Source organism: Chinchilla lanigera, unplaced genomic scaffold (assembly GCF_000276665.1).
Source record: "Chinchilla lanigera isolate Chin_1 unplaced genomic scaffold, ChiLan1.0 scaffold00022, whole genome shotgun sequence".
Classification (NCBI taxonomy): Eukaryota; Metazoa; Chordata; class Mammalia; order Rodentia; family Chinchillidae; genus Chinchilla; species Chinchilla lanigera.
The window spans coordinates 8,620,222-8,692,310 of record NW_004955423.1 but is presented as its reverse complement, the minus strand read 5'-3'; the positions used below and the strand labels follow the sequence as shown (position 1 = coordinate 8,692,310).

Sequence of the window (72,089 nt, the reverse complement as noted above, 5' to 3'; positions counted from 1 at the left end):
GTGCCAGGTGAGAATATGTAGCTAAGTCACTTCTCAGGTACGAGTATGGGGAGCATGCTTTGGAGTGAGAATCATCCCTGAGAATCATGGCTCTATGTCAGTTGTGCTGGGAGCCAAGCTACTTCCTAAACTACCACTGATTCCCTTCTGGGCTGGAATGTGCACAGCAACCAGAACCAACCAAAGAAAAAGAACCACCAACACATAAGTAAACTCTGTATTTTAACGCAGGGTATGTGATGCATTTAGGATAACTCCTGTCCTAAAAAGTAAAGCAATGAAATAAAAGTTCTTCATGCGCTTCCTGGTTAACAAAGCACAGTTAGACACATCAGCTTTGTCTTACACCACAAACCCACAGTATTTCTACAATTTCCATTTACACTCAAGGATTAAAAAAGAATCCAAGAATCCAAAGATGAGAGGAATAGAGGGGGCCATCAAGAAAGAGGCAGGAAATTAGTTGGGACCCCTGTCTGCAATTGTACATAGTTGCATATTACACAATCATCTGTGGTAACTTAGAAATATTTGATAGGTCAAAAAAGCATAGAATTGTGAGGTTGTTGCCTTTTATTATCTCTGTATTATATTCCAAGAACAACCAAATGAGGCAATGCTTCGGCCACTGAGCAAGTCACATCTCCGATGTCTTACCTTCAGGGACTGGCTACCAGCACTGGGTTTTGTCCTGGAGCTTTCAGGAGCAGACATAACCACTGTGGAAGAAAAGTCTTATTTCTTGAGTACCTTCAGTGTAGCACAAATACATAAAATAGACCACACATACTATCCTCTGAAATTCTAGTGACCTGTGTGTCAGGTGTATGCTAGCCTCATTTTGTAAATGGAGAACTTGAGCTTCTAAAAGGCTGACTTATCTAATCCAACATTAGGATCAAATGCATCTGAAATCTCTACAAGGAGCACTGAAAGGGGGCTGGGAATTTAGCTCAGCGGCACAGCACCTGCCTGGCAAGCGCGAGGTCATGAGTTCGATTCCCAGTACCGAAAAACAAAACAAAACAAAACCAAAAAAGGAGCAATGAAAGGATTTAGCAAGAAAGAAAATACTTGCTGAAAATGGACTACAATAGGCAGAGAGAAATGTACCGACACTCTAAGTATGCCGTTATACTTTGAATTCCAGGAAAACATTTTGCAAATATATTCCAATGATGTTTCCATGAATTCATTGAAGAATTTCCCTGAGAAGAAAGCCACTCAAGAGGGAAGTGTTCCCAAGAAAAAGCCACTGAGAGGGGACTGTCATGCAGATTGAAAATCCAAAGGTAATAACCACCTGGTTATTGAGAATGGGATGTTTTGCTCTTGATGTTGTAGATAAAACGACCAATTTTCAGAGAATGCAGAGTAAAATTATAGTAATAGAGAAGTGTGGTATTTGTAAGGCAGATTAACTGGAATAACTAACTTTTTTCTATCTATAAGTTTCATTTTTTTAATCTTAGGAACGGTAATACAGAGACTTACAAAAATATAGTGGAGCTCCTTGTTCATATCACATGCTTCAGTAATGATTAATGGGGTCAAGAGTTGGAGGGAGCAGGCAGGGATGGGAAGGGTAGGGGATGAAAAAAAGAATGAAGATGTGTTAGGTGCGTGTACAAACTCCCCACAATAAATGTAACCATTATGTACCGCAAGCGTGTCTGAATAAAAAAAAATTCAAAATAATGATTAACATTGTTATTCTGTGTCATTTGTTGCTCCACACTTTTTTCCTGGATTATTTTAAGCAAATCTGTCACTGTATTACTTTACCTATAAATACTTCATTAGGCATTGCATATCTATGGGAATAACATATTTTTAATAAAAATTTAAAAAATATTATCACACCTAGGAAAATGATAATAACATTAATATCATTCATCATCCAGCCTCTATTAAAATTTGCTAGGTTGTCTTACAAATGTTCTTTTATAATTGGTGTGTTTGAATCAAGGTTCAAACAAGACTCATACACTGCATTTAGTCGCTGTGTTTCATTGTGGATTTTTTACCTGTACCCACTGAATACTTACGGGGTTCCAGGAACACTAATGACGCCAAGACAGTTTGGAGTCAAAGGTTATGACCAAGTGAAGCTACGAGCAGTACATCACAAGGAAATTAAATACATGTGGAGGTTAAGCATTATGCTCAACTGCAAGTGATAAGTTTTGTTTTAAAGTTTAAAGCTGCACCCAAACTACTTACCAACTACAGATAGAAAGGTAAGAGGTTTACAGTGGAGAAACTGGCAGACACTAACTTAACCAAGTGATCAGTGTAATTTGACCCTGCAACATAACAATGTCATGAGCCCCTTAAAATAATGAGGACATAATTTAGCTTTGCCGCATTCTTGCCAAAAATGCATAATATAATTCTAGTCATAAGAAAACATTGGACAAACTTAAATGGAGGATTGTACTAAAAAATAATTAACCATTACTGTTTGTAGGAGTCAAGTTTGTGAAAGATTGAGAAACTATTTTGGGTTGAAGGACATCAGACAGGACAACTAAATGCAATGTGGTGGCCTGGATAGGATCCTGGAGCAGAAAAAGAGCAGTTGTGGAAAAATGGCAAAATTCAATAAGGCCTACAGTTCAGTTAACAATAATGTACCCATATTAATTTCAGCTCTTGATAATAAATCTCTGGTCATGTAAATATTAATATTATTGCAATGGGTAAAGAATGTAAGAAAACTCTTCATACTGTTTGTAACTTTTTCTGCAAATCTCAAATGAGCGCAAAATACAAATAAAAGAGGAAGACTGGCATATTCTTTGACTGTGTATGCTGGTTTCATAAACTATGAAATGAATTGTAAATGGAAAACTGTACCCCTAACTAGGGGTAAGTCAGCATTTTGTTCAAACAGCCCAACCAGGGCTTTAGTTCCTTTTCTGGGTCCTCTCCTGATATGGTGGAATAAGCAGTATGATTGGTGATCACTTTCACCTGATACCAGGCACTCTTCCACATTTTGCTTGTGGTCACTATTATCAATGTCGTACACCCTGGCTTTCTGATTAAAAAAAAAATCACCTCCAGATCCATTTTCCTAGGAGGCAGGGCTCCTAGGGTTGTGTGTGGTATTTGTACCTGTGTGCAAACTCCCACCAGAAAAGCTTTATGATCAGAATTCACTTTCCAATCCATGGCTTGTGCAGATGTTTGCTGTAGTCTATGGTCCTTTCACCTGTCTTCCTTGGCCTTGGATGGCCCCAACATTAGCTTGGGAGGCGAGGCATGGAGAGTGTTGTGAGCTATAATTTTTCTGTGGGGTTGCTGGGGCTAAAACCCAGGGCTTTGTACATGGTAGGCCAGTGCTATACTACTGAGCTACATTCCCAGTACCTGTGATACATACTGTAACACCAGTGCTTGGTTGAGTGCTGACATACAGTAGAGCCACAGTAATTTTTGTTACTGAATGGATGAATGATGAAAGCAGGGTGCTTCATTTAGTGTTGCTTCCTTAGTTACTTTTTCAGTTCAGATCTTCAATAGCCCAGGCCAATCTCTCAAACTTGGTTTTCTCAAAACCACCGGCTTTTTGATGTCTTCCAATTCCTTGTTGTTAAAATGAGAAGTGGCCCAGGGAATGCCCAAAAAGATCTATTTTTTTTTTTTTTTTGGTACTGGGAATGGAAGAGCCTTTGCAATCCCTTCCTAATCAGAGGATTGTCCCATGAAGGAATTGGCCAGACAGAGCCAACGCTTGCTTTTCTTTTGCGGGGGTCAGTGCTTTGTCTTTGCTGCTAGAACTGGTCCTGGTTTAAAGAGCTCCAAATTTATAGGTTTCTTTATTCTTTTGATCACCATTCAGGTTACTGTTCATTGAGCTGCTTCTGGGTGTCAGGCCGTATCATGGTGCACAAGCTGAGATGCAATGGACAGGAAGCTGGGTCTTGTTATTTCCTGGGGATGAGCTCCTCCACAGTCACTATGCTGGGTCTTTGGGAAACACCATCGTTACTGACCTGGAGTTGATCCCAGCTGTCTGCAAAAAGGGTCTTTCTCGGCCTTTTCTGAAGGGAGAAGCTCATCTCCCTTGCACTCTAGCCATTTTCACCCTGAACCCCAGAAATTCATGCTCTTTCCTCTGAAACCTCAAAAAGCAGCCCCATGGCCCCTCAGAGGGGCCCTAGAGGAGCTCTTTCACTTGGTGGCCCACTGGCTGGGATGGTGGCCCATTGGCTGGGGTAATAGCCAGAGTATTCCCATTCTTGGACCTGGATGTTGTGCTGTTTTGGATAATTGACAAGTGGGTGTAGTCTATGCTGCTTTAACCAAGAGACTAAAAAATTAAGATAGACTTTTTTTTTTTTGCAGTACTGGGGATTAAACTCACGACTTCGTGCTTGCCAGGCAGGCGCTTATACCACTGAGCTATATCCCTAACCCAAGATAGACATTTATAGAATTGTCAAGGAGGAAAGCAGGTGGTGCTTTGGTGACATTAACTAGGAAGCCAGGCTCCTTCTGTCTTGTTGCTCTATCAACCCCAGAGGGTTGCCTTGGTCTCCATGGCTGAAGCTGCCTCCTAAGGACCAGGTCTGGGGTCCAGCACATTATAAGGTAGAAAAGGAAAAAGATGGGACTATAGACTGCGCATGCCACTTCCATTAACATCCACTTGGCTAGAACTTCTATGGTTACAACCAGTTTTAGGTCAGGGTGGGGAATGTAGTCTCCATTGCTGTGTGACAGGTAAAACTCCAAGGGCCTGCTTCTAAGGAAGAAGGAAGCAGATCTGGTAATTCCTAGTTCCTACCAGACACTCCTTTAGTCCTTTACTCTTGTCCAGGTTGTTCTTGCGTCCTTATATGATGGAGTTCCTTCAGACCTCAGGCCTCATTCCCACATTCTCTAACCTTATGGTTCTTCCCAAGCTCCCAGGAGAGGGCATCACCAAGAGAGAAACGATGCTGACTGCCAAAGCTGAGGCCATCCAAGGCCAGACCCACTAAGTATGCAGATTCTGGCAGGCCCTTTCTGCTTCAGCTGAGTGTGGATGAAAAATCCACGTACAGCTACACTGCTGAAGCCTTTCGGGGCTCAGGGTTGAGGGAAAGCATCTGTGAATGAGCATGTGAAGGAGCAGCCCCATCCCCAAGTATTCTGCATCCATCACCTCTTTTTAATCCCTGCTGTAGGCCCAAGAGGTAGGCATTGCACCTGTCTTACAGCTTGAGAAACTGAGGCACAGAGTGGCTAAGGGCTACTTTGTACTGTTGTTGTGAGGATAAAATAAGGTAATTCACATAAAAACTTCTAGGTCAGTGCATGGCAAACACAAAGCACTCAGTAGCTATAGTAGCTTTTACTGTTTTAACAGAGGAGGGAGTGGAAGTGATCTGCCAGTGTTAGTGGCAGAATTCACATAGGCAGGGCTTAGAGTGACAAAGGGATCGTGGGGGATCTGTGTTAACTTGGATCGTACATAATAAAAATACTCCAAATTTCTAATATATTATATTCATACTCTACATAAGGTTGAGAACATTTCAGCATTTGAACTGTCCACGTAGTGGTAATTATTATCAGTGTTTGGGGTAGCTTTTGGGGTGTCACAGTGATCATGGTAGCTGATGCCCCTCCAAGTGACCCTTTGGTGCCACCTCTGTAATGGTTCAAGCTAGCAAATGACAGTCATGACTTGAGGTGTTGATTCTAGAGCCCATGTCTTCATTACTACCTACCACTGCCCCTCGGGTTTGGCAGAAACTGTACCTCAGCAGAAAGTTGGTGGCTCGGGGGTTGCGGAGCTCTTGTGCGTTAGTGAAGGGCTGCGCCTGCCTCTCCGTCTCTCAGCCGAGGCTCTCCCTGGGGCCACCTGCACTGTCTCTCCCAGTCAAACTTAGAGGATTAAATACAAGGAAGGTGTATTTCTCTTTCTTGTAATTCCTGAACAGCAGGGACTTCTAGCAGCTAAGTATGAGGAAGTTGGGCTGGGTCTCTTCACACTTCTCCAAATGGTTCTGGAAAGCAGTCTCCCAGCACTGGGGGACATTGCTGTCAGCAGGGCAGGTGTAGTGGTGTGGCAGTTTCCATCTAGTCCAAATTTTGATTCTCTTTTAGAAGGGCCAGAGTGCGGTCAGGTGCTCTGTACACATTTCTGGTTCACCCCAAAGGGGTCTTCTTGGTTTTGACAGTTTCCAGATAACTACAATGACAACAAGCAAGGCTGGTCTTTTACAGAGGCTTCTCAAAGCTATCTGAAGAGAATGCCTGGACGCCGATTGGTAAAAGCTTAAGATACTGACTAGAGGTAAGAGTGATCTTTAGTTAGCTCCAAGTGAAGAACAAAGCCAGTCCCCTGCCCCTGGGGAGATGGCCAGCTGGCTCCAATCTATCACTCCCTGACTGATCCAGCTACCCCGGGTCATCAAATATTTATTGAGCATCTGCTATGTGTCAGACACCAGGCTCAGCACTGAGAATGCAGTGACCTGCACAATTCCTAAGTGAAAAAGCTCATTGTTCTCTGGAAAGACATGGGTGTGTAATAAGACAGCTACTATATTTTCTTTATATCAGGCCCAAATGTTTGAGTTTGTTCTGTTCCATCTTATGCTAGGCCTGATGCTGGACCCTCTACTGTCTAAGGTAGGAGTGGCCTGGGAATAGACAACCGAATAGAAGTGTGACTGCCAGGTGCTACTGCCAGGTGTAAGTTCAGTCTTATGTGTCAGTGAGTCTGGGGCATGGAGGACCCAGACACTTGGCTAAACAGGATTTCTGAGTGGGCCTGTGAGAGTGTTTCTGGATGAGATTACATTGGCATTCACAGACTGAGTAGATTAGTGCCCCACATGTGTATGAACGTCATTCTCAATCAGAATAGATTAAAAGTCAGATTATGGAAGAATTCCCTCTGTCTGTCTTTGGGCTGGGCCATGTCTTCTGCCTTTGGATTCAGATTGGGTCCTACACCATTCTTTCTCCTGGATCCTCAGCTTGTTGACTGCAGAACTTTGACCTGTCAGCCTCCATAATTCTATGAACCACCCACCCCCCGACTTTCTGTTTCTCTGGAGACCCCAGACTAATACACCAAGCGTGACAGGAGTCCATGGAGGGCCATTGGAATGACTTGGGCATTAAACAGAAATGCGCTTCATGCCTTTTCAGACTGTGCCGGGGCAATGAGAACCGAGTCAGACTGCAAAAAGGCTGAGCTAGCCCCTCCCCTCCCTTCCCTGGAGTTCCTAAGGCCTCGTGTATCCACAGAGCCCACCCAGTGGACGGTAGCAACTTATCCTCACTTCTCCCCGCCAAGAGGCCAACTGCGGAAACGTGAGTGACCACCTGAGGGCGCCGCTACTCCACAATTTTTCTACAAAATCTGAATGCAAACAGGGAGATCCAGATTTCCTTTGTATGTGAGGGTAAATCAAGGGATCTGAGGAAAGGGGTAAAAACACACACTCAATTGTACATTAATATGGGGAAACAGAGGTGGGAAAACATTGTATACTTTCTGCAAGTGCCTTAATGTGTAATAATTTAGAAAATTTAATTGGGCACCTGACTTCCGTGTGCTGCATAGAATAGAGCTGGACCGGAGCACGCTACCAAACGCAAGCAGGGTTAGAGGCGCAGATGCGCGCTCCCTAGCTGTGCGACTTTGCTTAGTAGCAAAGGGGTCTTTCTAGACCTCAGTTTTGTCATCTTCTTTATATGGCAAGAAGTTCATAACACATATCTGGCACTAGAGTGGGTGGAGAAGGAAGGAAGGGAAGAAGGAAAGGAAGGAAATGAAGGAAAAGCAGGAAAGGAGGGAAGGAAGGGAAGAAGGAAGGCAAGCAGGCAAGCAGGCAGGGCAGGAGGGCTAGAGGAGTTGTTAACATTAAAGAATATTAGCCGAATTTTTAGGAAGACAAAAAGGCATCAGTTGTTTGCAAATCAAATATAGGGTGGGGCTGTGGTGTACAGCTATACAATTGGATGAAAAAGGAAAGGCATTTGGCATGCTTTTTGGAGCATGAGGTGGGCTATGTCATGCCACACCAAGAAAGCATCGCCAGAGAGGCTATTCGGTTTCCCCCTCCTTCTCCTGTGTAAAACCACTGCACGGGCTGCAGTCACAGGCCGGGCCAAAGACAAGCTTCTGTCTGTCCTATCCTCAAACTCCCACTTCCAGCAAATGTCACCCTCCACTCCTTTCGCACGTTCACACTGCTGGCTACAGTAATCACTCAGATGTGACGCTGGGCTTGAGAGCGGGCGAGGAGAGGACCTAATGTCAGGTGGTAAAGGCTTCTACATGGGTTCCAAGGTTGACGTAATGAGGAGCTTGGTATGTGTGACAACTGCATGTGGTTGAGTTTTAGAAAAACACATAAAAGAAATGTTATTTTCTGCTTTGAAAAGGCTATGATAGTAAGAAACATTCCATAGGCAGTCGCGTACCACTATTTCGAGGGCTGGGTTCTGTCGAGGTTGGTTTATCCTCTGAAGAAAAGGAACTGTAATTGGGGCGCAGGTACGTTCAGGAATGGCAGCTGCTGAGTTTTGTAGTGACAGGTGCTCGTGAAAGGCTGATTGTTCCTATTCAATAAGTAAGAGGATATATTTGTACCACACTGCTCAGAGTAGCAACTACCTCTTGTTTGCTGCTTCCAACCACCCTTGAGATATGAGGAGAACAAAGAGTGTTATTATCACCATTTAAAAAATGGCTTTGTGGAGATGATTCATATAGCAAACAGTTTACCCCATGTGGAACGTGCAGTTCAGTAGTGTTAAGTATATTCATAGATACATGCAACCATCACCACAGTTGATTTTGAAACATTTTCATAATCAAAAAGGAATCCCCCTATCCTTTAGCTATCATTCATTGCCTTCCCTCTTCCTAAGTAACCACTAATTTACTTTTTCTCTTTGGGCCTGTTCTGGGCCTATTTTATATGAATGGAACCATGTAATATGCAGTGTTTTTGTGACTAGTTTCTTGCATTTAGCATAGTGTTTTAAAGGTTTATTCATGTTGTAGCTTGTTCAGCACTTCATTCCTTTTTATAGCTGAATAATAGCCAATTGTATGGATTTTTTTTTTACTTATTCACCAATTGTCTGCATTTGAGTTCTTGCCACCCTTTGATTATTTTTTAATAATGCTGCTAAGAGCATTCATGTACATTTTTTGTGTGGAGTTTGTATACAAGTTTTGTGTTTTCATTTTTCTCAGGTACGTATTTAGAAGTGGAATTGCTGTGTCATAACATAACTCAATGTTTAAATGTTTTGAGGAACTGCCAGATTTTTCCAAGTTGACTAAATTTCACATTTCCAACAGAAATATATGAGGATTTTGATTTTTCCACATCCTTGCTAATACTTATTATCTGACTTTTTGATTCTAACAATTGTAGTGGATGTGAAGTGATTTTGATTTGCATATCTCTGATGATTAGTGATATCAAACATCACTTCATGTGGTTCTTGGCCACCTGTATACCGTCTTTGGAGAAATGTCTCTTGAAATCTTTTGCCCATTTGTGAACTTGTTTTTCTTAGTATTAAATTATAGGTGTTCTTTATGTACTTTAGATATGAATCCTTTATCATATATATGGATTGCAAAGGTTTTCTTCCATTGGTGAGTTGTCTTTTTATTTTCTTGATGTTGTTCTTTGAAACACAAACTTTTCAATTTTTTTTCCAGCATTGGGAATTGAAGTCAGGGCCTCATGCATGATAGGCAACTAAGGTTTGCATTTCTTTTAATACATTTGTTCCTGCTAGGGATATAGCTCACTGGCACAGCGCCTGCCTGGAGGGGTCCTGAGTTCGATTCCTGGTACCAAAAAAAATTTTTCCTAAGTATTTTATTCTTTTTGATGCTATTGTAAATGGAATTGTTTTCTTAATCTCATATTGGATTGTTCATTATAAATATTCAGAAATATATTATTTATTTAAATATTGATCTAAAACCTTGTGGGTCTCATTATTTCTGTTAATGTTTTACTAAATTCCTTAGGATTTGCCATATAAAGATGATGTCATCTGGGAGAGATGGTTTTACTTGTTTCTTTCTGATCGCGATACCTACAGTTTATGTCTAACGACTTTACCAATGCCCCTTCAATAGGCTTTTACTCCTATCACCATTGTTTCTGAGAGCACCTTTGAATTGCACACTCTGTTGCAAAGAAACCCAGTTCTCTGGTGGAGATATTTGGAGCTCTTTCTTCTACAGTTTGCTTCTCTCCTGCATAAAATCTTTGGGCCATTGCTCTGAAAATGGGAGCAGAGAGAATGGCCCTCTTCTTTCTGAGTGAAACTCTTGTTTTATTGCTTGGTTCTAGGTGTAGGGGAAGCAGTAGGCTCAAGTCTTTTGGGCTTTCCAGGCAAGCATGTTTGGAGCCCCATTATTCTTAGAGGTGCCATGTTCTCAAAGTAGAGCCTCCATCCCACACCAGGGGGTAAAGGAGAAAGGTGTCCCTATCTGTTGGCCATACTTTCCCAAGACCAAGTCTCATCATCAGGTGGGTGAGGGACAGGCTGAGCAAAGCTGACATCCTGCCCCTTCTTGGGAAGATAAGGTTGGGGGTCAGAGGGAGAGAAAGCCTTGTATTCTTAGCTCCTCCAAGCTGGAGGCAAGTGTCTCCTCATTTGGCTGGGAATGGGGAGGAACGGTGTGGGTATGTTTCCAATACCACAAACTGTCGCTGATCCTACTAAGTTTTAGATATTAAGTAAGTACTTCTTCATTTGCTGTATATATTTACAGTTATTTCCAGAGACTTTAAATCTTTGTTTTTTAGAAATAATTTTTTACCAGATTTGCTCAGAAGTGGATCCATGGAACTGTTTGTGGTTCCATGGAAGGAGAACACTTACTACTATCATTTGTTGGATGAGAACAGTGTGCCTCTGTTTGGGAGACTGCGGTAGTAGAGGGGAAAGGAAAGTCCTGGGAATCAGAACAGCACAGAGACCAAACTGTAGACTACCAGGATGATAATGAATACCCTGTTATTGATGTTATCTATGTCAAATGCTACTGCTACAGTAATCTGTCTACAACTGCTCTTGCACGTGGTCCTTCCAGCTTCTTGAACATCCCCAGGGAAGGAAAACTGACTAGTATCCCCATGAGCAACATGACCACATAAAAGCAAAATGCCTTGTCCTTGGCAAGGCGAGCTAGATGTGCAAACAAAACAGGAATCAGAGAAAATAGGTTCTCCAGAATCCTAAACAGCTTTATGTCACCAGAAGGTCATGGGCATGCTGCAAAAAAGTAACTCGCTGTTTTTGGATACCAGGTGTCCAAGAGGCTGGTCTAATTTTAGAATTAACACAGTGCTTATTAAAGCGGTCCAGGACTCATGGGTCTGGAATGCAATGATCTTTCGCCCTCAGGCAATGCACACTCATATTCTGTTGTTAATTCTGTTCCAATCATTTTTTTGAGGTTGAGGGAGGAAGGCCCAGACCACATAACTGGCACGTGCCTGAGGAACCTGCCGAGAGTTAATGATTTAAATGCCAGCATTTTGACCTAGCATGGATGATGGCCTCTTATTTGATAGACTAAGCTCATTTTTATATTGGCACTATGCAGATTTCAAAACAGCCTTATGTAGATATCCTCTGGCCCCTCAAGATCCTTCTTCTGCTCTTCTTGGCCAGCTCTTTGCCCTAGGAGGCTGGCCTCCCACTGAAGGCACCACTTGGGTCTTCTCAGTAGCATCGTACAATTGTGTTCAGCCAGTGGAGAGAGCAGCAGATCAGAAAGTGAGGAGAGAGAAAGGTGGAGGTGCTTCCTTCCTGCGTGGCAAGTTGGTCTCTAACTGGTGATAGAGTCCTGAATTTTCTATCTCAAATCTAGTAGCACAATTTCCTGTTCCTGACGTGCTGGGGGCATGAGTGCTGCTTCCCACTGGTTTCTGGGTGTTCTATCCACCCCTTGTTTGTATCATTAGTACTTATACCTCTGAAACAGAGGTGTAAAGAGAAAAATTTCATTTGAACCAAGTGGCAATGAATTCTATCTCTTACTGGACTCCTTGTTACTATTCTATCTTGGCAACAATGTTCCTTCTGTCCTCCACCCCAGTAATTATCAAACTTAAAAAGAAGGAATACCTTGTGTTTCTGTCCTAGGACTAACTCCAGGGGATCTCATATACTCTTCTCTGTTGCCTGTAAATAAAATTGATGACTTTGTTCACATACTGCCTAAGAATTTTAAGCTTCTGTTGGATGCATGAACCAGTGTTTATTCCACAAGATCCTTCCAGAAGTAAAAAAGTTAACATTTCTACAAAGATGAACTGTTGCTTTGAGTCAGAACTTTTTGGTTCCTGGACTTTTTACATCCATAAGAAATAATCAGTTATTGTATCTTTATGGGTTATAGGGAAATTTCACCATATACCACATAGTATCCAGGAGGAGTTGAGTAATTTTGAGCAGTTGTCTTGACTTCTTTTCCATAAAAAGGTCTTACAAATTAGTTTTAGATGAGGAAATGGGAAAATATTGGTCAAGATGTACAAAGTTTGAGTTAAGTATGATAAGTAAGTTCTGGAGATCTAATATATGGCAATATGGCTATCGTTAACAATGCCATATTGTATACTTGAAATTTGCAAAGAAGAAAGGACTTCAATATCCTTGACACATACACACACACACACACACACACACTTTAACTGCTAGGTGATGGATATGTTAACTTGATAAGATTATTTCACAATGTATATGTATATCAGAATATCAATTTATACCTAAAAATATAATTTAAATCATCATCCCTCAAACAAAAAAGAAAACTAAACTACCTTCTTAGGCCTATGTAATTATACCCGAGCCTTTTCACTGTACTCACAGCAAAGTGACAAAACTTTCTATTTATAAATAGGAGGGGCATCCCATCATCTTGAGTCTCATCCTTGATTTTAGGTGACATGTCCCAAGCTAGCCCATGCGATGTTATGCCAGGTGGTTTGCTGCCATAGTTGTTTGAGTCTTTTATTTATTTACAGTGACGGTAACATACTTGGCACTTAAACATTCTCCAGAATCCCGATAACCCCGGTTATCTTATGCCATAAGCTTTCGCTAAGTTAGAAATGAGTGTTTACAGGGGGAAGAGACAGGGACAACCCAATTCGCCAAGTTCCCTAATACAAATATATCTACAAAGCAGCCATCTCGGAGACCAAGGACACCTGTGAAGTCACTGCAGAAGCCGTCAGGCCCACTTAGAAGCATCCATGATGAAAATTCCGAGTTATTTCTGGAGCAGGTGACTGATGTTTCAAATAGAAGCTGACACTTTGATGGGATCCAAACGTGCTGTGACAGGAGTTAATGAAGATAATGATGATGATAATGATATTTACCTTATACCTTTCTTCCAAAGAACGCTTCCAGTCTTTTATCTCATTTGCATTGAAAATATCTCTTTGGAGTTGGGAGGGGAAGGTGTGATTAACCTGTTTTTTAGAACAGCAAATAGAGTTAATTGTTTGGATTTCAGCTTCTCATTTGTGATAGGAAGAGATGTCTAAGTAAGTTAACCTCATAGAAATTGAACTTAGAAACATCCCTCTTGCTTCCCATTGTCCTTCGCAATTCTGCCAGATCAAGCTCCAATAATACCATTTCCTGACACAGAAGTCCTTGCAGAACCCTCACAGACTGTCAAATTCAGTCCAAAGAACCTAACTTAGCAGGCAGGGCCGACCTACACTGCCTCACCATGCTCTTCTATTTATCTGGTGTTTTAGCCAAACAAATCCCCTTGCTATCACCTACTGTCTGGTCTGTGCACCCTGTTCTTTTTTCATAATGCGCACCACGTGTGCTGTAACTTGCTTCGTGTGTATTTTCCTTGCCTTATGTAAACTCCAGGAAAGCAGGAACTGTCCCCAGGGCCTAACAGAGGTAACTGGCACAGTAAGTTCTCGACAAATGCTTGCTCCTGAAGCACCCACGATGCTTCCCCACCTCTATGCCTTTTGCTCCTGATGTTCCCTCAGCCAAGAACACCTGTACCCCCGTCTTGATCTGTGGAAGGCAGAGATGTCTCTCTGAACCCAGGTCTGATCCCTTGTTTGGTCTCCCTGACTTGGGAGCCGCTGCAGTGCTGTTATCGATGGTCTTCGTCTTACCTGCTATGGTGTCACACCGTGTGTACACTTGTGCAGTTGTCCTTCCCAGCTCCTCTCAAATGGTCAGTGCTCCAAAAGCAGGAGCCTGGAAGGTTGTGGGCACTTGTTAAAAATGCACTCACTTGTCTAAAACTATTGGTGATCAGTATTCTTCCTCTGGCACAATTCCTGTTTCCAGGATCTGAAGCTTGTCACGAGAAGGTATTTCCATCATTCTTCCCTCACTGCTGAGAGGAGGATGTGTTTGGCATCCTCTGTTAACCTGTCTTAAGGAGGACCTCCTTTCCTGCAGTGGGAGGAGCAAGGTGCTCTGGTACTGAGGTAGAGAATTCTGTTTGTTGTGGGGCCCAGTGCAAGGTGACAGGGGTGGCGCTTGGCATTTGGCATTTTTTAAAGCTCCACTGCCAGTGCCAATCCAGATGATGCAGAACTAATTAATGCAACAATATCAGTGGAGAAGATGTGATTAGATCAATCCCAGGGAATCGTAGTACTGCGCAGTGCAGTTTCTCAGTGAGCGTTCTCAGTGTACCATTCAGTTATGGTAAGAGTACACCAGACTGAACTAGCTTCAAGCTTACAAGCAGCCCATTTTTGATACCCTGAAAATTCCCAGCTAATAGCGATGTGGGCATACTGACCATCTGTGATATAACATTCTGTGTAATTAAGAAAGAGCCGCCTCAACAATTGTACTGTGGAATATTCAGGGCTGTTAAAATTGATGATGTAGATCTATATTCACTGAGATGGAATAAAGCCCACAGTATATTGGTAGGTGAAGGAAACAGACTACAGACCAGTATGACTATGGAAATTATTCCATATTTATATCTGTTCATAAATGTGAGGATATCCTCTGAAATGGTAATTGTAGTTATCTCTGGGTGATAAAATTTTGAGTAATTTTTTCTTTTATTTGTTATAGTTTTTTGGGTTTTATTTTTACAGTGAGCAGCTATTATTTTTAACAAGTAAAAATTGAGCTTAAAGCTCATTGCAAAAAGGCTCATTTTAAAAAACCTTCAAATTTCCTAAAGAACGCTTACTGTACAGCAAAGGCAAATGCTTGCATAAGAAAAAATCATTCTAGTTCCCTCATAACGGAACTACATAACATGCTGACTACAGTTAGCAGTTAAAGTGAATAAGAGACAGATGCTTTCAAAGAGAAGTACAGGTCAAATCGAGCTATCCTGACCTAGCATGGATAATACGCATATTTTCTAAGTGACTAAACTATGAAGCATCACTTCAAATACTGTTTTAATCTGCTTTGATGGTAGCTGATTTATAGGTACAGAATTTCTAATGCTATTGCCTATAGGTCAAGAAAGAAAATATCCTATGATTAATAGCAAAGGAATGATGACTTCCTTCCCCATGGCAGATTCAGTCACAAAAACGAGACACACACCATTGATCACAGTACAACTCACACTTTATTCCATCGTGATTCGTATACATGTAGAATTGGGACAGCAGGAGACTAAATCAGTGCAGAACTTCTCTGGACTAATGGGGCATCAAAGGCATTACTGGTTTTGGCACACAGAGTGGATCCATACATCGGCTGGAACAAGATGGGCAGGAAAGTAAAATGCACAAATCTAACACCATGTTGAAATAATATCTGAACTTTGTAGCATGTTAAATAATTACGAAGACTGACATGCAACTCTACATAAGTCATATTATTCATCTATAGACTACTTTCCCCCTTAAAGATAAAGAAATGGCCGTAGTAATGTGTTCACAGTAGCTTACATGAGCAATCAATACACATTAGAGAGATCTGCCCACTGATTTCTATAGCAATCCATCATAGTTAAAGAAATAATGCTAAATAATGTATTTGCTCTACATTGTCTCTTTATTAAACTGAGTAATACTAATCAAAAATTTTTGACTCAACTTTTACGTACTTAAATATAATTCCTCACATTTTTATAATGTCCAAGAACACTGTCTGTTTATCCATCCTTACAAGTCACAATGGATGAGAAAGGAATCTATGTAATGGGTATCTTTCTTTTTCAAAGAAAACGTTATGCTGATGAGAACCTCAAACAAGTAATACTTCTGCAAATATTTTAGGTTTTCACATTTTCGTATTACATGGGGAGTCAAAAGAAGCCAGCCTGGTGGGTAACACAGCCATGGAGAATAAGAGGTAAAAGAGGAACAAAGCAACTATGTGATTTCTCAAGACAAAGAGAAGGAAAGGGAAAGAAGGAAAGGAAAAGAAGGAAAGGAAAGGGAAAATACAAAACTGCCTTCGGCAGAGTAAATTGTTAAGAAGAAAAATTACTCATTTGCAGTTAACTAAACATAACAGAGAACAGTTCTTTAATTTTAGCGATGACAGAAGGAATGCTATTGAAAATTACATGCCAGTTAGCCTAAAGTGGCTGATTGGGTTGTTTTTCTTGTGGTTGTTTTTGAGTTGGCGAGCTCTCCCAGGGAGAATTTCTGCTTTTTGCCAGTGTAGGGCCAGATTTAACCCAAGAAGGCAACCTTAATTACTGAGAACAACTTTTCTTTATTAACTTGAGCATGTGGCTAACAGTTATTCTCTCTGTAAAAACATTATTCACCCATCATGAGATGTTTCAAAATATGATTGTGACCAGGATATGGTTCACTCATAGGATGCTCACTGGTAGGTATTTGCATGTGATATGAATTTTATTTTTAAAATTTATTTATTTATTTATTTGTCTTTTTGAGACAGGGCCTCGCTATGCAGTTCAGGCTGAACTTGAGCTCACTTTGTAGCCCAGGTTAGCCTCAAACTCACAAGGATCCTCCTGCCTCAGCCTCCCAAGTGCTGGGATTACAGGCATGTGCCACCACGCCCGGCTTGTGATGTGAATCTTAAAGTTAAACAATAAGGAAGAGAAGGCAGAGAAGATATTTCTTCAAATCACTGGCGTAAAAGCATCATGTAAATGAAAAAGATAGTGGCTAAAGGTTTCTTCATTTTCCCAGCAGCTCCTCATCTCCACCAGCTGAGGGGGTGTAAAGCAAGCGAAGGTAATTCTCTCTTGTTCACCACCATAATGGTGGTTTGACTATAAACACAGAAGTGAGCAGAGTGAGAATTGAAATAATATTTCTTCATCTCCCTGATTTTAAATCTTAAACAAGCCACAAGGTAATACAGGAAAGGTGGAGATGACTAGGAGGTTTGATAGCATGCCTGGATCAGTCACCATTCCTTGGTAAGTACCATATCCCTAGCCTGGTTCCTTCAACTCTACATAGAAGAATGATCTCTACCTTCATTGTGGCACTGTTTTTTTTAAGACACGCATGTCTGTTGGAAGTTGTGCAACTTGAAGGGTAGAGAAGAAAGTTTTCATTGCATTCCACAGTAAGTAAGTATGCATGGCTATTTCAAAGTAGAATCACCCCGTCTGCAGTTCGTTTCAGGCACCAAGTTGATCATTTCTTGAATCTGGTCCTTGACCATGTGGGGCCGCTACCTCTGGCCCTCACCAGGCCACCAGTAATCATTGTTAGATGTCTCTTCGGAAAGAAATGACTTTGGGAGAACGGGATAATTGTAAGGACTGGAGGCTGGAAATAGGGTCAGTAGGGGAGGGGGAAGCAGAAATAAGCTGAAGAAAAAAAATAAGTCTTTCTCCCAGGTCCTACTGGAACAGTAATGAGGTAAAAACTCATGGAATGTGACCTAGACACTTTCTAAGACGTTGTACCCATGGGGAGTTTCCGTGCTTTGAGATCTAAGAGCCCTTAGCAACCGTGTGGTGCGGAATTTACCTTCCTGGGTGTGGCGCCCTACTTCTGGAATTTGGATCTCCCAGGCGAAGCCTGTGAGGATGTGCCTCTGTAGCTAAACTGCCCGAGGCAGCCACTCTGATTTTGGTCACAGTTCTGCTGAGCAGAACTGTTTGGTCCCCTGGGGCTGGTGGTGACAGAAGATGTGTCTGCTGGGAGGGAGAGGAGACTGCAGGCAGGCCGGGTTGACCTGCATGAAAGTGTCCGCAATGCCAGACCTTGGGTTTGTTTTACCCAAGGTTAAGGTGGCTGTGATAAAAAGGCAAAGGAAAGTACTTGGAAAAAAGGTTTTCAGAAGGAAAAGAGAGCGAGAAATGGGAGAATCACTGAATCAGGAATTTTACAGGAACCAAACATGATTCATGATACAGAGGAAAAAAGCTAGCTTATCTGACTGATCAAGAAGATATTCTCGGGAATATACTGCAACTAAACGATTTTCACACAGATAATGCGAACACTAAAATGAGTGTTTCCATACTCTTATTAATCACATGTCAATGACTCATTAGTTCTATATTTTCTAGATCGCTTAATTCATTTAGCACATCCACAGCTTAGGTACCACTGAGAGGGAAAGGGAGGTGAGGGTGCCGAAAACGAAGCAATTAAACTTAGAATTAAATTTTTGTAAACAAGAGTTAGTAGCACAGTGGCACAGTAGATTGTCAAGAAAAACAAAGGGAGTGGGGACAGAGTCATCAGCCTGGCCCAGGGCCTCTTGCGGGCTGCAAGGAAGGGACTCTGTGGCTCAGGAGTCCGCCTTCTTGTTAATAAAAACTGAGGAGCAGGTGAGCAACCCATCCACCTTTTCCAGTTCAGAAATGCTCACGGGGATTAGCAGATAGTCTTTCAGTTTCTCATAAACCTACAATGAGAATGGAGGGGAAGGGAGAGGAGGATTACATTTCTGCCCGTTTCGCCACCCCCAGGTGCGGAGAATTAATTCAGTTTGTGTGGCTAAGGGTTTCACTCAATTAACCCCAGCACACACGTAGCCTCCCCTCTGCACAACCCTCCCCATACAGCTGGTGACAACTGGTTAACCGCGAGCTCTATGCTTTAACCTCAAAGCTGAAGATGTGTCAGAAATGTGGTTGTGGCTAGAAAATGCCTTTACTTTGCTACTGTCATTGCTGGCTAAAGTGAATGAAGTCAGTGGCCGTGCGTTCAGTCTGAACACTTCTCCTTCTCCATTCTTGAAAGCCCTCTCAATTAGGCTTTATTGTTTCTTTCCTTGCTGAAACCACTGGGAAAATTTGACAAAGTGTGATTTAAGTGACTACTTCATATCACACTGCTTTCAAGTTATAGGTGTGAATTTTGTAGCATCTTTCAATGCTAATGGAAAGTGTGTTTCAAAAGTTCGATTTAACAGTCCGTAGATTTTTCTTTGTGATCAAAGAAAGTACACTTTTAAAAACAAAATCACTTGAAAACACACTGCCTAGAAACAATCTACCATGTTTTTTTGAAGGGGAAGCTTCTTAAAGTTCAGCACAGTGGTTAATTAAGAGTGCTGGAAGCAGTTGGAATTAGTTTCCAAACCCAGTGGTGTCAACTTACAATATGACTTCAGTTAAGTGACTGCCCCTCTGCACCATTTACCTCTCCCTCATGCCGAAATAATAAAACTGGCCTCCCAGGGCTGTTATAAAGACAATGCCTGTGCTTGCTTGGCATAGGTCCTGACACCAGAGAAGCCCTTAGTCATAAGCGACCCACAGGGATGTTATCAATATTCATGAGGGTTTTATTACTGTTACTGATATTGCTGATAGGCTAAATGAGGAAGCAGTTACTGATCGTGTGGTAGTCAGGCGATTCTACCCCGGGGGTCCAGGTTTAACAACCCTGGGCCGCTTAGAGCGTGAGGTCCACCGTCAAGCTGCAGTCTGAGGTCAGGAATTTTACACTTTTTGCTGGCTCACACTTTTGGCCATGGACATAGAGAGAAATTATCCATATATTTTCCCCACCTTTCACTTTTTATCTGGTAAAAGATTAGCGATAAAATTAAGAGGGTAAACCTAGTAACGACATAGTACAGTACTGCACATTTTGTAAGTGTTTGTAATGTTCCTAATGTTTTCAGGGCAGAAGTCAATGGTTACTAAAGGCTCTTCTGTAACGCTTCATGTAAATGTTCCTCAGAGACGAAGGAGTTGAAGTGCCTAGAAGATATGCGCTTGAGGAATTGATAGCTGAGCACTGTTCAATCTGCTTCATAGGATAAATTGAGATTACTAAGGTATACTAGGACCCTGGCATAGTGCCTTGAGAGATAAGGGAGATTTTCTTTGACAAGGGCAGAATTCCAGATTCAGGGACAACAAGTGCAGAGACTCCTGGTAGGACCAGCTTGCCAGTTTGCAAGCGTGCCACATTTCTTCGTGCCCTACCTTTGCACCTCCTAGGATATGTAGTCCCCTTTCTGCAGCTTTGACAGTGAGCACACCCTCTGAGGGTCATTCATACTCCTCTGCCTTAAGAAACTACTAAGCGGCGGGTCAGATTTGTCAGAAAACAAGGAACAGCTGACCATCTGATTGTAGGTATTAGTGTGGAAAGGTATATTTAATCAGAGCTGGGCACGGACTTGGGTTGTTGGGGTACTTATTTGAAAAGCTTTGAATATCACGTATGATTGTCTCAACTACTGTAAAGGCTCCAGTGACTGATAACATAAAGGAGAAAACTGAGTTACATAAACCTTCTCTGTGTCCTAACTATCCCTTCTGCTTTCTTTCTGAGGCATATAGAGGAAAAGGAAGATCCCATTTGTCACTCTATCCTAAAAATAATCCCCGTGGCGGCCCACCCAGATGCAGTGGCCAGGAGGAAAGTCGTTTTTACCTTTGCGCTTTCTGGATACTCTTCTGGGGTTTGGTGCAGCAAGACATGTCCTTTGCTGGGGATATTTAGATATATACAGTTTGCAGCCATGTCATCAGGCACAGTGAGCTTGTCATAGCGGTGGTCACTCATCTGTTGCATGATCTATGAAAAGAAACAAAGCCGGTCTAAGCAGTGTCTCTTGCACTTGCAAAAAGAAGGAAGATGGGGTGGCGGGATGTAAGCTTGCAAATGATTCCTTAAGGTGGTTCCTCTGGTCAGGTTCCTGGTGAGTTCCCTGAGGTTCCCTTCGGTCACGTAGAATGGGAAGAGGAAAACCTGATTAAGATATGGTTTAGCTGAACAACTGCAAACGTTTTTTGTTGTTCTTTTAAAGTGTGTATTTATTTGTATTTTTAAAAATGTTTTTAAAACCGTTGATTATTGTTCTAGTTTTTGTTTATAAGACCTATTGGTAAGACACAAAACGCCCACATATGGGAAAGGCCCAGTAGAGGTTTTGATATCGGTGTCTGAGTAAGCAGTGTTTCCTTGTTCTGTAAGAAAGAAGGACCATAGCAGTAATCTGGATGGTTAATAGCCAGGTTTAGCAATAACTACCCCTATGACACACAAATTTGCTCTTCTTTACATTCAAGTTGAATGCACTTGTTCACAGGTGATGCCCTTAATATAAAGAGCAAATGAAAAAGCAATGACAAACTCACATTCCTAAGCATTCCCCTCAGGGACTCTGATTTGGCAGATTAGGGGTGGAGCGCAGGAATCTGCATTTTGAAAGCTCTCCAGGTGATCTAAGGTAGAGAGTCCTGGGACCACACTTGCCAAAAAACTGTCTTAGCAGGTCTGTTGTTCAAATGATGTATCTACTATTACTCTAGTGTAAAATAGCTTTAAAAAGAACACAACATTTAAAATGTTGATACCTCACCCTTATCTCAACAGAATCAAAACACAACAATCCTGAAACAACCTCCTTTCTTCCTCAAACAACAAAAGTATTCAAATATCAAAGAAAACAGAAGCAAATATTACTTTGGGAGTAGAGGTGTGGACCATCATCTATACATTATAAAGAATCTGCTGACATGCCAGGTTGTAAAGCTGTAACATGTGCTCTTCCACAGTCTGAATCGAATCTACCTATTCTCCACTATTTGTGTGGAAATGTGTCCACACGACCAGTAGATCTGCCCACATAGTCACGGTGGCACTGGACAGTGAGGTTAATAACACGGAAGAGTAGAAGAGACACTATGCGCTCCCTTCCTTCGGGCACTAAGGAAGGACCTGTTCCACAGCTGGTCCTTCCTCAGTGCCCTGTAGAGCATGAATTCCCAAGAGAACGGGAAGATAGCACCTAGGAAGCCCTTCCTGACCCACCAGTCAGGCAAATCATTTACTTCTCCTCCTGTGAAGTATGTCGGGAGTGGAGAGAGGTGGGATGTTCTTCACACAGAAGTAAACATCAGGAATGTGGACGAACATAAGCATGGTATGAAAGGCCGGGAGACACAAAGATGGGCAGGGTGTGGACCCCATTTTCCAAGAGATTACAGGCTAAGGGAGGACAGTGATAGACAAACAGATCATTAAATTACACCAATAACAACCAAGGTATCAGGCTAAATACATTTATTATTTAATCTCAAAATTTTCATGCAGTCAAATACTTTGCTGAGGGCAATCAATGTTGATTCAAATCTGCCCTGTGCAATGCAAAACCTTCTTTCTTAATCATCTGTTTGCTTTTTTTTGATCTTCATACTTTAGTAGATCTCTCCTTCCTATAAACCACCATAATGTCTGCTTTTCCATATTCATTTAGTACTTATATATTCTCTTGCAGTACCATTAATTCTTTCTTCAGATGTAATTCTACTTGGTGGAGTTAAAGGACATGACTTGACCCTTTTTTTTTTTTTTTTTTTTGGAGACAGGTTCTCACTCAGTAGTTTAGACTGGCCTTACACTCACTATGTAACCTAAGCTGGCCTCAAACTCAGCAATTTTCCTGACTCAGACTCCTGAATTCTGGGGTTACAGGCATGTACCATCACTTAAGAGTTTATTTTACACTTTTAAATTTAAGTTATTCTTTGAAGGGATAAGCCACTAACATAGATCAGCTATGGAATGGGTTCTACCTCAGTGGCTAAATAGAGACAGTTTAAATCTGTTCCAATATGTGTGCAATTAAGAAGTTAGAGACACTCCTAGTAATCAACTTTTTCTAAGCAAATCAACATATTCAACTTCTCGCTCTTTATGAAATGGATATTCCTAGAAATAACATTGAAGAGCTTAAGAAGAAAAACTCCAACTCAAGTAGCTTTTTTCTATTACAAATTGTCACTAATTAACTTTTATGCAGACTGTCTTTTGTGCTGTTTCCAAAACACAGTGGTAGTAGCTTCCATTTGTTCTCTGTGTGCGAGGGAGCACAGTCAGATCAAGATTGAGGACTCAGACTTGGGTTTGAGTCCAAGAGCTACCTTCTCTTAACTATATGTATTTAACCACATATTTTGACTTCTTGGTTTCCTCACCTACAAAATTGGGATAACAGTTTTTATAAACTTATTATGAAAGTTAACTGAAGACATGTATATAATAAAGCATAGTAATAAGCCCTCAGTAAGGTGATATTTTATGACATGGACAAACAAGATCCAAGTTCTCAGGCTGCAATCCCATCTAACCATGGTGGCAAGTGATGACATTTAACCTCTTTTTTTTTAAGTTTTTTTCCAGTACCGGGAATCAAACTCATGACCTTGCGCTTGCCAGGCAGGCTCTTTGCCACTGAGCTAAATCCCCAGCCCTTAACCTCATTGTTAACATAGCCTGTTTTGGAAGTCAATCCTTATTCTTAAAAATGAACAACTACTTTGAAGATAACAGTATGCAATATAACAACCACTGCTGATTTCCTATTATCTTATTTTGAAATTCTGTATCATTTTTAATGTTTTAAAATTTTTTTTATTCTCTTTAAAATAAGAAAATAAAAAACACGTAAGACTACATCTTTGGTGGTTCCTTGATGATTTTGCCAGCCTCTTTTTTACTTTTTCTTTTGTTTCTTTTACACTTTTTCTGCATTATTAATGCCTATTAATTCTTACAAAATATTGGGTTTCAATGACATATTTTGATCCTCTTTCCCCCATTACCTTCCCTTATAGTTCCTCTCCTCTCCCTTCTCCCCTTTCTCTTGCCTAATATTGCTTTCCTTTCTGCTTTCTTCTCATATTTTTTAGATTCAACATGTTAGGGAAGACATTTGGTATTTGTCTTTTTGAGTTTGGCTTATTTCACTCAACACAGTGGTCTCCAGATCCATCCACTTTTCCTGCAAATGACAAAAATGGTAGGTCTACTTTTTGGTTTTGGAGTAACCTCCACACTGATTTCTATAGTGACTGTACTAATGTACATACCCACCAGCAGTACAGAAATACTGCTTCTATCCCTTCCACTTGTGTCCTCATCCTTTATTCATTGTGTCTGGTATTCTTGATGGCAGCCATTCTGACTAGGGTGAGATGGAATCTCAGTGCAGTTTTGATTTCTCTGATGATTAAAGATATTGAACATTTTTTCATATACTTATTGGTCACTTGTACTTCTTTTGAGCAATGTCTATTCAGTTCATTTGCCAACTTACTAGTTGGACTATTTGTTTTTTTGGTATTAGGTTTTCTGAATTTTTAAATATATTCTAGATATTAATCTTCTGTTGGAAGAGTAGCTGAGAAAGATTTTCTCCCATTCTGAGGGAGCCTATTTTTTACCGTAGCTGTTACTGAACACATAATTCAATAGTATTGGAGCCTTAGCATCCCTTCTGCCTAGATCTCTTAGAAAGAATTGCTATAAAGTTCCCAAACTTTTCAAAAATAAAGATAAATTTTAATCTGAGAATAAGTTTCTTTCTTTAGCCAGACCACTGCCTTGAATGAGGCCCAGGTGTAATGAGGTAGACAGAGCCTGGCTTCAGTGAGGAAGACCTGAGTCTGAAGCCATGTCAGGCACACAGTAACTGTGTGACCTGTCACTTAAACTCTCTTAGCCTCAATTTCCTCAGCTATAGAGTGGATGGAAATTCCTTCCTTGCTTGCCATAGAGTAACTGTGAAAATTATTAAAAAATAACATGTGTGTTATGGCTTATATCTAGATGTCTCCCCAAGACTTGCATGGTCATAGGTGGGCTTTTCAGGGGTGGCTGGATCTAGGGTGTGTGATGCTGGTTTCAAGGATGTGACGCTGTGATTGATTCATGGTGAGATGCAGGGATGAATGCCGCCCCTCCCGGGGTGTGAGTAAGGTGAGTAGCCTGGATAAGGTATAAGGGATAGAAAGAGGGTCGTTTCATGTCACTTGTAGCTTGCTGCTTGCTGCCTTCTGCTTGCCATGAACTGTTTCTCCTCTGTGATGCTCCTCTGCCAAGCCACCCTGCCTTGGAGCCAGCCAGCTATGAACTGAGCCCACCTCTATAAACTGTGAACCAAATAAACCTTTCCTCCTTTATCTTTGGGTGTTGGGTATTTTGTCTCAGCAACAAACAGCAACAGCATGTGAAGTGCTTAGCACAAATTTCCAGCCCATACTAAACATAGTAAATGTGAGTTCCTGTCTCTCTTTATTTCTTGCAAATCACTTGGCAAATAGCAGATGACCAAAATATATTTTAACCAATTTGATTCATTCCCATTACTTTTTTCACTCTTTCAAAAAGGATATAGAGAACCTCAGGAGTGCACTATAATCAACTATATGTTCAAGCACATGTTCAAGCAAAATTACCTCCTCTCAGAAAAATATGATACATTCTATCTCCAGAAATACAACTCATTATTCAATGTGAAAGCTATCTAAGATCAATAAGCCAAAGTTTGCTTTTTCACTTAAAGCATACGGAAGGGCACTACACTCTGGTCCTAACCCAAATGAGTTTAGTTGGCAAGGTGAGGTACCGAAGTGGTGAACCTGGAATGGACTGGAGAGTTTGTAGCACATAAAGGCATTAAAACAAAGAAAGAAAAGAAAAAAAATTTGATGTGTATCAAATCAAAGATGTAAACTTCTCCCTTTTTTTAAGGTGTAAACTTCTGTGTGTGTGATCTCTGTTTTAGTAAAATAGTCCAGATAGCCAGTGGGGAAGCTGACTTCCTAATGGATGTCATGGGTCTCTCTCTAGATGCAAGAGGGCACTCAGTCAGGATTTGTGAGATGTTTCATTAGTTGCTTTTCTGAGCAAGCTGCTTCTTTCCAGGGGTAGCCACTGGGACCACACCATGTCTGAATCTCTCCTTACCGTGTGCTGTTGAAGGTCAGTCTGCTCACGTTTGCAGTCTGAACTCTTCTCTCTTCCTTTCAAGTGATTTGGACCTAGTTTATTTGAGAAATTCAGGATTTTTTCCAGACGCCTAGGGAGAGAGTTCCTTGGGCCAGAAGTTATCAACAGAGGTCCTTCAAACAGGGTATGTGCAGCCAGTTCTACCTGATCAAGCCTAGACACAAAACCAAAATTCAGAAAATCTACTGTTTCCACTGACTTAACTTCCTAAGTACTTGGAAGAGCTGTGGGTAGCCAATGGGCCATATTCAGGTGAGGTGCTCCCTCTATTCATAAGCACCTGATAACTGCCAGTTGGTTTTCCAGTTTAACTCATGGTTTCATGACAATGCATTACACTCTTTATCCACAGATAAAGAATCACATGGGTCTTGCTAAAAGATGCTTTGAAAGACAAAGAAGCATGGTATAAACACACTGCTGAGGCCTGGCTCTACCTCATCAGCTCCATACGAGGTCTGGACAAATTCCCACCTGCCCATTTGACTCAGCATGTCTGCTGGTGACTCTGAAGCTGAAACACGGAATGTTGTACATTCCAGAGGAAGTGTTATCAAAGGCTGTTACCAGTACCCACTTCTTGTTTACCAGTGAGTGGACAAACTAACATCTGCAAGGTCGTGCCTACTTCAGACGGTGCCAAGATTCACCAGAGTACCGGAGACAGGATTTCCTTCCTAGCTGTGGTTTACGTTGGCTCCATCCCAACTCCTTCCTTCCCCTGGGATGAACAATCCTCTCCCCTATTTGAAATTCTAATTGTTGGTTTACCTTGGTCTTTAGTGCAACTCCCTTTTCTGAGCCTTATATTTATCATTTATAGCTTCCAATGAGGGCATCCCTAACATTACTGACATAAGGGCCAGTGCCCAATATAGCAATGTTTGAAGATAGTTTTACTTTTTTTATTACTAGGAGGAAAGGAATTATACTATTCTTTATGGGGAAATAATTGAATGCCAAGAATATATGAAGTAATTTACTGATAAATTCTACTGAGAGTGACTCTTAAAATAATGTCTTAACAAAATCACCAAAGCTACCCTAAAGAAGCTCTTCAATTAATTTATCAAGGCCCCAGGGTTATCATTTTTCGACAAATTTAAAATATGCTAAAAGAAATGACTTAATAATGAACAGGTCCCATTTGGGGTGATGAGTCAACTTAACTGTGAATAAAAAGTGGGTTAAGCCTTGTCTCTTTCTAAATGAAAAGGACTTATGAAGCAATAACTGTAAATAATAAACAAGATTTTATTTTTCCCATGAAAAAGCTAAATGTGTTTATTCCAAACAAAGAGCTTCTGTCGTCTTGGATGAAGAACAGTTTAGTCTTTTTCTGTCAGAGTGATCATTTTCTTTTTCTGCATGTTGTTACTGTCTGCATATGACAGCTTGCCATTTATTTATAGCTGGGTTCAGAAGGTACACACATATATACAGTGTATAAAATGCAGGCCGTTCATCATTGGGGGCACCACACAGAGAGCCTCGGGAGACGACACCTTTCTAACGCCTCCGTGGTGTGTCGGACGGACACTGTGAGGATGTGCTCACACCGCAGCGGGAGGGGCAGTGCCACGGCAGGACCAAGAAGCAGGGTTTGTTTTCCCTTTGTGGATGCACAGAGCTTCTGTGAAAAGATGAGCATCATTTCAAATATCCTGGGAATGTGATTGTTGTGCTGTTTTGTTCTACGTTCCAACATTTTTTCCTTGCCGAGTCGGAGGAGGTAGCTTTGTTCCAGAGTGCTACGTAAACAAAGTATTCCTTTAACCCCAGGGACTGTACTTCCTGCTTCTCACTGTACCCCATGCCAGAACGGAAAGCAGAAAGCACCTAAACCTTCCACACGTCACACAAATTCCTCTCCCTGAAAGCAGATTACTCTATATCCTGAAAGGCCTCAGACTCAACTCTGAAAAATCCACATAAATTTTATAGGACTGGGGGGAAGATCTGAGAAGCCAAGTCGCTATTTCAAATGCCTTTTCTAACTTTTGCCAAAGGAATCATACCCCTCCATGTAATACGATTAGAGTGCTTACTACTGGGGTTACATACAGTTGCTCTGTTCAATTCCACCGCCCTTTATGCTGTGCCCCGGTAAGGGCACTGCAAGCACCATGGTGGTATGATATGTGAAAAAGAAAGGTGCAAAGGTAACTTAGTCCTGCTTTTAGGATATGAAAATCTATAATTTAAGGCAGGACTAGCATCTGAAGGGTGTGCCAGCAGTGAGAAGAAAGGTCGCTCTCACAGAGGCGGTTCCTTAATGAAGAAGGCAGGCTGCCGTGGAGGAAACTGCCCTGAGGTCATCTTTGCCACAGCCTGATCTTCACGGTCTGTCACACAGCTGCTGGTTCGGAGGAACCGGCCTTGCTCCCCAGAGCAGAGTTGTCACAGAACAGAGCGGGGACTCTCTGGCTTTCAGCCGAGGAGAATCTGCACGGCTAGTTGCACTGACAACCAGGCATTTCCGGCACTTCCCAACATTTCTGGGAATTTTCTCATCCAAAGGACTGGAAGGCAGCTCCATTCTCTGGCGTCTTACTCATGCTTTCTTTGTATTTCAGCAATTATGTAAAAAAAAAAAATCTTGGCCTATGTTGTTTGACAGAACCATTTAGGCCTTAATGGGTCAAACACTGAAGCGAAGGCATGTAGAAACTATTGAGAGATGATCAGGAATGCTCCATGCACGTGTTTGGCTCACTCCAAATTGATCTTCCTATGATATGAATATGAATCCATCACAACGTATCAACACTAAATAGAGATTAAAAGCAACTAATTATAGTCTATTGAGATTTATAGTAGAGGATGCACAGACATTTTTCATTGCTATTTGATATCTAAAATCATTCACTCATTTTCTTATCATCCATCAAGAGTTTATTGAGAGCCTGAAATAAAGTAGGCATCAAAGCCTGGCAATCCTTCTAAGGCTGAGCTAGTGTAACTATGGATAACATTCTAAAATGGATATCATCTCCTTATGTTTTATAGGATTCCACAGAGGAGCTCGAAATGAACAGTCTGAAAGATGTCTTTCAAGCCTTCTCTCCACATCGGTGGGCTATACAGAATCTAAGAATAAGGTTGCGTGGTTCTTAATTATATCTGCAGAATTTCAAGGCCAAATATTTCCTTCAAAGCCAGGGGCCACGTTCTGTACAAATTATCTCTCATATTTGCTGCTGTTCCTTTTGCTCAGATCATATGAGCCTTATGAATATAGGCAAGAGATTTCTTACACTATCAAAAGTGTAACAAGTCACACAAAGCATTTCTGAGATGGACTCAAAAATAGTGGCCTCGGGGCTGGGGATTTAGCTCAGCGGCAAAGCGCCTGCCTGGCAAGCGCAAGGTCATGAGTTCGGTTCCCGGTACCGGAGAAAAACCGAAAAAAAAAAAAAAAGTGGCCTCCGTGGAAGGCTGGGAAAACCTCCCATATCTGAGGCAACAACAACCCTCACACTGCTCAAGAGCCAGGAAGCAGGACATGGGCAGTAGGAACAAAGGAAACATCTCTGAGTGACTGACAGCCCCGACTAGAGTTTTATTTCATGAGTGAGGAGGAAGAAAATACAGAACATAGCACCTCCTCCCAAATGCAAAATCTGGGCTCCTGCCTTCTCTTATTCCCTTTGCCTGTGCATACTATAACTCAGTAGCAGATGCAAATCTTCTATGATCCTTTTCTTACATCTTGTACGTAAATCAGTACACAGCTACTTACTTGGCTTGGGGGCTATGCTCTGGTGTGCTCCCTCACATGCCTGCGTCACTGTACCCTTTGGCACCCTAAGTTCCATTATCCAAGGTTAATTCCCTTGGGTACTAGTACTTGCTGATCTCTAAGGTTCCCTTGGGGCGTTCAACAGAAAGAAGCAACCAGAACCCTCATCTTCTATTTATTGGTGTGTTCATCTAGTCTATATTCATTTTCACAGCAACTCTGTTAACTGGATTGATTAGATATTCAGTAATTTGTGAGAGGTCACACATTAAGACAGTGAATCCACGATTCACTCCCAGGTTTTTCTGTCTTCAAATGCCTGTGTTTCTTTTGTCACATCCAACAACTGCCCTGTCAAAGTGAAAGACTCTACCCAGACCTCATTCACCGGCAGCCTGTGGACCAATTTTTCCTCTAGACAGAATTTGTTTGATATGCACATATTTTTAGACGTTTGCATTTGAATGCCTTTTAGGCAGAGAACGTCAGGCCCCTGAAGCCATCTGAGTTTGCTAATGGACTACAAGATTTGGGTTCCTGGAGCTAGCTGTTTTTCTAAGAAAAGAAGAGCAAAGCCTTTAAAATGGAGAAAGACAGTGAACAAAGCGGCCACGTGGCCCTCAGAGTGACAGAGGGGCAGCTCCAAGGCAGGAGATGAGAAATGGCCAAGCATGTACAATCCGCAGTGAGGGCCAGGACCAGCCAGCCCTGTCACCCTGTCGCTATCGCTGCAGAATTAATACTTATTTTTCATATGAGCAAATGACTCCTTGGTTATCTCAGCAGTAGGGCATGCATTAAAATGTTTTTCTTCTGCAGCAATTAGGATTGCTTTTTTCTTTCTTATTCATAAAATGTTCCCTGCCCAGTCTGCTTGGCTATTTGTGGAAGGGTTGCTAAGGTTAAGGAAAAGTTTGCAATAACATAAGAGTACGCTTTTTTTCTGGAACAGGTGAAGAAAATCATCATTAGAATTACTTTTTTCTTTTTTTTGGTTGTGGTGCTGGAGACTGAACGCTTTGTAAGCAAGCACTTGCTCAGTGAACACACTCCAGCTCACGTTTCCCAAATACATAATTCCATCTAACTGCTTGCTTAGCCTTCGGGGCTAGGAAAAGTCTGTTTTAGCACTTTTGATCTTCAGCCCTGGGCAGTACTGTGCTGATACATTAGGAGGAAATGCTTTTGAAATATACCCATGTAAGTTTGTTATAAATGTTACAGATATGAAGAATGGGTAGCAAACGGAAGTACTGAATATTCTTTTTTTGTTTTTCCCCTTACTGCTCCCATGCACTTAATTCTCTCAAACCCAACAGAATCGGGCAGGGCAGTCTTTCCTGACACCGGAAAGTAGAGTGTGCAGCGGGTGGAGGGAAGGAGTTCTGCTCTTTTGCAAACCTTACCCTCCATTAGAGGGTGACTATTCTTTACTATTAATTTTATCTTGCCAAGTGATTCCCACAGAAGGCTTGTGTTGCTTTGTGCAGAGCTTGTACGTTATATCAGAGGGCAAACTAGCTGTGACTGACAATCAGTGTAGTTACAACACGGCTGTTGGTTGATATTTTTTGTATACATCGATAAGCAAGACAAGAGAAACAATGAAGACATATATTGAAACTTGTTTGGCAAGGATGGGAGTGACTTTTGAGGTATTCCATAGTAGTTTTTGAATCCTGGAAGAATATTTTGTCATTTCTTCTTCAATGGCTAAACATCAACACATTAAAAAATTTCCTTCATTCTTTATTTTGGCTTTTTTGATGCATGGTTTCAATATGTTGTCTGGGCTGGTCTCAAATTCCTAGACTGAAGTGATCCTCCCTTGCTTCAGCCTCCCAAGGAGCTGAGACTATAGGTATGTGCTGCCACTACACCCAGCTTAACATATTTTTAAGTTTAACCTGCATTATTCAAATATTCTCCATCACTTATGCTGGACAATCAGTAAAATAAGTGAAGTCCTTATTTGTAGTATTTGCTGATTCCTATGTATAAATACTCCACTGGGGCCAGCAATGCCATCAAATGCAGAGTTGGGCAGAGATGCGGAGAGGCACACTCTTATATAGCATTTTGTTGTGTAGAAACAGTAGCTGCAAACATCCCAAGGGGACAGTGGCAAGATACAGTACTATGTGTATCAGTACTATATGTACAAGATATAGTACTACCTATACAGTACTATATGTATAGTGGCAAGATACAGGACAATAATTAGGAAGTGATGAGTTTTAAATATTTAGTGTCTTTGTTTTTTTATTTTAAAAAGTACAACAAAAAAAGAACAATAACAAAATACCAACAACATCGACAAGACCAAAACAAAGTAAAAACAATACAAATGATACAGGGTTTCAGAACAAAATGATAGGAATTAGCAGTGGCTGTTATATTACTTACTGTTATCTTCAACAAAGTTGCTCAGATTACCAGATGTAAGAATGCAAGACTGATCAAACAATTAAAGAGAATAAAAAATAAAAACAAAACAAAAAGAAACCATCAGACTAGATACAGAGTTTCACTAGACAAGATGTTAGGAATTCACCAAGGGTTATTGTATTGCATATTGTTGTCTTCAAATTAATTGTTCAGATTACCAGATATAAGCGTGCAAAATTGGTCAAAAAGAAAAAAAATTAGGCATTAACTGTTCCTTTCAATAAACCATTAGACTTCAGCAGTACAGTTATCCCAGCTATCTTTACATATATATATTAATATATAAACTATTTATATATAAATACATATATATTTTCCTTCCTTCTTCCTTTTTCTCCTTTCTTTTCCCTCATCCCAGCTGTACCTTCATTTTAAAGTATAATTTATTTAATTTTAAGTGAGCAAAATTTAATTCTTAATCAATCTTACACTCTTACATCTGATCTGAGCAACTCTGTTGAAGATAACAATATGTAATGCAACAACCACCGTTAATTCCTATCATTTTGTTCTGAAACCCTGTATCATTTGTATTGTTTTTGCTTTGTTTTGGTTTTGTCTGTGTTGTTGGTATTTTGCTATTGTTCTTTTTATTATTCTCTTTAAAATAATAAAAAATGGCTATATTTATGTAAGCCATTTTGCAAAAATGGGGAAAAGTGAGTTCACAGTTTATCTTCTGTAACATGGCTCCAATTTAAATCCATACTTTTGTTTCTCTTTTTATATCATGTATCCATTTTATTTCCAGCTGTAATTTTGCTATACTTGATGCAAACTCATAACTGAAAAATGAGGTGAAATGTTTTTACAATTTCAGTTCTTCTAAAATCATATTTTAAATTATAAAACTATTATAAAACATAAACATTCTGTAAAAGATTCAATATGGAAAGTTAAAATTGTATTGGACTTAATAGAACTACATACATTTGTTAAAATTTATTAAATTATACATTGACAAATCTAGGGGCTGGGGATGCAGTTCAGGGGTAGAGCATTTGCTTAGACTACACAAGGTCTTGGGTTTGATCCCTAGCACTGCAAAAACAAAAACAAATTGTGAATTTTATTTTATAGAAATTATATTTCAATAAAGCTAACTTTAAGTCAAGCGGGTGGTGCATGCTCATAATCCCAGCACTTAAGAGGCTGAGGCAGGAGGAGAGCCAGGAGTTCAAGGTCAGTCTGGGAGACATAGTGAGTTCAAGGCCAGCCTGAACTACATAGCCAGACTGTCTTAAAAAAAACAAAAAAAAAAGCTGATTTTGAAAAAGTAAAAAGTCATCTTTCCTTCCCAGAATATCTTATCTTTCTCTTCTTTCCTTTTCCCTGCCAATAACTAATGTTTGTTCCAACCCTTCAGGCCTTTTCTTATACATGTTCATACTCAAACCACACCTGTTTATGCTCCTGAATCTGTTGGTCGAGGGGCCTGAAGACCCCAGTTCAGAGGCCTCAACTCCACTTCTCTAATCTTGTTCTTTTGTATAGCTAGTGAATTCCCAGCTACCATACGACACAACTGCTGCATGGGCTGCTCCAGGTTCAGAGCCATCGCTGTCTCTAACTGCATCAGGTATGGTAAACACCTTAAATGTGATTTGCTCAGATTGACATTTTGGTGAGACAAGGTTGACAAACCTCACTCATATTTTAGCATGCGGTTTCTCAACCTCAGCACTAGTGACATTTTGGGCTGCATAACTGCTGTGGGCTGGTCTCTTCCTTGTAGAATGCTTAGCTCACTGGCCTCTGCCTACTGCATGCCAGCCCATCCTCTGGTCTCCCTATGCTCCACATCATGACAACTGAAAATGTCTCTAGATGTTGCCAATGTCCCTTGGGTACAGAGTTTTCTCACTGAGAACCACAGTTTCAGGAGAAAGCTATCAAATCAATTCACACTTAAGGAGAGGGCAGATACAGGAAACAGGAGAGAAAACAACCAGAAATAGAAAGAGAATGAAATCAAATTTCCCAGTAAAGATATAATTTATTCTTCTATTCTTTGTCTGAACTAATAAAACACCTAATAAGAGACAGGCTACTGTTTAAGTAAACAGGGGTTGACCCTCCATGTCATTTACAAGAAACCCAAATCCCCCTGAATTACCACCCCCAAACAATGGTTCATGTCATCAGTTGGTTCAGACAGTAGTTTTCCCCACCCCTACTATACTTCTTTTCTTCTGTTGGTGCTGGGGACTGAACTCAGGGCCTTATACATGTTGGAACACAAACTCTACCACTAAGCTACACCCCTCGCCTCCCGCTACACATATTTTCTCCGGTACCAGGAACCAAACTCACGACCTTGCGCTTGCCAGGCATGCACTTTGCCACTGAGCTAAATCCCCAGCCCCTCCGCTACACATATTTTGATCTCTGCCCCTTCTGGCAATTGACATACTGTTATAGTTCAATTAAGTCTAGGTATCTAAGTCATTTCAGAACAGACGATTATTTAAAAGCTCCAAGGAGACAGTGTCACGGAGCTGGCTCTTTGTGCAGGGCTTTGCAGCAGAGCTTGGCATGTGGTAAGTGCTGTCATATTTGTTGAATATTAAATGAATGAATGATCTTTTAGCAGTGCGCTTCGGCATTTCAACAACTCTTAAATTCCCAGATACAATTCCCTATAAGATTCACTCCAAGTCAAACCTTCCAGTGAAGAGCATGAAGAACTCCCAGTCGATACTGGGCCATATCCTTCTGTGTAATCAGTACCGGTTTCCGAGGCTTTTACTTTAATCAGCTTTGCTAGCTCTCCAGAAATCCTTCTCAAATTCCCCTAACAAATTCAGAGATGTGGCCAGACTAAGTTCTTATCCAAACAGAGATCTGGGCTTCCTTCCTCCTTCCACTATTCTTAGTTGTAGAACTTGGTGTCAGGTTTGTTTTCCAGCCACAGGACTTCAGAGCTGGGAAGGAAGGCAGTCTTTTCTATTAAGTCTGAGAGTGTATGTGCCTAGTGAGAAACAGTAAAAGAAGAGCTCACTTCAGATGAATTTATTTTAATGTGTAAATATTAGCAACAGAAAAGCACTATACGGAAAACATGACAAAAATCTTCCATTCTGGGAGCATCGCCCCTTAAATAGACACTGCATCTTAGAGAAAGGTAGCACTTCAGAAGCATTTGGATTTTGATAATCGAGGCAGGAATGGGTATTATTATCCTTTGAATGTGAGCTATTTCTCTAAAATGCCAGTTATTTTATTCACTGTACCATTCTGAATGATTTTAGGTAGCGTTTTCTGTTCAAGGATAGAGCAATTTACTTTTTTAGGAATGAATTTCTCTCCCTGCCCGGTAATGCTGATGTAGGAAGAGATGTCTGGTGAATTCTGGACAGAGCCAGTGTCTTTAACAGTGTGGTCTCTGAATTACCTGTGTCAGAATCATGCAGTGGCTCCTGAGCTCATTGCAGTCTTGCTATATCAGAATTTCTCATGGTGAACGCCAGGAATGTGATGTGCAGTGTAAATGTGTGTTTTGTGAAATTCTTGAGTTTATTATAGTCCAGAATCACTCACAGACTACTCAAATTTAATTAACACTATCTTCATGCCTGAAACATACCATTATTGCTATTGATAAATCCAACTACTAACAGCTGATCTATCTTCAGTTTTTATCATTTGCCAGGGTGTGTGTGTGTGTGTATGTGTGTGTGTGTGTTTAAACTCCGTAATAGCAAGCTGCCTTGGGTATGTGGCCACAGCTTTGAACTTGTTCTTTTTTTTTGTCTTTTTGAGACAGGGTCTCGCTATGCAGCTCAAGTTGGCCTTGAGCTCACTTTGTAGCCCAGGCTGGTCTCAAACTCACAACGATCCTCTTGCCTCAGCCTCCTGAGTGCTGGGATTACAGGCATGTGCCACCATGCCAGGCTTGAACTTGTTCTTAACTTCAGGAAGAAATAAAAGGAAATGGCTTTGGTAATCTATCTTCAAAGCAACCTTTTACCTCTTGAGAGCTTGTTTGGAGGTTCTAGCAGGGGAGTGCAGCTACTTGTATATCCTTGACCGAGGAACAGTCCTCCTCTATCTGGGGTGGTCGTCCTCTTTGACCGAGCGCGCAACTTCGGGAGAGACGCACATGGAGCGTTGAGGGAGGAAGGGGACACCCGCCCAGCCAGCCAGATCAGCCCAATCAACCCTGGTGATCAATGGGGTGACAGATGTCGCAGCCAGATCTCCCTCACATCCAACCTTTTACCTCTACAGATAGGTAGTATTCCGAGCAATACAGGGACGCAACTGTGGCAATAGAACTGCTCAGGGAGTACAGCTTAAAAATAAGGCTTAGAAATATCCTTTTTTTGGTACTGGGAATCAAACTCAGGACCTTGTGCTTGCCAGGCAAGTGCTGTGCCACTGAGCTATATCCCCAGCCCTAGAAATAGTCTTAAAGATTGCTGGACTAATAGGACAGTTTGACAGATAAAAACAGGGAGGAAATAATACTTATCAGAGCAGGGTAATACCTGAGGGATGGTTTTGCAGGAGTGCGGTAGCAAATTTACTTTTAATTCATTTCTCTTGCATGTCATCTTTTTCTAAGGGTGGCCCAAATCTTAGCATTGTGTCAGGGAGTGGGGATGTTTTCTCCAGAGACTTGAGAATAATTCACAGTTAAACTGTCACTTCAAATTTTGTATCTATGTCTAATAATATGCTTTGTTAACCTTCAGCCAAGCAATAGGATACTCCTCAACAGCTAAGGCATTTAATACATGTGATTTCCACAGAGTAACCCAAAACTCCGCCATCCTCTTTCCAGCTCAACTGACACATTTCTTAATCCCCTCAATGCTGAAGGTATTGCTATTGGCATGGCCGTGAGGATCACAGGGGTCATGCCGTAATGTACAAGACAACCCTGGGAGACAGGAATAGTCATGTGTTTTTTTTTTTTTTTTTTTTTCAATCTTTTGCCAAATCAATTTAGCTAAGAAAAAAATCTGATGTTGCTAGAGATGGAAGATAGGCAAATGTTACAGTCACTTTTTTGGGGTGTGGTAGCGGGTGGGCTTGGAGTGTGAATAGATAAAGATAAAAACAAATAAATAGTAGAGGAAAGGACAGAGCCTCCAAATTTGGATGAGCACTGATTCCAGTGCTGCCAATGGAAACTGAAACGGCGCCAACTCCGTTAGTGTCCTACAAGCTTAGACACTGGCTGCCTCCCAGAGCTGCTGTCAGTTGGACATGTCTGCGTACCACTCAGTTCCCGAAACGTGAATCTAGGTCAGTGAAATCCAGCAAAATACTTCTGCCCACCAATTTTCCATGGTTTGTTTCTCTGTGTGGGGTGAGAGAACGGAGTTCATGGTGACAGCGAGAGTACGAATTCTTTATCACAACCTCCCCAAAGACATCCATGCTGGTGGGTGCTCCTAAAGACGTTTTGTTTATCACTGTCTTCCCAGGGTCTTCCACAGTGCCAGGCACAAAGGAGGACTTCGGCAGTTACCTGCTGACGTGGTGCACTGATTCCCCTCTCCCTTTAAAGTCCAGTGGTCATGACGTTCTGTTACTTCTGTAGTTGGCCTCACTTCTGCACTGCCCTATCCGTTTTCGTCCGGATTCACCTCTCATTTATTCCTGGACTATGCAGTGGCATCTATGTGGTTTATTATTCCTAATCTCTATTCCTGTTAAATCACTACAGCATAATGCCTTTCTGAAAGGCCACCTTCTGCTAAACTCTTTGTTAAAATGCTTTTGTGGCTCCTCATAACCCACAGAAAAGAAAACCTAAATTCCTTTGGCTAAGGTATGAGCTGGACCAGTCTCAACTTGTCTTGGGCCTTATCTCTCTTTCTCTACACACAGCCTCCATTACAGCCACTGTCTCTTGCTTATAAGCAGATATTTCTCTAGGCTGTCTTTTTTGTAATGGCCACTTCTTGTCTGGGCCAGCCTATGGCTTGTGTTGGTTCAGGTCCACTCAGGCTTTGACTCTGGCTTCCTGTGATCATTCCTTCTTCAGAACTCCTAGCAGCTTTAGTGGGACCTGAGCCATTTAGTAGGTACTTAACTTGTGTTATGCAGTGACAGTATTTATTCTTTAATGCTGTCTTATTTCTCCAGTTAAATTGAAGCAGCTGTGAAGGCAGAGATTGCTTATTACTCACCTTGGTATTTCTGTGCCTGTGACAGTATCATTCATATACAATAGTTGCTGCTCAATAAGTACTATTATTACATGGTGATCAGGAAGCCCAAGCTTCAAGTTCCACTGTGATCTCTTTTCAACTCCTTTTAAAAAGTCTTTTTTGCATAAGAATGAAAATAAGAGGTGTTAGAAACCTTAGCTTTTTCTCCCCATTGGATTTTAATGTATGAATTAAAACATGATCTTGTTAGATATCCAACTTAATAGTTATGTAGGTAAATTGAAGCTTTCTCAAAGAAAATGGAATAAGGTTGGAGTCTAACAATCTGAAGATGGTGCTTACAGCCTGTGACAGGACAGTATCAGAGTAGTCAGGAGTCTACAGGGAACCCACTGTGTTAGTCAACTTTCTCAATGTTGAAACACAGTGTCCAACACTCACAATTTAGAGGGAAGGCTTACAATTTCAGTTCATGGTTGGCTGGCTGCAAGGCAGAACACCATAGTAGAAGGGCCTGACGGAAGAAACCTGCTCACCTCATGGCAGCCAGGAAGCAGAGCAGGTGAGGAGTGCAGAGTGAAAGGGGTGAGGGACCAGATATAGATACCAACGTCATGCCTCCATGAACTACTCACAGACACACTTAAAAGTCTGATCCACCAATTCCTGGGGTGGATCCCATAGGCAATCAAGTTGAAATTCCATCTTAACTACCACACCTCGGTTGGAATAATCTTTATGCAAATGCTTTATAATTATATGGAGGTTATTTATTTATAAGCAGTTGTAGGCTTGCACCCTTGAGACATGGTCCCTCACCTTAACTGGCCACCATGAAATTTCCAGTGGGGAAAAATGATGCTCTCATTTCCCAGTGAGGCTGATTCAACTTTGTTTTTTTCAAGAATAGACTGAGTACAGGACATGGGGTCACCCAGGGAGAGCTGGAGGCACAGCCAGGATGACAAGCCATGAATCTGGATTCTAAGTTCACTGCTTTGCACTTATAACCACTTTGGACTTGTGGGCAACTGTGCTTCTTTAGTAGAATCAACAGGATTATTTTAAAAAATAAATTCTTCTGTAATATCAGAATGGTGAGAAGTTTATTTTTTCTTTTTCATTCTGGCACAAACCTTCATACATCAAGATAGGACCTGCTGTTAGGTTTTTTCTGGGTGTGTGTGTCGGGGACAGGGTATGGAAACATGAGTCACATGTAACTTTCCTGTTCTCAGAAAATGATAACATTCATGATTTTTGGTAACCTGGAATATTTTAATAAGGAATTTCAGTAGGTTAGATGGATGGAATAATGGCATCCAAATTATTACCTAGTTAGGCAAAAAAGGTAAGGAGTGTTTAGCTTTCTGCAGCCTTCATTTGGATACGTTCTCTGTTTTTACTACTGCTCATTAGAATTTGTTATTTTGCACCTCATCGAGATTGGCTGCTTCTTCAGTTGTACATTATTGGCATCCTGAGCTCAGTACTTTTTGAAATAGCAGGCACTCTTTAAGGAGTAGCTCTTCCATTGGCCTGTGATAAGAATCACCTGAAGAGCTTTTCAAACATTCAGGTGCTCGACGTTTATCCCAGAACCCAAACACCAGAATTTTGTGAGCTGGGCCAGAGGCACTGTGTTTTTGGAAAGTTTCTCAGATGACCAAACCACGCCTTTCATTAGGAAGCACTGAGTTTTCATTTGTAGGTAACAGTCTTGGATTACAAGACCCCTTGTAATGCCATTTGCTTTCCCACCCAACAGCTTCTTGAACTTGCCCTACGATATCTCATAAGGTCAGTCGAGTACTTTTTAATGCTTCATTGTGTAATGGACAGGAGGAACAGCAGTTTAATCATAATTCTTTATTTTTTCTCTGACATTCTTTGAAAGCTCAAAAGAAAAAAAAAAAAGGCATATTATTATTCCCTTTCTCCTACTTGGCCAAGTTTGCCTTCTTCCTGCCTTGAGACTAGCATTAAAATTCAGCATGGTGTTTTGCTTTCCTAGCTTCAAATTATTTACTGCCTTATCACGCCAAAGCATTTTATTTTGGCCACCCCAGCCTTGTTGGCATACAGCTCTGGGAATACTGTCAGATAAGGCAACTGCTGCCAGGAAAAGAAGCATAAACAGTTGGTGTAAACTCGGACGCTATTTGGTTTTGTGTTTTAATTTCTTAATAGAGCCATGGTAGATTTAAAAAAAAAGAAAAAAATCATTGCTTTGTGGAACTGGAACAGACAACCAGAAAATAAGACTAAATTAAATCTACAATGGATTGTCAATATGTCTTTCAAAAGCAGAGATCCAAAGTGGAAAGTCTTGTGGCTACAGGCTGTTACTTCCCTCCGACAACTAACAATGCAAAGTCTTTATTTTTCCTTGCAATCGCCCACTTGATACTAGTTAATTCTCATTTTGTTGTGGGTTTTGCTATTACAGTCCTAGTTGTTGTTAAAGGAAATTCCTGGTAATAAAAAACATGCAAAATCCAAACACATTAAGGGTTTTTCCATCTTCATTTTTTATATGACCATCTATAAAATAACATGGACATTTTTGGACATAAAACTCAATGCTGATGTTGAGTCAAAATAAGAGGAAATACTGTCTGAGTGATCTCTATTATACAGTTAGTCATTTGAAAGAAAAACAGGCTATGTAATTTAAATGAGTTGCAAAGCAGCTCTGGTCCTCATTCAAGAAATTTTACAAATGGGATTAGTTATTTCAGGAAGTAGATCAGAAACCTAAAAGGCATTTTCTTTGGGATGCATTGTGAGCATTTTACTTTAAAATTACATGCCCATTGGAATTCCGCTTACTGTATTTCAGCTCCATTTACATGACAAAGACATGAAAAAAATGGAGTGGTGATCTTCATAATTCTTTCTATTTTCAAATTGTAATTTTTGTGGTAAAAGGAACAGAATTACTAATGCAAGAAATAAATAGATTAAACAAAATTTTAGATGCCTAAAGGAGAAAACAACTGGTCTCTGGCACAGAGTGCGGATGGTGAGAATGCTACTCCTGCCACCCGGCCAGCAGATGGCACAGCCCCCAGCGCAGTCCCCAGCCTGGGCCAGCAGCTCCCGGGCTGATGAGTATCAGCAGTTTCAGCTGAAGGCCACCACCTCCCCACTTCCTTCCTCCTTCCTTCTTCTCCTCCTTCCCTCCTGCCCTTCCTTCTTTCCTTTCTCTTCTCTTCTTCCTGCCCTTTGCGCTTCCTTCCTTCCTTCCTTCCTTCCTTCCTTCCTTCCTTCCTTCCTTCCTTCCTTCCTTCCTTCCATTTTATTTTTTATTTATTTTTGCTCCCAAATGATTGTAGGACCGAATGCTACCAAAGAGACCGAGTTAAAACTTATTACAGAGAATTACTGTCAGTCCCTCCTGAGGGCAGATAATTTGATCTGTCCTCCTGTGACAGACAGATAGCATGTCATTAACCCAGGTTCTTGGAAAGGAAGGCAGTCGATTTTGGAATGGATCTAAAAAAACAGAGGGGTGACATGCCTTATAAAATTATTCTTTATAATGTCTTTCTTTTTCCTTAAATAAATACAAAAAAAAAAATTAAGAGCAGACCAGTCTGTGGAAAAGACAGGCATTATATGGAGGGTAACGTCGTAGGGGTTTGGGAAGTAGACCTAGCCAGAGGGGAACTATTTCTATAACTCAGGCATGGCTCGCTTCTAACTATATAATTTTCATAAATTTAAAAAATTAAACACTAGCTGGGCATGGTAGTGCACACCTATCATCCCAGCACTCGGGAGGCTGAGGCACAAAGATCGCCATGAGGTTGAGTCCAGCCTGGGATACAAAGTGAGTTCAAGGCCAACCTAAACAGCATAGTGAAATCTTGTCTCGAAAAGAAAACAACGAAAAAAGTTTAACATATAAAGCAGTTCTCTGGAGCATGACCTCTTCCTTCCTTCTAAAATAAGCACTCTCTGCACTGCTAACAGCACAGAGAAGTTCTGCCTGTTTCACTTTATATGAATAACATAATAGAGCATGTACTTTTGAAGACTGGCTACTTTTGTTCCAATGGTGTTTGTGAGCAGCGGCCAGAGCTGTAGTGCAGTGAGATCTCATCTTTCGGAAGGCGGACATTTCTGCAGGAAGGCTGCCAGTAGCTCTGATGCACATGTATGAGTTAACTAATCTTATGTTACTCCTTTTTATAAGGAGGAGGGCAGGATCAGGGTGGCAGTTGTCCAGAGGCATGAAGGGAATGAGCTGAAAAGTGTGGTAGAAAAATTATAGAAAAGACGTGTTGCTCTAGGATAACTTCGATTAAATTACAGAATTGCTGGGATCAGATTTGGTGTTAAATATTTTTAGGAATTTTTCAAATCAACCTAACTTCTAATACTTTGGCCATATGAGGGTAAACGGAAATAATAATATGTCCTTCTTTCTATACTCTCTAGGTTGGTATTCTGTATTAAATATGTTCTGGGCTTTTTAGTAAAGTTGCTGAAATCTTCCTAGATGGATGGTTTCATTTAAATATACAATGCTGGGGATGTAGCTCAGCAGCACAGCACCTGCCTGGCAAGTACAAGGTCCTGAGTTCAATTCCCAGTACCAACCAAGAAAATAATAAATATACAATGCATATACTATTAACCATACCACAACCTAGACAGGTATGATGACTATCTCCAGAAGAACTCACTTCGTTAACTGAGAATGGATTGCAGCACATTACAAAGTATTTCGAATGCAATAAAATTTTCCAGAGGGGCTGGGGATTTAGCTCAGCAGCAAAAGCGCCTGCCTCGCAAGCGCAAGGTTGTGAGTTCGGTTCCCGGTACCGGAGAAAAACCAAAAAAAAAAAAAAAAATTTTCCAGAAACACTTGGCTCTCAGTTTTACATGAATATATAAAACCAGCTTTCAGACTCGGAAGGAAACTGGTACCCAGAGAGCAGTGACAGATGTGGGAAGTAATCAAGCTTCCAGTGTGCGGCACAGGAAGGCACAATTTACTTCTGTTTGAATAATTTGCCCTTTAAAAGCATGCCCAAGTGACCAGGGAGCTTCTTTACAGAGGCAAGGACTCAGAAATCAAGGTTTGCAACAGAAGATGTACATATCTGGGACTAACTTTGTGACACTCCCAAGACCACTCAGACCCTGTTTGCCAGCAAAAAAAATAGAGAGGAAGACAGAAGGCATTCAGCCAGACCTACCCATGGTAAAACAATTGTAAAAGATTTTCCAATAGAAAAAGAACAGGTATGGAGCAGGTTAGGTGCTGTAGTTTATATCTGAATTGTAGCCTCAAAGATTCATGTGTTAGAGGCCTGGCGCCAGCCAGTGGTGCTATTAGGAGGTCGTGGAATCTTTAGGAGGGACAGAAGTCAGGTCACTGGGGGCCTGCATTTGAAGGAATATTAGGACTCTTCCCCCTCCTTTTTACCCCCACCTACTTTGTTTCCCTGTCACCATGAGGTGACCAAGCTTACCCTGCCACACACTCCTTATCAGTGGATCAGAGTCACACGGCCGAGGGACCATGGACTAAAGTCACTGAATCCGTGAGCCAAAATAAATATTTTCTTCATTTAAATTGATTTGTCATAGTGAGGAGAGCTAGCACAGGGAGCAACTAAGGCCAGGAGAATTAGGGCCCAGGAAATCTGATTTTGGAACCATGAGGTCCTACTCAGAATATTATTTCATCAGCTTTCACTATTGTCACCTACAAAATGGGGAAATAAAACTGGTAATGCTTTTGCTCTTTGTGACTGATGTATCTCTCCATTCATCTGTCTTTCTGCCCATGTCAGTACTCATATCTCTGAGTTAGGACTAAGACTTAACCCATTATTAATTTTGTTGATAGCTCTAACATAGGAGCCAAACTGTTCTCCAATAAATAAGCATCTCAGTTTACCTGAATGTGAATTTTACCAACCCACCTACTTCTGACCTGAGACCATTCCCTCTAGGACAGCGTAGCATTCTCCAGTTCACCACAGCCTCCTGTTCTCATTACAAAGTAAAAGGACATTTTTGATGTTAGGAACATAGCAGGTGTGCATTCGCCAACTCCACAGGCCCACGGTTAGGCGGCTCATTTGCTGATGGAAAATACGATCTCCAAAGAATGCCTTTCTAGCTTGTGAGGATTATTTATAGCTTCTGACAGGGAAGGTTTCCAGTACAGAATGAATATCATTATTAATACTAACTCAAATGAACTCTACAGGAAGGAGGACCATAAAGTCTTCACAGGCTGTCCATAAGAAATGTGGTCTTTGAGGACTGGAGGATAAATGGAGAAATGGGAGTAGGGTTTGGGGCCTTGGCTTTCTTTTTGAGGTATCAGTGGTACTCTTTTCTCACTGCAGCAGCTTCCCTACTGAATTCTTCTTTTTTTCTGAAAAAGGAATACGGGTACGAAATCTCTGAGGAAATAGCCTTCTCCTCAGAGACCTGTGGGTATCCACATTCCTGCTCCAGCATGGTAATCTTGTCTTCTTCACTTTATGTTTCAGCCTCTTTAGCCTGCGCCCACCATTCAGAAAGCCACAAGAAGGAGATACTTTACTAGTGAGGCTGATTTGCTTATGCACTATGTGTTTTCCTTAGTCTCTGTTTCTAGCACATTCCCAACTTGCCAAAGGCTACCCATCCTTCGAGGCCCACATCTTGCCCCCTTGTCCCCAGGAGGTTTTTCTGAATATTTAGCCCTCAGAGGGCTCCCCCTACACCTTGCCTCTAAACTTTGATAGCAACCAAGGTGTATTTCATATACTATTAACTAACCATAATGTATCATCTCTTATTCAGTTATGTGTGAAATTTTCCCAGACTGCTGACTTGGGGTGTTGACTAAGTTATCCAGTATAGCCTACTCAGAATGGCCAAAGGGGATACTTTTTCTAGTTTGTCCACTTGGAAGAAGTTCTTTCTGCTAATTCACAGAAAGCATGGGCTAAGTCAGCTTAAATTCTCTCCTCCCTTTACAATCCATTTCAGACACATACAGACCAAGTCAGCCACCATGGATAGATACCAGTTACTCTCGAAGGAGAAATATCATTTCCTTACACCCTTGAATGACACCATTCATCAAACACTTTCTTTCGAGGCATCATCTTTTTTTAATACACAGAAAGCTGACAGTTTTCTGTATGAAGCAGAACGAAAGACTCACTCTCTAAAGGAAACTAGGAAAAAGCCACCATGATACAAATCAAATTCTAAGACAGGTAATTCAGCAATAATTGTTCGAAGCTCTAGGAATACCATCAAAGACAGAGTCTAGGAGGAAGTGGGCAGTGTGGGCAGCTCCAGTAGCTATAGATAATAGAGGAAATTCAGCTCGAGGCAATGACTGCTGCCCAGGCAGACTGCTTGAGGGCTGGCAATGAGGGAGAAGAGCAAAGATCCGGGAGGGTGAACCAATAAAAAGTACACAAGGGGGCACGCTTATCTGCTGTCTTTGCTTAGGAAGAGTCTCTGGCTTTGGTTCTTGAATAAAACACGCAGGTTGATAGGCAGGGCAACCTCCGAGAAATGGGCTGCAGTCCCAGCCCACCATTTAGGGCTAGCCTTGACCTGGGGTGGGCCGCTCAACCCAGCTTCCTTTTCAGCAAAAAAGAAATAACACTACTCCATTCATTTATCCACCTATTCAGGGCTCACTGTGAGTCAAACACAACAGCACATGATGGTAAGCACAAGATCTTTGCCTTTGTAGGGCATCTAGATCATCTCCCCGGACTGAAGTTATGGAGAACAAAAATGCCTTTGAATGCAAGGCACTGTAACAAGAGAAGGTTGTCTTCGTCATCTGTGAATTTCATCCTTGATCTGGCCGTGTGACCTGGGAAGTCTTCATTTTCTAGACTTCCTAGTCTCATCTAAAAAATGAGGGAATTTCCTGTTCCAAAGTTTAATTATCCCAAGCACAGAAGGTAAGCTTTTTAGGTACTTAACTTTCTTACAGCTTTCTAAAAGATTACTATGGATTAGTTCAGACACAACAGAAAGGTAGGATAATGAAACAAAGCCTGCGTACCATCTCCCCTACTTATGAAAGAAAACACTGCATGGAGCTCTGTCAGGTGGCAAGTGCCTTCTATCAGCCGGGTACACAACTGTGATGAGTTTGGTGTTCACTATTCTGAATCCTGGCCACTCAAGGAAACCTGATGTGTGCCGAAGAACAGTTCTCCAGTGAAGAGCTCTTCCTACCCTTGGGTGTTCCCGGTTCTTAACGAATACCAGGTCACAAAAGTGCACACCGCAGTCAGCTTAAGTGCCAGTCTGTTCTCTCCCTGCCAGCTCTACCTGCTGCTCACCCAGAGAACGGAATCAGAAAAGCCTTGTGGCAGACACTGCCAGTTGTAAAAAGGAGAACAGTTTTGTCTTTACCTTGAGGGCCTTCTGTGCAGATTCACTAGACCCGATTGCGATCAGGTTAGGCCCAGCCATGCTGCAGAAACTCTTCAGATGCAAAGAATCAGCCACTGGGACTGTGGAGACTGCATAGTCCTGTCCAGACAAATGAAAAAACAAGCATTTTGGTATTGCACAATAATTCTAAAACTGATTAAAGACCTGCCTGAACCATACTTACTCCTTTGCAGGCTGCCAGGCCCTGAATATCTGGAAGGAAAGCTGGGACCTGCAGGTTTGGGTATTGGCAGTTACATGAAGACTGCTTCTAAGAAGAAAGCACAGTTTCCTTCCAGATGTGGGCTGTGTCAACACCTTTGCCAGCTATTTGCCTTAAGGGGTGGATTACTCTGGGAATACCTTGCGCAAACTGTGGCTCAGCTAGAACCTCACATCTTATGGGGAACAGAGCTTTTGGGAGTTATCTCCCTTCCTAAGGAGTCTGGCGAGCCAATCTATTGGTCATTGGTAGAAGGATCTTGAAGGAAGGCATGTGCAAAACCTAGCAGAGGGGTCAGCACACAGTAGGCACATTCAAGTATGCAGGTGACTCTTGAATCCAATCTGAAATGTCACACTTCGTATCTGAATCAACTGGGTCTTCAGATTTTTTTTTTTTAATATCATTGATCGTAGTATGTGCAGAGCGTTCGTGGAACTCCATGGGAGAAGACAGATGACCACGCGAACTTTGTCAATTGCTCCTGGGCTATGGCAGGCCCATGAAGACTAATGACCGAGAAATTTGCATTTGATAGCTTTTAAAATTTCTAGCAAATGTATAAATAGTAGGAATTATTTTGCAAAACTGGCGAAATACAAGCACCATTACTCATGACAGGTTGATTCAGTGGGTCTATGAATATTTATTAAGTAATTACTCTGTGCCAGGCATAAATGATCCTTTACCTACCTTAAAAGTATCAGCCAAGATTTCAGCACCTCGTTGATTTGTCCGTTTGGAAAGGCCCACAAAAAATTCTCTGCCTGTAACAGATGTCATGGAACACAGTGAGCGTGTGGTTCCAGAGATGGTGCACCGTTTTGTTTATGTATAAATAATGATCTGAAGGTATCACACAGTTCTTTCCTGGCACAGAGAATGGCTCCATCAAGAGGTCACTGCTCTCTTTATATAAAAACTGTTTTCAAACGATTCCCTTTAAAAAGAAGCTTTTTCAAGTTCACAGAGACAGAAAGGACAGTGGTGGTTTGCAGGAACTGAGAGACGGAGAAGCAGAGGGTGTCACTGTGTAATGGGAATGGAGTTCCAGCTTAGGGAGATGAGAAGGTTCTGGACATAATTCCACAACAGCATGAAGATACTTACCGCCTCTCAACAGACTTATGAAAATGGTTAAGGTGATAAATCTTTTTTTTTTTTTTTTTGAGACTGGGTCTTGCTATGCAGTTCAGGCTGGTCTTGAACTTACTAGGAAGCCCAGGCTGGCTTCAAACTTGCAGGGATCCTCCTGCCTCTGGCTCCCGAGTGCTGGGATCACAGGTATATACCACCACACCTCACTGGGTGATAAATCTTATGTTGTGTATATTTTTCCACAACAAAGAATAAACTTTTACTTAGGAAATAATAGAATTAAACATATTGATAATCTATAATGAGATAGCAATGACAAATTGGCAGTACTACCTTTTTTCCCTCTGGAAAGAATATTACTAGATGTTCTTAATGAAGCTGGATCCCTTTTATTACATAGATCATGTAAGGCTTAAAGAAACCACTTGACAAATGAGTTTAATACTGACTGACCTTCAGGTCTGACCTCTAAAAGCGCTATCTTTTAAACTATACATTTATTTATTTTAAATCAAAATATTAAGATATCTATCTGCAAAATACAAAAGTTCAGGAGGATCAAACTTTCTTAATTGACTTTTCTGAAATTCTGCAGTTTGTCTACTTAGGCAGAAAGACACTAGATAAAAATATTTTTTAAATTACAGGGAAAGAATGTAGAGGTTCTTTTCTATTTTTATTTCTTTAGTTTAAAGAGAAAAAACAATAACAAAATAACAACAACAAAAACAAAACAACACAAATCAAAAATGATACACAATTTCAAAACAAGATGATAGAAAATTAACAATGGTTGTTATATTACCTATTGTTATCTTCAATGAAGTTGCTCAGATTACCAGATATAAGAATGCAAAACTGATCAAACAATTAAGAGAATAAAAAATAACTAAAAAATGGAAACAATACTAAACAGGATGGTAGAAATTCAACAATGGCTGTTATATTGCATATTATTGTCTTCAAATTAGTTGCTCAGATTACGAGATATAAGCATGCAAAATTGGTCAAAAATTAAGCATTAACTGTTCCAAGATTCTTATCTTTCTTTAATTGTTTTGTAAACTAAATCAATGGATGAATGGATAAAAAATGTAGTAACAGGGGCTGGGGATTTAGCTCAGCGGCAAAAGCGCCTGCCTGGCAAGCGCAAGGTCGTGAGTTCGGTTCCCGGTACCGGAGAAAAACCAAAAAAAAAAAAAAAAAAGTAGTATTTACACACACTGGAGTACTACTGTGTCATAAAGAATACACTTGAGTTACTTGTAGGAGAATGGGTGCACCTTGAGACCATAATGTCAAGTGAAGCAAATCAGACACAGAAGCTTAAATACTGCATGGTTTCTGTTTAAATACAGTATAAAGTAAAAGACAAAAGAATTTTTAAAAAGATCTTTAAAAAAGGAAATGTGGGGGAAATATTCAAAGAGAAATCAGTTTCTTTTTGCTCTGGAGCATTATGGTGAAGTATATAAGAAGACAGCCAGGAGGAGGGGATCCTTTGATAGACTTTATAAGTGCTTACCTTTACTCTTCATGTTGTCCTTGTAAAAGGAGGTACATGACACAGGTCCGATGATGTTGTGGCATATTCTAAGGGCTTATGCTATTGGCAGACACAGTAATCTTTTGTGGCACACTGACAAATTTTTTTTGGTAATGGTATAATCGTGTTGTCCATTAAGAAAACTCCATATAAAAATTAGAGTTTAATTTATGGAAATTTTTTTACTTGACAAAAATCTTATTTTATTTAAAATGTCACCTACAATTTAAGAAATCATATTTTATTAATCTCATAAGCTAATAATAGATTTATACATTGGATTTACACATAGCTAGTTCTAACATATTTATACATTTCGAACTCACAACCTTGTGTTTGCCAGGCAGGCTCTGTGCCGCTGAGCTATATCCCCGGCCCCCTAACATATTTATAGAGGGACCTGCATGCTATTTCTACTTTTTAAAACTAAGGCATGATAGGAAGTACAAAGCTAAGTACACACTATTTACCTTTGTGAAAAGTTGGACTTCTCTTAGTGGCAGTATTGTGGGCAAAATCCTTAAATAGCCTTCCTGACACAAATAATTACAATGCTAGAAATGAAATATTCATTATTTTGTTTTTATGTCTCATGTGTAGTTTTCTTCTATGCTAAGTACCCCCCCTCCCCACTTTGTGCTTCACTAGTTTGTAAGAGAAACCAGGTCATGTATGCTTTTGAGTATCCTGCGTTCTGGACTTTGGATTTGGCTGATTACTTTCTAACATCATTTAAATTTAAATTGTCTTTTATATTTTCAGGACATTGATAGTTTAATGTAGATGGTTAATCAGATTCTCAATTTTTGGATAGGATTTATTTCAGAAGCGGGGCTATTATTCTGTTTCTTCAATCAGGGATTTGGTTTACTTGAAATATAATTCATGAAGGAAAGACGGGTTAAATGACTCTTTCCTTTAGATATCTACTACTACAGTGATGGGTTGGTGTTCCAGAAACTTACAATAATGCCCAAGCTAAAAAACAAATCATTATCCTATGAGTCAATGATTAAATAATAATAAAAATTAGAAAAATTTAGAATTAAAAGATAACCAAGCACTCACTGAAACAAGGATTTTGCTGAAGCAGTACTTGGAAGGAAAGTTAAACAGCCTTAAATGCTTGCATTAGAGGAAATAAAGGGTTCAAGATTAATGAGATAAAATTTCAATTTAAGGTACAAAGGAAAGGGCCAGGGATATAGCTCAGTGGTGTAAATGCCTTCCTGGCAAGAGCAAGGTCCTGAGTTCGATTCCCAGTACCACCCTGCCAAAAAAAAGATACAAGGGAAAAAAGAATAAAAGAAGGAAATAGTCAAAAAAGTCAAAAGAAGGAAATAATAAGAAAGAAAACATTCAAGAGAGAGTTCAACAAAACCAACAGTTACTCCTTTGAAAAGATTAATTAAAACTGGTATTTCTGGCAAAAAGGAAGTAAGAGAGAAAGGAAGAAATTAAGAAAGGCAAAAAGAAAAAGAAAAGAAAGGAGCAAGAGAAGGAATGAAGGAGATGGGTACAAACATCACACATGAAAAGAGAATTCAGGTATACATGCTGTGCAGTTTAAAAAGACACAGTATTGATATGAATAACTTTATAACAACATTTTATAAACTTAGATAAAACAGAGAAAAATTTTAGAAAATGGAACTACTGTAACTCATCAAAATGGAATCAAGAAATTTTAAATAGTCATATGGTCATTAAAGAGCTGAATCAGAGGCCAGGCATGGTGGCATAAGCCTTTAATCCCAGCGCTTGGGAGACTGAGGCAGGAGGATCACTGTGAGTCCAAGGCCTACCTGAATTGCATAGTGAAACCCTGTCTCAAAAGCCAAAAAAAAAAAAGCTGAATCAGTTTAAAATTTCCCAACAAAGAAAGTATGAGGCGCTGTCAATGGTTATGTGTCATCGAAGTTCAAAGAAGCCATTATTCAAGTATTACTGATTCCAGAGAATAGAAAAATGGAAATATCTTCTAAAATATATTTCATAAAGCTAATATAACACTTTAACCAAAATCAGACAAAGATAACAAGAAAAAAATCACAGGCCAAGCCCGGCATGGTGGCACACACCTGTAATCCCTGCACATGGGAGGCTGAGGCAGGAGAATCATTGCGAGTTTGAGGCCAACCTGGACTACAAAGTGAGCTCAAGGCCAGCTTGAACTGTATAGCGAGACCCTATACAAAAAATCATAGGCCATAGAAATAAAACTCTTAAAAATATTAGCAAACCAAAGCTAACACTGTATGAAAAAGTGAATAAATCATAATCTAGTTTGATTTCATCCCAGAGATCTAAGACTGGTCAAGTATCAGAAAATCAATTAATGTAATTGATCATATCAGTAGATTAAAGAAGTAAAATCATATAATCATCTCATTGAAGCAAAAAAATAAAAGTTTGCTCTATAGCTGGAATTCATTTCCAAGTGTTAACTTTAGAGAAACTCTTGTTTATGTCCCCAGGAAACACACACCAGAACGAAGATAGCAGCACTGAAGATAATGACAGACCAAACCCAGAAAACACCCAAAATATACATTACCAGTAGAGTGAACAAATACATTGTGGTGTATTCCCACCGCAGCGTACTACTTCAGCATTGAAAATGAACCACAACTATACACATCAACTTAGATCACAAGAAGAAAAATCACACAAGAGTTCATACAGTGGGGCTCTAATAAGGTAAAGCTACACAACAAGCACAACCAAGCCACTTATAACTTAGAAGTACATACACTGAGATAAACCTTGAAGAAAGGCCAGGCAGTGATCAATACAAAAGCCAGCGCAGCATTTTCCTGAGGCTGAGAGGAAGGAGGGATTGGGACTGGGGTGCATCATGAGTGATTTCTCCAGACCTGGCGATATTCTGTTTCACAAGCTGGGGGTGAGTACGCAAGAGCTGATTTTATTATTGGTCTTTGAATGGTATAGTCACACTTTATACATCAGTTGTATGTATTCCACACTTCACAGAAATAGTTTAAAAGTAGGTGGTATCCCTTGATACTGCCTATTCAAGGGAAATGGGAATGAAAACTATTTCTGCCAGCATCTGCTTGCCTGACTGACAGATTTCCCAGCAGGAGTGCAATTGGAAGGCAGCTCTCCTTCTGTCCATTTCCTGATACATTATTAAAAAACCTCCCAGGTCCAGAAGGAAGATAGCACAGAGCACATGGAAAGTGCCATGGACTTTGTTTCTTATCCAACTTTGCCTACTCCAAAAATTGAATGGTAAGAGTTGCATAACAAAGTGAATGTAATTAATGCCCCCCAATGAACTGTACACTTAGCAATGGTTAAAGTGGCAAATTTTATATATGTTCTACCAAAATAGAATGAAAGAGAAAGTGAGAGAGGGAGAAAAAGAAAGAAAGGAAGGAAGGAAGGAAGGAAGGAAGGAAGGAAGGAAGGAAGGAAGAAAGAAAGAAAGAAAGAAAGAAAGAAAGAAAGAAAGAAAGAAAAGCAGGAGCAGACATTAGGTATAACCAACGTTCTGAGCAGACATCCCAACATTGTCTCCGTTTTGAATAAAATAACTATTAAGATGTTATCTTATACATTGAATATACCAAGTAAAAAAGGTCTACAGATAACCTCAAAAAGTCTACAGACAGTATAAAGGCAAGCACCAGTGCTTTCTGCCTAGTTAGAAGATGGGACAAAAACATCAGGCTTGAAATGCCGTGGGAAGACCTTTGACCAAAAAGACTCTTGGTGTAAGTGAGTCTTCACATTGAGGAGATTTTAGGACATGGGTGGACTTCAGCTGTTAAGGTAACCAGATGACCATGATCACAGCTTGGTTGTGCCATATTTCAAAGGCGACCTGCATCTGCTTGCCGCAGACTGCTGTATTTATTATATGGCTATAGTTTCATAGAGAAAGAGTTGCACTGTAAGGACATGCAATGTATACATGTAGCTTTTCACAAAAACCTGTTTTCTAAAAGAAACAGGCTATTGTTCAGGGCTGTCAGAAAGAATGGATGTCCTATTAGCAAGAGACAGAATGAAAATGCTAAGAGAAAACTTCAGGGCAGACTGAGGAATGCTTGAGTCTGCCCGGGGAAAGCCAGACCTAAGAGTGCCGCATAAGCTCCCTGACTTCTGCTTCTGTATCCTGATGGCTCAGTGTGCCCAAAGACAAACCCCAGAGGCAGGGCCACTGCCTGCGACAGCGGTGGCACAAGCTGTGGAGAGCATAGCTCAAGGGACTCCTACTCGCAGGACCCATAGCTAGTCTGGCTCCCTGGAGCTGGGCCACATGAAGTTTCCACCACAGGCGTGTGACACTGAGCACAATGTCTGAACAAACACTCCTCGTCCAGGAGCATTAATTATATCCTCACGTAAGTAACACAAGGCATTATTTTTATATTAAGACAAAGACAGTCATGCCTTGGCTGCATAAAATGAATTCAATTTAAATTCACATCAGCTGCAATAGTAGACTTCCAAGAAATCTCACACTTTCATTAAGCTACCTGGGGCTACTTCCCCAGTCGCCAAGGTTCAGCCTCTGCTGTTTGTGCTATACTGGTGAAACAGATCCTTATTCTCTAGCATTTAGGGGAAAACAAACTCTTCCTATAAATTAAAATTATTATTGATTAGTTTGCTCCCGAGTATAACCATAATAAAATCTGGGGGGTCCAGATTTTACCCATTATTTTACATCTGATCAAAAGAGTCAGAAAGATTAAATGCTAAAATTACTATTTCTTTAGCAGCCACATTATAGCAATTGTAAAAACTGATTCTAGTTAGATCAGTAATATTACCAGTTATAATTTTGTTGAGTTCTGCTATTATTCATTTGGCTTTACACCAAGTCAAATCTGCATAGAAAATTACTTGAATTCATCTTGCCATCTGGAAAGAAAATTATTAGTAAGCGACACTAATCTTGAATTAAGAATTCTTGAAATACAAACCAGACAAACAGTCACAGAATGGAGAATTATCCAACTCATACACTTAACTGTGGAGGCGCACAGAAGCAAGATATGTACAAATAATGTACATACTGAAAATATTCTTGTAAAGAGTGTGGAAATATGTGCATATGAAAGTACTGCAAGGACATACAGCTACATATTAAAGTGATAATCTGTGAATAGAAGGTCATTTTTCCTCGCATCTGCTTTTCTGTATTTTCCAAATTCCCTGCATTTAGCATTTATTACTTCAGTAATAAAAGAAAAACTATAAAGAAACAAGTGAGTATGTGTCAGGTACTAGAAATATTTTTGGATAGAAAAAAATAAACGCAACTATACCTGTGAATAAGACATCTCCTCCATCTAAGGTTGCATTTTCGTCTTTCATTTCTACTATATTCAGCTGAAGTTTTTCTAATGCTTCTTTCATCATGTCAACCTATTAAAAATAAAATGTTCATATTAGTAGCCTAAGATTTTCTAATAAGAAAACTACCTAAAATTTCTGAGTACTAAATCACACTACCATGTGCACAGATGCACACACACATACACACATGCACTGGCACACACCCTTGCGATAGGGGAGGATCAGCATAATCATTCATAAGAGAATTCTCTGAAAAACATTGCCCATTTGTGTGCTTCTAGTCTAAGGCTGAGTCAGTATTTTAGTCCATTTTGTGTAGAGAGGCTAATTAGGGCACCACCGGAGGGTGACCAGTTAAGATGCATAAATCATGGAAGGTAGGGGGCGTATCACCAAATCCTCCTGTCCTTGCCAGAAAGTACAAGATTTAACTTTAAACCCAAGTCAAGGGTAGTCAGTTAGTCAGAATTACACACAAAGATAAACAATGTAAGGAATGTCAATACTTAGTAACTTGAACTTTCAACCTATAGCATAGTCATCACCTTCTTACCTCTTTTCTTCCTTCCTTCCTTCCTGCCTTCCCCCTTCCCTTCCCATTTCTTTCCTTCCTTCTTTCCTTCCTTCTTTCCTTCCTTCTTTCCTTCCTTCCTTCCTTCCTTCCTTCCTTCCTTCCTTCCTTCCTTCCTTCCTTCCTTTTTTCCTTCCTTTGAAACAGGGTCTCACTATGTAGTTCAGGCTGGCCTTAAACTATGTAGCCCAGGCTGGTCTTGAACTTATGGTGATCCTCCTGCCTCAACCTCCTGAGTGCTGGGATTACGGGCATGCACTGTGTACCACCATGCCTGGCAAGTGTCATCATTTTCAATTCAAATATTTTCTAAAATGCCACAACACCCAAGGCTTCTCTGTAAATATAAAGTTATTTAAGCTTATACCCACACAGTTAATATGATTATTTTTTTCTTTCAAAATGTATTTCCATAGAGATAATTAACAAATACAACTGAAATCAAACAGAAGAATATTGGAAAATAAAATCCAGGGACTCCTATAATTCCAAGGTGTGTCTAAAGCAGAAATACTCTGGCTGAGTTAGGGAACACTTGTAGTGGATATATATATATATATATATCTCATAACAAATGCCCTTTGACGCTTACAATTGAATTCAGGTTCTTCCAGCATGCCAAGTATTTTAGAATGTCTGTTAAACCTTTAAAATGGAGAAGACATGCATTGAGAAGACATGAATAGGGCTGTGAGAAAAACAAGAGCTCACATCATACTAGGCAAAGCAGATAATCCTGCCAAAATATAGCATGCAGAGGATGGGAACAACTGTCAATGAAGAGACATCGATATAGCAGTCACTTCTGAAGTAATGAAAATGTGGAAAAGCTCTGACAACAAGGCTGACACTCATGCATTCAAAACATTAGAGGACACAGAGTAAAATAAATACATCATCTCATCCTTGTCTTGGAACTCATAGTAAAATTCCACAAACTAGAGTGACTCAGAACAATAAAAATCATTTCCATGGACAAATTGTCTTCACATTGTGGTAAATACACCCAGAGACTTCTTTTAACAGCAGCATAGGTTTTCCTATGCAACAGGAAGTGGAACCGTTGCTATAGCATAGAAAGGGGGCAGAACAACATTTACCGTGACTGTGAACGGAGGGAAACACACACAGCTGTGCCTCTGACATCTGCTTTCTCTATGGAAAATTCATTGAGCTTACGGAGAGAGCACAAGAGCTGTACTGGCTTTTGTTTCTATTGCTAATGCTGCTGCTTCTATCACAACTTAACACTTTGAAGATTACTAGGGAGTCCAAATAACATGCATTTGGGGCTGGAAAGTTCATGTGAAACTATGTAAGGTCTCTCTCAGGAACTTTATTAAGCTCTTAAGAATGAACAGAAGTAGGGAGGCTACTATACACAAGTTTCAGAAATGCTATAAGGTCCTATGTCTTTCAAACTAAATTAAAGTTTTAGAGGATAAAATGTTTGTGGTTTCTTAAAAGTGAAAACAGCTGCACCGACATTATGTGCAAGGGTAATACTTTTTAAAAAAATCTAGTCACATCTACATAAAGTCATCAGGATAGGTGCGTACCACAAACACTGATGGGGCCACATGACTTTTACAGTTAGGTGCGTGGACAAGGTATTTAAAATTGTGAAAGACCGAATAAACAGTTTTGGAAGGTGGAGGACCATGTGGCATCACACTGGCACTGCGAAGGTCAGGGAGATTTCTGGAGAAGAAAGGAGAGAGGTTGGCGCCCACAGGCTGCCCCTTGAGAACTGCAATCTTCTGGGACGGAGTTCCAGCGAAGTGCACCAACTTGGCTGTAAACAGGCCCGGAACTCCCCTGACACTCGGGCTCAAAGCAAGCCAGCTATTCAGGCAGTTAGAACATTAAATATGACTACAGAAGCGGGAACTTTTGCAGGACAAAATCCAAACCAGGAACCTTCAAGAAACTGCCCATTCTGTGGTTACAGAGTCACAGTGAATGTTGACTTAATTAACTTTCAAGAGGAAAAATATGACCAACACCACATTCACCTTTCACAGAGACACTAACCCTGCGGAGTGGAACGCTCTGTTACTCAGAGAAGTGTTGGAACAAACAGCATTCACTCCAAAAGCTGAGCTGAGTGGGTCATTTTAGCCCATGAAATTAGAAATAGAAAGGGTAAACTAGAGAAGCCACCCTAATTAATGTAAACCTTTACATAAACCTCAGAGTATGAGTAATTTTCATATTCTATTGTAAAGATGTGCAAGACCCTTCCTCCTTCTCTTTTCATGCTTCATGCACTTTCATTTTTTTATACTCTCTACTCCCATTTCTTTTTGTCTCATTTTTTCCCTCCTATTCTTTACCTCAGATTCTATTCTTGGCCACAGTGGCTTCAGACAACCTCTGCTGCTTCCACTCATTCAACCCCGTGCCTCTTTCTCTTGAGGGGTGGTTATGGTCTCCAAATAATTATAGTATCTCTCCAAGTATTATAGAATCTCCCTCCATCTCTGCCTCTCTTCTTTCCTTTCTTTCTGGAGGATTAATGTTAAGAAATGTAGAGGTCTTGGGGTTATACATTCAGTCACTATCCTGGGGAAACCTAGAGCATGGTATTATTATTAAGGGCCTAGGGTTCAAAACCCAGTTCCACTCTTTACCAGCCAAGTGACCTTAACATGTTTAAAATTCCAAGCCTCAGTCTGCTCATCTTTAAAGTGGTTATTTATTCATTGTAGTGTCAACTTATTAGGCTCCTCCTTCTCATTAAATAGATGTAAACCTCTTACCACACAGAAATGTAAATGCTCAATTAATAGTAGACACAACTTTTACTATTTTGATGAAATACCAGCTTATGTGCACACGGCGACAGATACTTGTGCTATGAAAGTGACCCCCAAGTAAAAAGCTGTTGCTTTTTCTTAATTTGGATCTGTTTCTTGTGTTTCACCACCCTATGACAGATCCCATCTGCTTTCCAGTAAACTAAGATTGCAGCCTTTTCTGCAAATCTAGTGTAAAGTTAGAATACTACACGGAGGACACATTTAAATATAAACTATTCAAATTTGATTTCCTTCCAGCTCTTGGAAGCAGGATGAGGTGTATTTCTTGTATAATCTCTGCTCTGAGCTCATCCCATGCCAGTACTACATGAGGTGGAAGTGGACTATCTGGTGGATGTCCCACGGGACTCAAATCAGCCAAGAAAATATAGTATGAGCAGGTTATAAGGATATCCCACTCTGAAGGTCCCAGTCAAGTCTAAAGAATTCTTTCTCTTTCTCACTCCCGTCTCCTTCCTTATTTTTCCCATCCTCCTCTCTTCCTCCCTCCTTTTGCGGCTCTCATTTCTGTGTTCTCATTTGTCCTATCAGATTCGTATCATCATTCTGTCTTCTCACTTCGCTCCTCTTGGGCCGTGGCGAGTGAAAAGTACCAGGGCTTTGAACACTGTCACATATAAGTGATGTCAAATAGAATGAATTAACCTCTAATGTTTTCTCAGAGGCACTGTCAGTAACAAATGAGATAATACACGTAGAGCATCTAGCCCAGAGCCTGGCACACTGTGCTCAAAAGCAGTACTTGATGCCATGAATGTTATTTTGCCCTAAAACAACTCAGCTCTTGTTCTGGATTCTGGGTACATCTGAAGAAGGAAGAAAAGATTAAAACACTGCTTTCAGCACTAAATAAAACAACACTTAAACTCCACTCTCCTTTTACTTCTTGCAAAATCTTCCTCAAAGTTAAAAAGAACAAAAACCCTAAATCCCTCCTTAATTTAAAGCAAAACAAATCAAATATAAAAGCTTACATTTTCAGTAGACAGTTATATTCAGAACAGCTTGCCAGAGTACTGTAATTAACTTAATATTTGTATTTACAGGCAATAGTTTCCAGTTGACCCTGTCCAAGGTGGACTTTACTGCATATTTTCAGCAACGACCATTCTGAAATTTCACGTCTTCACTCAGGGTGCTGTGTAACCGTGAGGCCCGGTGAACAGTTCTGGGCTGTGTCCACACCCCCTTCCTTAAGCTGCTTCTGCTCAATGGAATGCCAGATGCTATAGATACCAACGAGCCCCTTGGAGTGGGCTCATTTGTGCCTGACATGTCTTAGCCACCCATAGTTTTGTCATGGCCTGGAAACTCTTACATCACCACCATTGTCACCTGCTATAGTTTGGGCCTGGAATGTCCCCAAAGGCCTATGTGTTAAAAGCCTTGTCCCCAGCCTGTGGTGCTACTGTGAGGTATTGTGGCCTTTAAAAGGTGGGGCCTAATGCAATGAGGTCATTGGGGGCCTATCCTTGAAGGGCACATTGAGAGGCTGGCCCCGCCCTCTTCTCTTTCACAGCTCAACCATGGGGTGAGAATCCTGCTCCACCTCAGGCTTTGCCATGATGTGCTGCTTGAATATAGGCTCAAAACAACAGGAACAAATGATCATGCACTGGAGCCTCTGGAACCATGGGTCAAAGAAACCTTTTCTGGTTGTAAGTTGATTATTGCAGGTCTTTATTACAGCAATGCAAAGCTGACTAACACACCACTTTCAATGCCCACTTACATTTTCCAAGTCTCTTTATAACCCTTCACATTATAAGAGCTTATAAAATTATACTGTTATCTTATTGAAAGAGTCAAACAGCAGCAATATGGCTTAGTTGGTGGTGAAATGGCTTCCTTTCCTCTGCTTGTTGGTGATTTTGTCATGCCTTTTGATGTTCAGTGTGACAGACAACACGGAGGAAGCCACTTGAGAAGCTGATGTAATGTCTCCAGCACGTCAAGGCACAGCTGGCTTGAAACTTGCTGATGTATCAAAACCGCACTATGTCATCCCTGGTCACATTCAGAAGGCCACATTTTTTTTCTTCATGGCACTTTAATCTTCTTTGATAATCAGCACATCTGTGGCCACTGGGACTGGTACATTTCGCTAATTTACGTCAATGCTTAATGTATTGTGCTTTTTCCTACGACCAACATTTCAGTTCAACAAACATTTAGTGAATACCAACTTACTTTTACCAGGCTATAAAGATTTAAAAAGAAAAAAAATCCCACAGCCTTTGCTCCAAGAAGTTAACAATTTAGTTGGGGCAGATACAACTTGTAACTATATAGGGATAATGAAATGGAGTATTTGTTGTGATGTTCACAGTAAGTCCAAAAGGTAGGAATGATAAGTATTAGGGTGCCTGTTTTATATACGAGTAAACTGAGGCTAATGGAGGTTGGCTGACTTGCTAAGCCAAGCCTCTGGAACCCTTGCCCAGGCTCACATTGCTGTGTGATTATGACTCTCCTGAGGCTTCATCTGAGAGCTCAGCTCACATCAGAACTGGAGTCCTGCCTTCTGCTTCCTAATTCCATACATTGACATCCACAGCATACTATAAGATCCTGTGCCAAAGGGGATTTTGATTCTGTGATCTCTTCATATCAGAGATAAAATGAAATTTCTATATATTAGGGGCTTAGGAAGTGAAATTACACAGTGATTAAGAACACTAAGTAATATGAATAGAATGTACAAACCACACCAGGAATGTTACCAAGGAAGGCCTGCGTATTAACCACCACTCTGCAATTTGGCGAGGCCTGAGTTTGTTCAGTGCTTTATTTCTTAACTTTTCTGCATGTGCTGATTAAATTCTAGATGAACCAAAAGTACAAATGAGAGGAGGCTCAAAGAGACGTTTAATATACTAAACAGGTCAGTCTTAAATAAAAACATCTGGAATCCTTTTTGTACTTTAAGTTTAGTAAAAAGCTTTTCAGTAGTACTTTTATATTAAATTCTCTTTGTCTCTATTATATATATAAATATATATTTTATATATATATTTTTATATATTTTATATATATATTTTTATATATTTTATATATATATTTTTATATATTTTATATATATATTTTTATATATATATATATATGTATTCCTATATGCCAGTTACTTTACTAAGAACTCATTTAATTTATAATATGCACAAACCAATGTAGAGCATATAAACTTTGTTTCTGTTTTACAGATGAGGAAACTGAGGCAGATTATGTAACTTGCCCAAAGTCTCATAGTAAGAAAGCAACAGAGCTGAGATTTAAACTTTAAGGGCTGTACTTTTTTTTTTTCTGAGATAGGGTCTCGCTATGCAGTTCAGGCTGGCTTTTAGCTCACTTTGTAGCTCAGGCTGGCCTCCAACTCTCAATGATCCTCCTGCCTCAGCCTCCTGAGTGCTGGGATTACAGGTGTGCACCACCATGCCCAGCTGAGGGCTATACTTTGAAGTTGGGGTTGTTCTTTTCCAGACAATATTGTTACTAGTAGAAAAGTAATTCAGGTATGCACTATGCAGTCAAATGAAATGAAATGTTAGAATGGCTATGGGAGCTATAATACTCTCAAAAATAGGTTATGTTCACTATGATTTATTTATTTAAATAAAAAGGTGGACGTGGGCTCTGGAAGAATGGATGGGCAGAGCCTATAAACTGCAACAGTATAAACTTGGGTTTGGTTTCTAACAATATTGAATTCTGTTTTTCCAAGCATAACCAAAATAAAGCTGATGAATTTTGGAAGCCATTACTTCAGCTATCAGATTATGAGGAGTTACTTATGGAAAAATCTTTAAATAGTCAACAATATATTTTAAATACAGTGCAGTTAAAAAAGCAAATGGACTTGTAGATAGTCTCCAAAACAAGACACTATATATACTCCACATTATTCAAACAAGTTTAAAAAGTTGGGAAGGATTTTTACCACCCTGTAAGGTATGGTAAGTAGAGTGTAGGATTCTAAGATGGTGCCCAAGTTATATATCCATATATGTAAATATAGGTATATATCTTCTGTAGAAACCTGTCCCTTTGAGTGTGAGAAGGACCTGTGAATTTGACAGGACTATCACTCCTGTTAGAAGGTTACTTTACACAATTTAAGATACTGTATTTTGCAGATGTAATTAAGTCAACTAATCAGTTGACTTAAATTAATCAAAAGAGAGATTATGCCATGTGGCTCTGACCTAATGAGGGGTGCTCTTAAAAGAGGCTTTGAAGGTGAGAGAAGGAAGAAATCAAAGGGATGTTACGCTTTGCTCTGAAAAACAGTTAGCCATGGTGTGAACTGCTGGAGAAGGAGGTCTACAGGCGGCCTTTAGGAATCGAGAGCAATTTCTGGCTGCTAGCCAGGGGATAAAAAAGTTGCTAGTCCTACAACCAAAAGAAACAGAATTCTGCTGACAGTATGAATGGGCTTGGAAGAGAACCAAAGCTCCAGATGGGAACACAGACCAGCTGATATCTTAAGTATGGCCTTGTATTACCCTAAAGAAAGAATCCAGATATACCCCGCCCAAACATCTGACCTACAAACTCAGAAAATAAACAGATGTTCTTTTAAGTTGCTATGTTTAGGTCATTTATTACACAGCAATAGAAAACTAATACAAAAAATTTCAACTTTAAACAGATTTTATTTAAGCATGTACTTGTAAAGGTCTTTGGTAAGAAGGAAGAAAGTTAAATGTTTATTTCCAAATTGTTTGTTCAGACTCTGGTGCTCCATTTCGTAAGATGTGCTTAAGAAATTCCCCAGAAAACTCTTATGTTTTTGTTCTCTTTTAGTTTTTTAGGTATCTCATCTTTTTCAGAATAAGTTGGACTTCACAATATTGTTTAGAGGAAGAAATCTGTATTTTAGATTAGTTTTAAATTTGCTACGTTCTAGACACACCAAGTTCCTGAATTCATTCCTTAGCTAAATTTTAAAATGCAGAAACCCAGGTGCAATGCTGTTCAAATTATAAATCAAATACATTCTCACAGAAATTAAAATAACGAAACTGGGGGGCTGGGGATTTAGCTCAGCGGCAAAAAGCGCCTGCCTGGCAAGCACAAGGTCGTGAGTTCGGTTCCCGGTACTGGAGAAAAACAAAAACAAAAAACCAAAAAAATAAAATAAAATAAAATAAAATAAAATAAAATAATGAAACTGTATGTGTAAGTAGTAATAATAAGCAAAAAGGTACCTTGGTCACCCCAATCTCTCTCAGTTTTACTCATTCAGTAAATACTGAATATTTGTTAAGAGGTAGACATCATGCTAGGTAGTGGTCAGTGGTCACCATAAAAGAGATAACTTCTGCCAGACGGTGCTTATGTGGCAACAGAATTAAATATGTACACGAATCATATAGTTATAAATTATGACAAGCAGAATGAAGGGACACTACTTTGTGTAGAACACTACCTGCTTGAAAAATAAGACAGGTATACTTACCCGAGGAGAAAGTGACATTTAAGTTAAATCAAAAGGTTAATAGTATGTAATTAACTAATCCTGCTGATATGTCATCCAGAATTCCTAAGGAACAAATGAATTTCCTGAGAGATCCTCAAATTGTGAACAGCTCACCTTAGTCCCTGATAAATTACTGAAGGGCTTCCTGTATTAGAAAAATGGCCAATAGAACTAGAAATTATTGAAAATTTCAAAAGTTATCAGGTAGTATCAAGTAGATGTCATTAATCTTGTGATTATTCTGAGAGCTCATCAAATTTAGAATGGTCAACATGTAGGAGAATTTTATAAACATTTAGCTCATTTTCCCTCATCAAATTTTTATAAGAATATTTGTTACATGAATAAGATCTCTTAAAACTTTTCCTACAGAGTGTTAAATATCCACTACATTTTTCCCATTGACTTCTTGAATTTCTAAATTTACTGATTTATTTGTAGTGATAAGTACTAAAAATTACTCAGGATATTTTGCATCTTTATTTCTGTATTTATACGAGGAGGGAGCAGATCTTAAAATGAGGTCATATCCAGATCTGAATTTCTGAGAGTTGTAGTCTCAAAACATTTTTTGGCATTCATGAATGTGCAATCCTATTTCCTTCCCGAAATGTTTACTGAAAACACCCTAGATGGTTATTCATGAGTAAAGTATTTTGCTGTTTAACCAAATTCAATCAGAAGCAAGAGGAAAGATGGGACAAATTCAGAAGTGGATTTAAAAATTCTAGAAAGCCCGGCCTCGTCGTTCCCCGGAAGGAGGGCTTCCGGCGCACAGGGAGCTGTGGGTGGGGAGCGCCAGCCTTCTGGCTGGCTAGCTTCCTGCCTGGTGGCTCCCAGAGGGTGGGCCCCCGGCACAAGGGGAGCCTCGGGCAGGGAGCGCCGGTCTTTTGGGGTCTTCAGACCGGCGACTCACTCCTGACCTTGTCGTTTGCCCGGAAGGAGGGCTTCTGGCGCACAGGGAGCTGCGGGTGGGGAGCACCAGCCTTCTGGCTGGCTAGCTTCCTGCCTGCTGGCTCCCAGAGGGTGGGCCCCCGGCGCATGGGGAGCCATGCAGCGGCCAGCGCTATTGCGTGCCAGCCCTTAGGCCGTCCGCCGCAGCTCAATTGAGATCTATCATGACACAGAGAAACAGTGACACAATTGGCCCACCATGCACCAACTGCAGTTGCCCACCCACGGATGTGTGTGAATCATTGAAACTTTGAACAACCCCTGGGAATACATGCCATACAACGGGCCACTCTTGCTCCTGCCATTGGGAACCAGAAAGGTCCAGAGCCAGCGGAGGAGCAGCTGCTGAACAAGGACTCAGAGAACATGAGAATGCAGACTAAGCCCACGGAGTCAGAGGTCCAGTGGACTGGGGTCACGAGAGCCGCTCCAAAGCTGTAAACCAGGAGGACCTTGCACAATACCTGCAGAGACTCATTGGAAGCCATTCTTCCCCTGACAGTACAGGCTGCGGTGAAGCTCTGGAGAAGTCTGCAGCAGGATTCCTGCTGCCTGTGCTGACAGTTGGGGAGAGGGCACTAACTGGTTGTGGGGTCCCAAAGCAATGGGAAGCTGGAGAGAAAAAGCTACAAAGAATGGCTTTCACCCCAGATAGCTCACTTGACATGTTAGTAAGAATTGCCTCCTCAGTATTCTATAGCCATCATGAGGAGGAGGCCAAGGAGAGAAAACAAAGAGACTGAGAAAAAGCAGCTGCTTTTGCTGCACCACTAAGAGAAACAGATCCCAGGTCTGATTCCCGGGGCTCCAAGAAGAACTCGACAACTGCATTCATCTGCTACCACTGTTAAAAGCCAGGCCACCTCAAGAGGAACTGCCCTAAGAGGCCCCATGGGCCATGCCCTGGCTGCAAAGGAGACCACTGGAGATGGGTCTGCCCTCTGAGGTGGAGGCCCCAGAGCTCAGACCCATGCTACCAGTTAGTCCAACAGGAATGAGAGGGCTTGGGGCATGGTCTGCCTTCTCCCTCTGGCCAGACCGTCATCTCCATCGAGGAGTCCTGGGTAATCATGACTATGGAGGAACAAGAAAACAGCCTGTTGCTAGACACAGGTGCAAGTCTCTCGGTCCTTCTTTTCAATCCTGGCCTTCCTTCCAGCCATCATACCTCAGTGAAAGGAGCCACTGGTGAGGAGGTAATATGCTATTTTTGACAACCCTTAGGCTGTAACTACTTAATAGGTCCTTCTTGCATATCTCTGTCTTCCTGAGAAACCACTTTGAAGGTACCACCACGTATTATAGCAGCCATTGATATTTTCCTACTAATCTATCCATAACTGTGTAAAGTTTGTAATGTTCCTATCCTATTTCATAAATGGATGTATGTTTATTATTATGTGTTTCCTACAACAACCATTGAGAATAGTTAATGATTTTTCAATAGGTCACTCATGTATAGCTCTATTTATTTTCTTTAGAAGCCACTTTGAAGATACCAAAGTATAGTACAACAACTCTTGATAATCTCCTACCTCTTTTGTCTGTAACTCACTATTATTTGTCTATTTGTTTTCCTGAGAAACTATTTTGTAGATAATAATATGTAAAATGATAACCATTGATAATTTCCTACCATTTTGTCTGTAATTTGCTAAGTCCCCCCATTATTATGTTATCCTTCTTTTATTCTTTAAAATAATAAAAAAAAAAAAGAAATCACACACACAAAAAAAAATTCCAGAAAGATGGGTGACCTCTGAGGCAGACAGAAGGATTCTGCTGCAGGGGGAGAACCTGTATCTAGAAAACAAGGCATGTGAGTGTTAACTTATCAGTAACTTATCATTTTTTTTGAGTAACCGATCACACAGTTGCTCTGAGGCTGTTAATTACCTGCCAACAGTTAGCATCTGTGGCTTTTCTATAGGAAGACAGATGTCAGGGCCTGCTTAATCGCTAACCTCGTGTGTTTTTTCATATCCACTTATCATGTGGTAGATTTCATTAACATTGGGTTCATTTCCTATCCAATTCTCAAGATAAGTCTTAACCTGAGAAAGGTCAGATCTAATAACCTCCATGCTAGTGCTCTGAGATCTGTGATCAAGTCATTTTTTTCTTGGTCCCTCTTTACATCATATACCTGGGTTCAGATCAAGTACTCATGCTTTGGTTCTTTTCCCTGTGGTTCTGTGCTAGTAACTTGTTCCAGTCCCTCCCTATGAGTAGGGTCCTGCTCTGTGTTCCCCTAAGTACTTGGGTCTTGGTCTATACAAGTGGCGCTGCTGAGAAAATTACCAGTTGATCCTTACCATTACTCTACATCTTCTCATCCACAGAACTCGTTTCCACAAGATTCAAGGAATCTACCTCTTAACTACTCCCCACTTGGGTTATTTTTTTTTTAACAATTTTAATATCAGTGATGTTTCATCATTTAATTAAGCATAAAATTTATCAAGCTCTTTTTAAGTACCAAAGGACTTGGTGCTGATTGTGTCATTTAATTATATCCCTTCAGGTACCTCTCAGTCTAAATAAGTCATGGCAGTTCCATCTCTCCTGAAAGTGTCCTAGTTTTGGCCAATGAGGGAAAATTTGTTGCAAGGTTCCTGAAGCCATAGAAAGAAAAATATAGTGATCCCTCTTCTTCCTTTGGACACTATCCTATATGTACGTGGTCCTTGGAACTCACGCTGATCTGAGAACAGCCAAGAAACCCAGTCCTTGATGACACTGTTGGACTGATGATCTACCAACCCAGGGCCCTTTGAGTTCTTGATATATAAAAAACTTCATTTTCTTAACCAATTGGACTTGAGCTTTCTGTTAGCTGCAGCTAAAATAAACTCCTTTACTTATACAACAAAACTGACAAGTAGTCTCCAAAGACTCAGGAACAGACAACATTTCTAAAACTCATTAAACTTGGATGCGGAAACAAGTAATAATGGAAGACTTTTTCTTTCTATAGGTATATGCCAGGAGTTGCCATGTCATAACTTATACAATATGTAATTGTAATTTTACCTGATAATGTCTGTTATTTTGGCTGGTAAGATTGCTGATCAAATGTTACTTATAATCACTTCTAAGAATGCGGCCATCCTGCTCATACAGAGCAAGTAGGTCATAAACTGTTTGTAAAGCTAAAGCACCCCAGGATTGTACTTCCTTGACTGCATAGCTAAAAAGCAATTATTCCAGCTCTGTGTGTCAGACCTAGACGCTGATGCTTCAGCACGCTCATTTCTGAACCACTGCTCAGATCTGGAGGGTGTGCGGTGTCAAGGACGGTAGATAAAACTGCAGAATAAAAACCAGTGGAGCCAGAGCACGTGGCGGGGATGGGGGGGAATAAAAATCACTCTGGGAAAAACTGGGAAAGATTCCCTTCATTATCTACAGAAGACACAATGACAAAGCTCCAGATGCTCAAAGACTCCTCCATAAACACGTCACTGCAAGACAGTTTTCCAGAAGAAGGCTGAAGGCAACATTTAGCTTTTTAAGTGAAAAGCAGGGCAGGACCCCTGCTAGTCTTGCTAGCTTTCTTGACATATAACATACTAACTCAGCTGGTCCATTTTCTGGTTGACGATAATGACACAATACATGTATTGAGTACCTAAGAGTCACTGACATTCTGTCTGCAGAGGACAAATAAAAATATGATTTATCACCAAGTACCAAATGTAACTAAGTGTCAGCTGCCAAAGGTGCTGCAAAATTTAGTATGTTAAAATCCAGGAAAGTGACAAGTTTCTAAATTTTTTAACTAATTTTCCTGAAAGTGGAGAAGCACAAAAATATGCCATGCATGCCATCCAAAATAAGCAAAAGATATAGCACTCAAAATGCCCATAATTCTCTGTGAGTTCAGAGAAGTTGCACGTTGCCATTTCTAATAGAAAGGCAAATAGACTTAAAGTGTGGAAATGATTTTGTGTATCCAGTACACAATTAGTACATTGTAGGTATTAAGTTGCCCTAGAAGCCGTTCAACATATTTTTGCTCCTACCTCAACTGCAAATCCTAGCTGGATTAAATATTCCTTCTGTGTGCAGCCATGCCCCCCGGAGACATGGGAGCTAACACAAGATCTGGTTCCTGGCAGGCTCTCCATGTTTACTGAAGGAAAAGCCGAACAACTTTGCAAGTCAGAAATAATTTCTAGAAATGTTATAAACAAATGTATGTATAAGGCAAAAAATGTCCACCTTGTTTAGCTAAGGAGGAGTCACAAGGTGGCATGGCCTCTTCTAAACAACTAACGGCATTTCAGGGGTAAGCAGAATCAATTACAGGTTTAAAGTAAATTTCTAAAGACTTCCAAGGGAGAAAATTAGCCTTGGTCTATTTGTTCCCCAAATCACAACTTCCTCTCTTCTCCAATAATTTCATTCACTTAAAACAGTCTTCCAACAAACTTTTACTCAGCATTTTCAATATATTTGGCATTATTCTGGGTTTTTGGAATATACTGTGAACAGGCAATAAAGAATAAACATAAAAAACCTAGTGGTAATGCTGTGCATAGGTTTAATTCAGGAAATTTTATCTGAAATGATGAGTAGTTACTATAGATCAGAAGATAAGGAGCAGCCTTCTGAAAGTGTGGTACCTGTGCTGAAATCAGAATATCCAAAAGGACCAATGCTATTAGCCATGCAAAGACCTAAGGTAGGACCAAACTTTACTTGTTCAAAAACAGAAAGAACAAGTATGGCCCTAAAATGAGAGAGCAAGTGTTATGTGATGAATTGTATCCACCCCTGATTCTTATGTTCAAAACTCCCAGTACTTCAGAAGGCAGCTGTATTTAGGGATGGGGCCTTTAAAGAGGTAATTAGATTAAAATGAGTGAAGAGGCAGTTGCAGTGCTCCAAGTGGAAGATGGTAGCAGTCTGCACAAGAGCCATAAAAATAGTAGAGACAAAGAAAAGTCTGAGTGTCCCTGTCCCGTACCTTTTTATTTTTATAAGATCATCAGTCACAATGGGTCAGGGCCACCATAATGAATTCCTTCTAAACTACTTACCTTTTAAAGACCACCCTGAGTTTGACCTGTATTTTCAAGGGACAATTCATAGGAGCTGGTGAGGGTTTGGGAATTCTGATTTGGCCAGGCTGTGTCTGAAATGCTTTCTCGATAATTCAAATGGAGATGTCAGCACATTTGAATATATTAACCTGGACTTCTGGGGAGTAGAACAGTCAGAACTGGAAACAGGGACTGGGAGTCAATGATATAAAAAAGTCCTTAAAACCGAGAAAAATTAGAAAAATTATCTCATACTGTAACCTGAAAGAAGTGACACGAGACAGCTTGCCTTGTACGTTCCTTTTAATGATTATGTGTTAAGAAAAGACTCTAGGAGACATTGTGCATTCAATGCTGTTGCAAGATACATGGCTGTTTGCAGCCATGGTTAGAAAAGTTCCCCTTTCTTGGGAAGGGCTGCTTATTACACATCCATTACAGATGCACAGCTATAAGCTATGTAAAGGGTCTGGAAAAAAAATAAATGGACTGTTATAAATTTTCTGAATGTAAAAGGTAGCTGAAGGCTTCCAGTGCCACTTCTTGTCACCTGTGTGCACATTACCTTGTTAAATTTGGTTTTGTGGAAGCTAAAAATATAGCACAAAACCTTTATCTTCCAGAAACTTTCAATTTTGAAATTGTGATCACTTGAGCAGGAGACAAGGTAAAGCTCATTAAGCAAGTTAATGGCAAGACAATAGGATGCACAATATTCAAACACATTTTGAACCAATCAGTCCCAAACAGATTCCACCTATCTAACAGCACAGAACTGAATGAATGCTTGCTGTGTGAATTAAACCATGTTCTTGTCCACGATTCAAGTAGAATATTTTGACTGAGAAACCCTGTATTAGTGTATTTTCCATAACTGCTGCCTGTGATAAAAATGAGTAAGGTTGCATTCCTTTAAAAAAGATCATACGTTCTCATTTTTTGCCAGTTGAAACAAGCTTTTACCACAACTGGTGCAAACTGTTGCTTCTGTGACTGTATCACAAGGCCCAAGGACTGACCCTGACAGATAGGCAGGAAAGTTTCTGGAAGGCTGGATTGATTGAATGATTGACCAATTGAATGCTGGTACTTATTTTTTCATTCCAAATCATGAGATTTTTAAGTATTTTTTATATTATGAAAAAATAAACATCTCATACCAAAAATAATGACAACAGTTAATACACTGGGTGTAATTATCTTCCAAGTAGTTACTTAGAGTACAAGACACAGAGCAAGAAGATTCTTCCAAAGAAGAGACGAACAGATAACACGAAACTTTCTTTCCAACAAACCAAGCGCTAGCTCTAAGATTATAACCTTCAACAGAGATTGTTGTGAAAGGCTCCAGTCAGGATTAGTAGAGTACACAGTAATTCATTCCAAGAAGTTGCTTTCTTCTTCCAGGCTGCAGCACGGCAAATTATTTTATAAATATTCACTCTTTGTCATATGTTCATACATTTGCTTCTCTTGGAGTTTATTTAAAATGTGTTAGTGACAAAATACCAGCTGAATAATCGTATGAATGTGGATATTAAGTGAAGACTTCTTTCCCTTCCTAGTGTATAAAGTGCTAGCTCTGAGGGCTGGGGATACTGTTCAGTGTTCAGCACTTACTATCATCACCGTTGAAGCCCTAGGTTTGCACCCCCACGAGAGGCTAGCTTCAGATTCACATGGTTGGAAGCCATCCAGTTTTAACACAGTGGTAAGAAAAATGGTGAATAATTTCACTTCTCTGTTATCAAATCTGGGCATTTTTTTTGCTGGGCTGAGAATGGAACAGTTCAATTATGTTTTCCTAATATAAACATTCCAGTTAATGTTTTACCAAGGAAAACTAATTATTATCTAGCTAATGGGTTTTGCCTTTGTCAAATTACTCTTGAAAAATAAGATAAGCTTCTTCCCTTTATAGTAATTTTTCTTCTTTTCATAAAGAACTTTATTTCTGTTTTTAATGTATCACTAAAGATCAACTAATTTTAAAATAAAACATCATTTGAGGACTAGTCACCCGGGATACAGCACAGAAGAGACTTAATATCTGGTTCTGAGTAGTTCTCAATGTATAATAAGCTCAACACAA

The 72,089-nt window shown here is 40.4% G+C and overlaps 1 protein-coding gene across 1 annotated transcript; it reads right to left on the bottom strand.

Moving 5' to 3' along the window:
* Positions 1 to 18,429: 18,429 nt before the first annotated feature.
* Ddah1 (dimethylarginine dimethylaminohydrolase 1) lies at positions 18,430 to 55,195 on the bottom strand. The gene is made up of 5 exons (XM_005385138.2): positions 55,096 to 55,195; positions 47,842 to 47,915; positions 46,905 to 47,024; positions 20,820 to 20,963; positions 18,430 to 18,831 (listed from the first exon to the last, which is right to left on the bottom strand). The coding sequence occupies exons 1-5, from the start codon at positions 55,187 to 55,189 to the stop codon at positions 18,715 to 18,717; spliced, it is 549 nt and encodes a 182-aa protein (XP_005385195.1). The 5' UTR covers positions 55,190 to 55,195; the 3' UTR covers positions 18,430 to 18,714.
* Between the last annotated feature and the right edge of the window lie 16,894 nt (positions 55,196 to 72,089).

Bases quoted from the DNA above. Each gene is read 5' to 3' on its own strand.
- Ddah1 (XM_005385138.2), bottom strand. From the start codon at position 55,189: ATGATGAAAGAAGCATTAGAAAAACTTCAGCTGAATATAGTAGAAATG. The intron at 20,964-46,904 runs GTAAAGACAAAA...TTCTTTTCATAG, and splicing joins CTGCACAGAAGGCCCTCAAG to ATCATGCAACAGATGAGTGA. The intron at 18,832-20,819 runs GTAAAAACGACT...TTCTCATTGTAG, and splicing joins AGTATCCAGAAAGCGCAAAG to GTTTATGAGAAACTGAAAGA.